At 40.0% G+C, this 71,602-nt stretch overlaps 4 protein-coding genes across 7 annotated transcripts in view; 2 read left to right on the forward strand and 2 right to left on the reverse strand.

The window, feature by feature from the left end:
* Window positions 1–1,733: 1,733 nt before the first annotated feature.
* Window positions 1,734–21,707, forward strand: KLRF2 (killer cell lectin like receptor F2). Its single transcript, XM_047867334.1, has 7 exons — window positions 1,734–1,796; window positions 5,321–5,387; window positions 8,633–8,731; window positions 13,053–13,100; window positions 17,471–17,619; window positions 18,138–18,253; window positions 21,058–21,707. The coding sequence occupies exons 1-7, from the start codon at window positions 1,740–1,742 to the stop codon at window positions 21,173–21,175; spliced, it is 654 nt and encodes a 217-aa protein (XP_047723290.1). The 5' UTR covers window positions 1,734–1,739; the 3' UTR covers window positions 21,176–21,707.
* Window positions 21,708–27,467: 5,760 nt separating this feature from the next.
* Window positions 27,468–46,354, reverse strand: CLEC2A (C-type lectin domain family 2 member A). 2 transcript variants are annotated; one of them, XM_047868121.1, is made up of 5 exons: window positions 46,216–46,354; window positions 34,434–34,508; window positions 31,641–31,810; window positions 29,628–29,731; window positions 27,468–27,893 (listed from the first exon to the last, which is right to left on the reverse strand). In XM_047868121.1, the coding sequence occupies exons 1-5, from the start codon at window positions 46,268–46,270 to the stop codon at window positions 27,785–27,787; spliced, it is 513 nt and encodes a 170-aa protein (XP_047724077.1). In that variant the 5' UTR covers window positions 46,271–46,354; the 3' UTR covers window positions 27,468–27,784. The 2 variants fall into 2 exon arrangements, with proteins under 2 accessions (XP_047724077.1, XP_047724076.1); XM_047868120.1 differs by lacking the exon at window positions 46,216–46,354 and adding an exon at window positions 37,358–37,458.
* Window positions 46,355–49,133: 2,779 nt separating this feature from the next.
* Window positions 49,134–57,569, reverse strand: LOC125170335 (early activation antigen CD69-like). 2 transcript variants are annotated; one of them, XM_047866891.1, is made up of 5 exons: window positions 57,399–57,568; window positions 56,781–56,870; window positions 52,137–52,324; window positions 51,128–51,234; window positions 49,134–49,294 (listed from the first exon to the last, which is right to left on the reverse strand). In XM_047866891.1, exons 1-5 carry the CDS (start codon window positions 57,472–57,474, stop codon window positions 49,180–49,182), a joined length of 576 nt encoding a protein of 191 aa, XP_047722847.1. In that variant the 5' UTR covers window positions 57,475–57,568; the 3' UTR covers window positions 49,134–49,179. The 2 variants fall into 2 exon arrangements, with proteins under 2 accessions (XP_047722847.1, XP_047722848.1); XM_047866892.1 differs by lacking the exon at window positions 56,781–56,870 and having other exon boundaries at window positions 57,399–57,569.
* An 11,716-nt stretch (window positions 57,570–69,285) lies between these two features.
* The window catches only part of CLEC12A (C-type lectin domain family 12 member A), a 12,138-nt gene continuing 9,821 nt past the window's right edge, over window positions 69,286–71,602 (forward strand). For both annotated transcript variants that reach the window (XM_047868658.1, XM_047868659.1), the window contains exon 1: window positions 69,286–69,471. In XM_047868658.1, coding sequence (XP_047724614.1) covers window positions 69,381–69,471 — 91 coding nt within the window. In that variant the 5' untranslated portion in view covers window positions 69,286–69,380. The remainder of the gene's footprint in view (window positions 69,472–71,602) is intronic.

Genomic DNA, 71,602 nt, shown 5'->3' on the forward strand with positions numbered 1-71,602 from the left:
TAATAAACTTCCTATATATTTCATTTCTAGGAACGCCATAATCAACTAGATACCACCATAGGTCTATTAGGGTCAGACTATTCTGGCTGCTGTCTGGACTCTGCTGTCCATTGCAGTAACCACACCCACCTTGCCTTTTGTGATTGCTGCCCCGGGGCCCCTGTCACTCAGGGATCAAAGTAGTCCCATTGCATTTACATTTCTCAATTCAGTGATATCACTTCTCATTGTAAAGTCTTGCCTACAGAAAAGATCAATTACAGAGCTCTTCAAGAGTGCTGGAGCTTACTTCACCAATTTCATTTGGTGAAGTTTTTCGCAGATTGGTGAGAGATATTTTTCCGGACCTTCCCAGGGTAGGTGAATAGGTCTTAAAAGGGCAAGGCAAGCTGACATTCCAATCTCTCTAGTACTTTGGGTTCCTTCTTGTACATTAATACAAGGCAGGTCCATCATTTCCAATGCTCACCTTTTGGTCCATGTTTCAGCCAACCAACCAACCTGTTAGAGTCTTTTCTAACTCCTCAAGCTGAAGCATTTGATGCATGATTTCTGCCTAATGAGCCCATGTCAGTGAATTTGGCCTGATCTAACTTTCTGTTTCTTCCACCGTTATCCCATATCCTTAGTTTCCACACATGTTCCCCAGATTTCTGCTTGTGTAAATCAGAAAACGCAAGTAGTTCTTTTGGAGTGTAATGCATCTCCCTCCTCATGGGCCACACTTTGTACCTCACCTTTAGGAGCCTATTGGGACTTGAGTCTAGTTATAGGTCTAGAAGCCAAAAACATGGCGGTGGTGGGTTTTGAAGAGAACCAATATTGTCTCGCATGCCAACTTCCTCATAAAAGGCTATTACCACTTCCTCAAGCGATGCAAGTTTAATCCCCTCAGACAGATGTGGAAAAGCCTATACCTTCGTTAGTGGCAAGGCTGATACCATTGTGGGTAGAGAAACCACTTCCATTGGTATTGTAGAGGCCACTCCAGTGGGGGTAGGGAAGCTTTTTTTAACTGGTAAGGAAGACTCATCAGAATTTAGAGGCTCAGTGTGAACCATTGTCAATCTCCAAGATCTGTCTATCTTCAGCACAGACCAAATAGGTTACCAGATTTACCAAGGTCTTCTCATATGTTCCCATTTCAACTAAGAAGATCTCATTCTCTCCCAGTCAATGCCCTCATTTTAGCAGTAGACACTCTGCAAGGCTGGGTGGTCAACTTGTGTTGTCCCTCATCCAGTCCCACCCAATAGATTTTGTATTTGGTTTTCAGTAATTGCAACTCTGCAGCTCCAGAAGCCAAGGATGTTCTTTAAGACACACATAGAAGCTTTCAGGTCATTCATGTGGAGCTTGAGCTGGGAATCTGAATCCCTGAGCTCATCCTTTCATCACATTGAGTAACAACATTAGTAGCAGCCAGCCAATCTCATTATATTTGTTAGTTTTCCAAGAATATCTGTATCATATCATCAGTGAAAGTATCATATATGCAAACACCTAGCTCCTGGTTTCTTATAAATAGTTGATTAGGAGTATCCATGGAGATATTTTGCATATCTCTATTGCCATGGATTATCAGTACTCTACTCTCTTTACTACTAAAAATAGAGTCATTAGTGTCTCATTCTAATCATGTAAAAGAACCAATCCCAGAAACTCCATTGGCTCATGCAATTATAGAATGTGAAAAGCCCTGCAATCTGCAATTGGTGAGTTGAAGACCTCTACAGAGGATGACGGTGTATCTCCAGTCCCGATCTGAAGGCCCAGGAACCAGGAGAGCTGTTGATGTAAGTTCTAGCTCAAGGGGAGGAGAAGACTGATATCACAGCGCAAAGACAAACTGGATATGGAGAGAGAAAATTCCTTACTTCCTCAGCCTTTTTAAACTATTTAATCCTTGAACAGATTTGATCAGGCTCATCCGTATTGGGGGGGGGGCAATCTGCTTTACTCGTTCTATCAATTCAAATGCCAATTTATTGCAAAAATACCCTCACAGACACACCCAGAAAAAAATTTCACCAAATATCTGGGTGTCCCATGTCCCAGTGAAGATGACACACATAATTTATAATTATAGCTATTGAGAAACTTAGATCCAAGATCTTATCTTAGAAATAAGATCTGTTTACTCTATAACTCACTAGCCAAAGTTTCCTCAGGTGCAATTTTGCAAATGTTAAGCTAATTTTTCTGTTATTGTGGGTGTGTTCACGGAAAATGAGCACGAAGGATCTGGATAATCTCAGACTCCATCAAATGGCCATTGGAAGACAAAGCCGATGCCATGCAAGACACAGTCCTGAGATAGCTAACATCTGTTCCGACTCAGAGAGGTGGTAATGGGAACAAGGAAGGCTTAGATCTAGATCTTAGTTCTGTAATGTAGAATTTGTGTGTGGGTGTATGTAAAATTACTTAAGTTGTCTAAACAACAGTTGATTTGCGTGCAAAATAGAGTCGATGAAATCTTTGTAATATATAAAGGCCTTATTCTTGGGTTTCACCATCCCTTAAATGAGTCATCAAAGCACAGATAACTGATTTCGCAAGGGATAGTTCCATAACTTTTATAAGTGACAACATTTGATTTGTTGCTAGGAATAGCACTGTCAAAAATTACTTATTTTGGAGGGAAAAGGAAAATAAGACACAGTAAGAAAAGGCAGATATTTGGGACCAAAGGGAAACACTTCGAATTTTATAATATTTGGGAAGAATAGTAGCTAAACATCATGCCAAATAGGTGGAATTTTCATAGGAGAAAAAGAGTTGGAAAAATTGCTAGTGAAAGCGAAACTAGGTTGCAACGTAACAGAACTGTAAAAATATAGTAGTGAATAAAGGCTAAGTTTTGTCTGCATTTTCCAGACTTTCACGAATGTAATGCAAAGTCTGATAGAGAAAAATCTGAAAATGATGGACACAATAATTAATGTGTTTAGTGTTAAATGTCTTGAAATGGCTGTGCCTGGATCTGGTCAAGGGCAGCTACTCTTGGAGAGAAGGTGAATCCATGAATAGTATAGATGATGGTCCTTATGTAGGGTTGGGGGAAGAAAGAAGGGTCTTGAAATGAAAACACTGCTGAACACTACCGTGCTTATAGTTCACGCCAAGCAATTTGTATTCACTGAAAGAGCTAATAAGAGATGATAGGAAGCTGAATAAGTTTATCAAAGATCTGGCTGGCTGAAGAAAGGAAAACAGACGCTGGGTCCCCGAGGGGACGACACTGAATGCCTGAAGACTCATATGGAGGTCATTGAAATATTGGAGGCCTGGGATGAGGGTACCTTGTACTATGATAAGGCTATTGAGATGGAGAGAAGTAAATAGATTAGAGAAATATTTCAGGAGCAAAATCTGCGGGACTTGGTGCTTACTTGAACTAGGGCTGAAGGATGGAGTAACAACTTTTCTCACAGCTGGTTAGATAGCAGTGAAATATAGTGCCGTAGGAAACCCTGAATGAGTACCAGTTTGGGGGAGCGAATCATCATTCAATTTTAGAAATACTTGTTTTGAGCCGTCGAGACTAAGCAATCAGTTGGATGTATTATATGTAGCCCAAAGGAAGTTTCAGTGGTAAGCGGAAAAATGGGTACTCATTTAGGCCATGGTTACAAATAAGAGTTTCTTGAGGAGGAAGCAGAATGAGGAGAGGAAATTATTTAGGATGGTGGGGAATTTAACAGTATATTGTCAATGAAAGAAAGATAAATCTGCCTCAAAAAAGAAGCCGTCAGAGAAGATAAAAGAAATACCAGAAGAATGTAGTATCACAAAATTGAGAAGACTGTTTCAAACAGAAGGGACTTTCTCTTTCAAAAGTTTCATAATTCTGAGTTTCTGATAAGATAAGGGCTGAGGGGCGCCTGTGTGGCTCAGTCCGTTGGGAGTCCAACTCCTGATTTCAGCTCAGGTCATGATCCTAGGGTCGTGGGATAGAGCCCTGCCTTGGGCTCAACACTGAGCATGGAGACTGCTTAAGATTCTCTCTCTCTCTCTCTCTCTCTCTCTCTGCCCCTGTCTCCTTGCTCCCATGCTCAATCTCTGTCTCTCTCTCTTTCTTTCTCAAATTAAAAAAAAGATAATATACGAGATATATGTAGTGCAATTAGCATCTGGGAAGTCATAGATGATTTAAATGAGTTGATTTTCTTTAAACTGGCACCAGAAGGTTAGTGTGGGCTGATGTTGGAGGAGGATGCAATTTGCTTTATAATAAGGCCCCTGAAACAAGAGCAACTACATGTCAGGCTCCTATAGGGAAGAGCAGGAGGGGTCAATCGGCAGATCAGATGATCTTCGACAAGACCGGAGGATTCCAAAATGTAAACTGCTGTGGCCAGCTGCTGTAGAACCTAGGAAAAGCCAATGTTGCAGATGAAGCAGGAACACACGATGGACTGCTGGAGAATATCTTGCTCAGAGGAGGCCGCCAGTCTTTTGGTTCTCGTCAAGCCTTCAAATGATTGGATGAGTTCCACCTTCCTCATAGAAGCCCATCTGCTTTCCTCAGAGTCTGCTGCTCTAAGCGCGGGTTTCATCCAAAACCACCTTCCCAAAAACATTCAGAATGTTCCACCAAATACTTGGCCGCCCCGTAGCCCAGGCACACAGACACATAAAATTGACTACCACACTCACTGAGGGAAAAATCTGTTTGCGAGGAATTTTTCTGGAAATCATTGCTGACGTTATTGTATTCATAGTAATTCGTGTTCCCAACAATTTGAGGCTGATTGATCTATTATTTTCCTGTTTTGCCTCATGCAAGCCCTCTTGTCTCCTCTCCTTGCTTTTATTAGCATTGTATACGCTTCCAAATAGCAAAATGACCATTTAAAAAAATTTTTTATTTAAATTTTTTTATTCTTAACTAGCTAGACACTGTTCTTTTGTTTATTTGGTATGTACTTGGTTTATTTCATTTTTTTTTTCTTTTACTAGAATATAAAGGACATGAGGGTAGGAAGCATATCTGTCTTGTTCACTGTTACGTTCCTACTACTTTGCAGACAGGTGACTGGTACATGGTAAATGTAGGATAAATATCTGTTGAAAAAAATGAAATAAAATAGCCACGTTTACCTGGAGGACACAGAACTTCAGCCAGAAATTAACGTGGCTATCCATTTGTATTTTACCAACACATCCTGTGTGGTTTTCAACAGCCATGCCTGAGTAAAGTTTGAGTATTTTTGGACTTCCTTTCAGTTGTGTCTAGGAGAAATATCTAAGGCTAAGGCTATTCTCCATTGTCTTTATATTATTTTCTGAGTATTATCACATGAAAATATTTTAGGAGATGGAGAATGAAGATGGCTATATGGTCCTGGATTCCAAGAATCGTTTCAAATCCAGCTCTAAAGGTAGGAAGATTGCCTCCCCCCATTCAGACTGCAGCTTAAAATTGAATTATTCTCTTAGGAAGAGTCTTATTTTTGAATATTTTAAAGAGTTAAAATTAACTATGTTCTTGGACTTAAAAACTGTCTAAGATAGGTTATCTAGACTCATGAAAGCCTGAAAAATAAAAAGGCGGTGTTTTTGTAACCATGGGGCCTAAATGCGAATAGAATAATGTATAATCCCGCCAATGTTATAGCATAAGAAAAAGAAAGTGTAACTTTCAGGTAAAAGGTCAAAAATAGTATTTTTACTGAAATTATACGTCTTACAAAATATAAGGTATTTGGAAGCTATTTGGGTATGGGATCTATATGAAGATACATGATATATTGGCAAGGTAAAGATCCAGTGCTAATGCTGGGGACGGTTCTATAGTGTTCTACAGCATAAAAAGCATTTTTATGTATACGTATTGTATTTTTTAATCTTCACAAAAGATCCATAAGATTGGCAGGATAGTCCATTGGAAATGAGAGAAGGGCAAAATGAAACTAACCCTCACTACTTAGGGCTGCTATATTTGGGTCAAGGTTTGCTTTTGCGTATCCTTGTTTTCAGACCTGTCTCAGGTTCTCTAGGTAAGTTTAAGAGATAACATATCGACGTCTAAGCGCAGTGTGTCTACAATGAATTTGTATAATGACCGTGTTGAAATAGCCACGATCCAAGCAGGGATGACATGGGCCAGGGATTTGGAATTACTGGTCACAACCACAGCTCTGCCATGTGGACTTCTATTGAACATCTTTATGTACTATTCCAGGTTCCATCTCGCAAATTTAAGTGTTTTTTTTTTTTTTTCAAAAACATGATACTTTTCTCATCATCTGAAGGCTTAGCGTCTTTCTCGTAGTTTCAGTTTTGATGCAAATACTTCCTTTTTCACCAGTAATTCACTTTGATGTAGTAAAAAATAGGACCATTGGAGTCAAATTGACTAAATTGGACCCCAAAGCCCAAAGACTAAGTGGACCACCTTGCGGAAAATCTTTTGTCTTCTTAAATCCATAATTTTCACTTATAAGAAAGCAGATCTATCTTGTGACTGCTTATGTGGGTGTTAAACCAAACTACTAGGTTTTTTTGAATTTCTAATTCAATGGAATAAGTAATTCTTGGAATAAAATGAGTAAAAATATATGAAATCTGACTATAAGTACATAAAATATGAAATAAACATACATTTAAATTATGAGTGAAAGAAGGATAGGGCTGGAAACATAAATGAGACCCGCAATCAAGTAAAAACTATGTCACATAAGCATGTTTATGCTTGTCGTAAGTTCGTTTCTAAGCTTCTTTGTTTTGATAAGAAAAACCTTGCTAATTATTCAGCTTGCATCAGAGTTACACCTGTACTTAAGACATATGATTAATCTTGGTACTAAAAACAAAAAGAAAAGTTTCCCATCATAAAGCAGATACAAATAACACAATAGTGCTCTTACAGGAGCAAAAACAGGTTTCAGAGTGATTTCTTAGTATTACCCCACGTAGGCCAATGGCACCCAGTTGAGTGATTCCAGAATGGGCCAGGGCAATCCACGCTATGCACTCAGCTCTCTGTTCACCTGGCTTTATATAACATCTATATTTTGGCCTATATATGAAAAAAATCATGTTTTAATTTATAGCTATAATATTTGGGAATGAGTTTAAAATTTCCCTTTCTAGCAAATATGGAACCAGTTAACTGCAGATCTGTATGCCTAGGACGGGTGTCTCTTATAAAATTGCAGAAATGTATTTTGAGTACTTTCAGCTCAGTAGAGGTATTTTCACTTTTGCTTAAGTAGAATAAATACCCATAGGCTAAGGGAAAAAAAAAGAAACGTATTCTGGATTTATTCTGTAATACCGACAATTGTTTCATAAATTTCGGAAGTTTTACTGCATACAGGAATTTCTGTGTGTATTGTACATATAATCAGATGCACTAAGTCCATAAAAATGAAAGTAAAACATACACGTATTACCCAGATTTGAGAAATAGCTCTTTTTATTATGACTTAGAGGACAGATTATTTGTGAAATGTACAACCAAGGTTATGGAACTAAGTGCTTGTTTCTTTATAAGCTGATGAAACTGGGAATAATTATCTGAATATCAGATTATTCGACTTTCTCTTTGGCCATCCAGATGCCAAATGGGCTAGAATGGCCAGTTTGAGATACTGTTCCAATGATATCTGCATGTAAAAGGATTTCGTTTGTGGAAAGAGTGTATATACCTAACTTACTCAAAAGTGCTCAGACGTGGAAGACAATAGATAATACTGAAGGACAATAATATCAAATATCCCTGTTTAATGTCTTTGGATGCTCCCTGTTATCTCCTGTGTAAAGAGACCACTCCTCCCAACTCTGATCCAGCGGAGTACTATGGCATAATTTCTATACAAGTACCTTTAATTAAAGCTCTACGATGCTTTAGGTTGACACAGATTCTTGTCTGAAAAGTCAAGCCAGGAAAATACTACATAGCATATATAAGAGTGAAATAGCATGAATATCACCAGTACCGTGATTGGTTCATAATAGAACTTCAGTACATGTTTTTTTTTTCCTTCTCTTATTTCTAACAGTGCATCATTAAAATAAATACTACATAAAAATAAACTTAAAAAAATTAAAAAAATAAAATAGGGCAGAAATAGACAAAAATCATGTTGTGATAAAAATTAAATAATACATATAACATATATACACTTGACAATAAAAAATCCAACAATAAAATTAATAAAAACAATTCCATTTATAACATTATAACATTATATATATTATATCTAGAATTATTTTATATAGAATTAATTATTCTATATGTAATATATTGATATTATATAATATATAATACTATATATAGGCAACATAAATATATATCTAACACTCCACCTACAAATTGTGTATGATATTAATACATAATATATACAATTTAATAAATCATTTTTAAGTCATCAAAAACATCGCCAAATAATTAACAAAGCAAGACAATGACAATACAATCCAACACATTAAATAACGGTAACATCTGTTTGTGTCTGGACTATAAATATTTTTTAATTTCAAATTTTCAATTAATCATAATTTTAGTGCCATATCTGAAATGAACATAGATTATTTTTGTCATCAAAATAAACAGGAAAATATTTATAAAGTGAATAATCAAATGAACTCTAAAATTCACCAAAAAAACTCAATATTTCAGAATGTTCCCTGTATCCACCGTATTATTGTCTTATGCTAGTATGTGGCTGCATTGGGATCCTTATTATCATGATCACACTGATTTGCCTGAACTTTTGGGGTGAGTATGGAGTTTTTATTAACTTTTACACTTTGAGAATGTAAATGTTGATTTTTAATTCTTCTATTTTTTTTATTTTTTAAGTTTATTTATTTATTTTGAGAAAGAGAGAGAGAGAGAGAGCGCGCGCGCGCGTGTGCAAGCCAGGGAGGGGCAAAGGGAGAAAGAGAATCCCAAGCAGGCTCCCTGCACTCCTGCCATGGGGCTCAGTCTCAAGAACCCTGAGATCATGACCAGAGCCAAAGTCAAGAGTGGGACGCTTAACTGACTGAGCCACCCAAGTGCCCCGATTTTTAATTCTTCTTACGATCAAGATCAACACCACATTGTAGCCCCAAATTGTTAAATTAAACTGACCAGCCATATATGTCATATTCGAAATTATTTCAAATTAACAAATTAAGAAAGTTAAATATAAAATTAGCATTTGTTCGGCATCTTTTCTTATGAAGAGCAGTTACTAAAAAGTTAACTTATTTTATAAAAAAATTAGTGATGTATTTTTATAAAATGCTCATTGGTATTATTTTCAGAGATAATGATTGAATGTACTAATGTGATTAATGTGATGGTTGAACAAGACGAAGGACCTGTTTGAAAACCATTTTAGATGTACCTCTGTACTGTTTTTTTTTCTTTTTCCTGAAGTGATATTTAATGTGCATAATCTATAGTTGTTCTTTTTGAAGCAACTAGACCGATGCATGGATTTCGACAATTTTCTGTTTTTCTTGGAAACGTTCTTAAAAATGTAGGGCTAAAAGGGGCTCTGTTTTATGTGTAATGCTGACATGGAAGCATAAACTGGTGGTTTTTGAGAGGAGAGGGCTAAATATGGATGAGCTCCAAGGCGACTTCCCTGAGGGAGACAAAAAATAGTCTATTTTTGTATCAGGCGATTAAATTAGTTTTTTTTTTTTCCTGATAGAGCAGGGGGAAAATATCAACTATTTCTAAGACCAAATGAACATTCTAATTAATTTAGTTTTTCTGTACTTTGCACAACATTTTGGCCGCGAAGTTGCCAACCAATCATATCCTTCAAATGTGTTCAAATTTATATTGAAATCAAACTAATAAAATGAGATTCTCCACCTAATTGAGAGTCAATATTAGGTTATTAATATTGGTTTTCATACATCCATAAGTATTATTGTCCGTAATTATAAGTCCGTAAGTATTATTGTCTTTTAACCAGCACTTCTAAGAAATTGTGCATACTGTAATAATTATCAGTTTTTTTAAGTCCTTAAAATTCAGGAACAAATGGTCTTTTGTTAGACACTAAATACGGTATATATAGGCTACCACTGACCTCTTGTAACTCAGTAATCTTTTCTGTAGAATATAAATGATAATATAATTGGTGCAATAATCATTGCTTTAGAAAACGATGCTATTGAGAAGAGATGAATAGAATTTGACTCATTGATGAAATATCAGTAGGGACAATATATTTTTCTAGTAATATTGTTTTAGTGATATTTAGTGATATTAAATTTGTGCTTACGCTTTACAAAAATTGTTTTAAATGCTTATTTATTTTTGAGAGAGAGAGAGAGAGAGAGAGAGCGCGCGAGCGCGCAAGCATGAGTGGGGGAGGGGCAGAGAGAGGGAGACACAGAATCCGAAGCAGGTTCCGGGCTCCCAGCTGTCAGCACAGAGCCCGACGTGGGGCTCGAACTCACGGACCGTGAGATCATAACCTGAGCCAACGTTGGACGCTCAACCAGTCAAGCCACCCAGGCATCCCTTGTGCTTCCAATTTACCAGTTTAAAAATCTTTTCCATGGCCTCCAGTTCAAAACAAACTATATTGACCATACATACATACATCTGCCCTCTCCTGAGATTCTGGATTAGAACAGTAAAAGACATCAAAATAGAATAAATTAATAAAGGCACAAAGAATGGAAAGGGTAGAAAATTGGAAGGGAAATGAGAAGCAGAGAGGATAATGCTATTGGATTAATCAACGCAGAGAATCAGTGTAGAGAAGGCACAGCACACAGCTCAGTGTAGATGAAATTATTCCTCACGGCAAAACCCAGGCAGCGCTCTTTTCAGAAAGGACAGTACAGAGTGTAAAGAGAAGTCTAAAGGGAAATAAGTAGGTAGAAGACTTTCTAGGGAATGCTCGTTCAGACTGTTGTCTTGACAACCTCTTATTCCACTCACACGGTAGCATTTGCTACTATATCATGCCAAAATAAACAAAAACAAAAACAAACACAAATCCTTGTAAAACAGTGAGATACAGGGGCGCCTGGGTGGCTCAGTCAGTTAAGCCTCCAACTCTCGATTTTGGCTCAGGTCATGATCTCACGGTTCGTGAGTTTGAGCCCCACATCGGGTTCTGTGCTGGCACCGTGGAGCCTGCTGAGGACTCTCTCTCCCTCCCTCTCTGCCCTTCCCGCTGGCATGCTCTCTCTCTCTCTCTCTCTCTCTCTCTCTGTCTTTCTCTCTCTCTCTCTCAAAATAAATAAAGTTTAAAAAAAAAAAGAAACAATAAGATACATCACCAGAACAATTTAGGGCTCGTCACTTCGAGAGTGGTGGTTGGTGTAATAAGCATGTGTCCCCTTATTTTGGTTCTGGAATGGGAGAGGGGCACAGTGTGTTGATTTCCACATAGCTTGGCTATTTCCTGTCTTCTTTCCATCTAAAAATTCATGATAGCGAACAAAATACCCTGGAGTGTACAGGAAAGCATCAAGAAGAAAAATCGATAAATATAAACACCTGTAAGTTATCCGAGACAAAAACACAAAATATTGTCCATCTAGAAAAGATAATGTCTCTCTAACAAATTCCCAGAAGAAGAGAACAGGGGGGAAAGTAGATGTGAAATAATAAAAGAATACATTTTAAAAAATTTCAGGGGAGCAAAAGCAAAACCCCAAACTATGAGTTTCCAGCTTATGCAAGCCTACCAAATTCAGAATAGGATATGCAAATAGATATAGATAGATAGATGATAGATGGATGGGTAGAGATAGATGATAGATAGATGATAGATAGATAGAAGATGAAAGATGGATGGATAGATAGAAATAGGTAGATGATAGATGATAGATAGATAGATATAGATAGATGATAGATAGATAGAGATAGCTAGATGATAGATAGATAGATAGATATAGATAGATGATAGATAGATAGATAGATATATAGATAGATAGATATAGATAGATGATAGATAGATAGATAGAAGATGAAAGATGGATGGATAGATAGAAATAGGTAGATGATAGATAGATAGATAGATAGATATAGATAGATAATAGATAGATAGATAGATATAGATAGATGATAGATAGAAGATGGAAGATGGATGGATAGATAGAAATAGGTAGATGATAGGTAGATAGATATAGATAGATGATAGATAGAAGATGAAAGATGGATAGATAGATAGATATAGGTAGATGATAGATGATAGACAGAGAGATAGATAGATGATAGATAGAAGGTGAAAGATGGATGGATAGATAGAAATAGGTAGATGATAGATAGATAGATAGATAGATAGATATAGATAGATAGGTAGATAGATAGATCCTCATCATATTTTAGGGCACCATGGGCAAAGACATGACCCTAAAGTTTTACATAAAGAATTGCTTTTCTCCCTAAACAAAGAGAAACATATTGGCACCAGGAGTTTTAAATGTACATAAAAGGACATGTTGTAGCAATGCCTTCAAAGTTATGAGCTAAATTGATTTTAACCTAACTTAAAAAAAAAGAGTAATCAAGCAATATAATTTTTCCATGCATATTTTTAAACAAATAAAGAGGGTGTGTGTGTGTGTGTGTGTGTGTGTGTGTGTGTGTGCGCGTGCTGGTTTTAGACAGACTGAAGCCAGCCCAAGAATGTGGTAAAAAGCCATTTCAGGTTATCAGGTGTTCTACGTTCCTGGAAAGCAATGATTTCAATCTATACAAAAACAATCTACAAATGATGCTACAAGACACTGAAGGGACTTGATATAGTAAAAGGGAGATGGGGAGGGGGGAGGGTGGTCCGGACCGAGAAGAAATAGCATTAATTAAAAAATTCATTGATAAGAAGAAAATAACTTACAAAAGAGTAATAGATACGAGGTTTAAGAATGCACACAATATTTAGAATTGTGATTGGCATCTAAAGATATGGTTAAAAGCGGGCAAAGACAGGAATGGAGGCAGAATAGAAGAGAGAGTGAATTTTTATTTGCGTGTCTTCGTTTTGTGCTACTGTTTTTATTCTCACATACCTAGATGGCTATTCATTTTCGCATGTTTCTCATTGTATTTTTTTTCTTTGCACTGAGTACAGAGGAAAAAAAGGATTTCTCCCAGAAAGTAAATATCAGCTGTCTAGCAGGTAATGCTCTCTTTTTTTGTCTGCTCTATGCTTGAATGAAGAGATTCCAACTGGTCACGTGAATTCAGGCAAATTAACCACGAGTCTTCTCAACTTTCAAGTGGGGATATAATACTTACACCATAGAATATGTAGCGTCGGTTAAACCCACTGTGATGGTTGAGTGTCGTCTCGGCCACATACTGGTACCCGGATGTTTGATCAAAAACTAGCGTAGGTGTTGCCGTGAAATTAGTTTTCAGATGAGATTAGCATATAAATCAGTAGAGTTTGGGCAAAGCAGATTACCATCCACAATGTGCGTGGGCCTTATCCGATGCACTGAAGGCCCTAAGAGGAAAAAATCCGAAGGTCCCCCAAAGGAAGAGGGAATTTGACCTCCGGTCTGCTTTTGGACACAAACAGCAATATCGTCTCTTCCCTGGGGCTCCAGCTTGCCAGCCTGTTCTGCACATTAGATGACAAAAGCTATTTCATACGATTTTCTGTTATCATATTCTTAGGTTCGTTTATGATGGAAAATAAAAGTGGAAGTAGAGACTTGTTATAATGAAGCTCCATGTTCCTTTCAAACAGCATCAACATTTACTGGCACATAGTCAATATTATTTACGTCTGCTCCTGTCATCACTTCTCCAGACCAGATTCCGTTAAAAGCGATTGTCAGATATCATGCCGCTTAATGCTTAAATATATCAGTACGTGGTTTTTACCGTTCCCAGCTCCATTTGCAAAACGCAAACGTGGTATCGCCACACAGCCTGTGCTAGTTTTCTCTGGATGCGTAACAAATTAACACACGCTTAACAGTCTAAGGCAATAGCTACTAATTACCTCACACTTTCCAGGGGAGCCTGGGCACGGCTCCACTCAGTCTACTGTTCCGCATCTCACGGGATACAGTTTAGGTGCTGATGAGATCACACACCTTTCCGGAGCTGAGGTTCCTCTTGTGGACTCACGTGGTTGTTGTGACAATTCAGTTACTTAGAATTGTAGGACTGAGATCACGGCTCTCTCGCTGCCTGTCACCCAGGGCTGCTCTAGTCTCCAAAAGGGCCCCTGCGTTTCCGTGCATCGTGTCACTGTTGCACCTGCCCTCAAGACGTGAACGCGTAATGCTTCGAAGAAAATCGAAATTACCTTTCTCTTTAGAAAAGGCCCAGTCCCCTTCTTGAGCTCTGGTACCTGGTGAAATCAGGTCTATCTAGGGTGGGGGGGTGCCTGGGTGGCCCAGCTGGTTGAGCACTCAACTCTGGATTTCCACTCCATGATCTCATGATCTCAGCGTTGTGAGATCAAGCCCCACGTTGGGCTCTGTTGCTGAGCCTGCTTGAGATGGTCTCTCCCTCTCTCTAAAAAAAATAAACACACACACACACACACACACACACAAAACAAAACAAAACAAAAAAAAAACAGGCCCACATGGGATAATCTCTTCATTTACTCAAAATCAACTGATTGGGGATCCTTCTCTAGTCTTCAAGACTCTTTCATCTTATCCTACGATATAACTTAATCGTGGGACTGATATCCGATCATATTCAGAGAGTTGACTCACACCCAAAGAAAGCGAATTTCATACAGCAGGTACGCCAGGAATTTGGGGAGATTTTAAAATTTCCCTAAGAACGTTTGACTTCTGTCTGCCATTAATTCCTAAGACAAAATCATCGATATCTTCTTAAGATCATCTACGATCCAATCATCATTAAATTGTCTTTTTTTTTTTCTTGGGGCGCCTGGGTGGCTCAGTTGGTTAAGCATCAGACTCTTGATTTCGGCTCAGGTCATGGTCTCGTGGTTCATGAGACCGAGTCTCACATCGGGCTCTGCGCTGACAGTGTGGAGTCTGCTTCAGATTCTGTTTCCCTTTCTCTCTGCCCCTCCCCACTCATGCTCTCTCACTCGGAAAAAATAAATAAGCATTTAACAAATTAAATGTAGGGGCGCCTGGGTGGCTCAGTCGGTTGAGCGACCGACTTCACCTCAGGTCACGATCTCTCGGTCTGTGAGTTCGAGCCCTGTGTCAGGCTCTGGGCTGATGGCTCGGAGCCTGGAGCCTGCTTCCGATTCTGTGTCTCCCTCTCTCTCTGCCCCTCCCCCGCTCATGCTCTGTCTCTCTCTGTCTCAAAAATAAATAAACATTAAAAAAAATTTTTTTTAATTAAATGTCTTTTTTTCTTTCATGTGATTTGTTAGAATCAGACTGAGAACAAAGACCATAATTGGCATTTGATTAAAATGTCTCTTCAGCCACTTAATCTGTAGGTCCTCTTTACCTCCCTTTTATAGTTTCTTTGTCATTTATTTGTTAGAAAAAAAAAACGGATTGTGGTTATGTATCATTTCTCATATTCTGGATTTTTCTCTTCATATGGCCATGGTATTTATTCATATGTTCGTGTCCATTTAACATGTTCCTCTGTCTTATCAAGTAGTTTTAAAAACTAAGTATGTTAGGTGCTTAGAAACCTGCCTGGTCCAGTATAGTGACTCTATGTGTCTGCTGTTATTATTATGTAAAGCATCTGATACAGGAATTGATACAAAGTGTCGCTCACTAAATATTTTACTCCATCTTGATCCCTAAGATATTTCTTCTTGTTTTATTTTTTTTATTATTATCATTTTTAAATGTTTATTTATTTTTGAGACAGAAAGAGACAGAGCATGAACGGGGGAGGGTCAGAGAGAGGGAGACACAGAATCGGAAACAGGCTGTAGGCTCTGAGCTGTCAGCACGGAGCCCGACTCGGGGCTCGAGCTCACGGACCGCGAGATCATGACCTGAGCCGAAGTCGGCCGCTTAACCGACTGAGCCACCCAGGCGCCCCTCTTCTTGTTTTAAAAGATGGCACTTGAATCCGAATTAACTGTAAGAACTCTTTTTGACAATTAATATCCACATTTTGCATCATTTTTTTTTTTTGATATGTCAACATTGACACTGATCATTTGGAGCATTTTTAGAGTGTCTTTGTAGTTCTACAGCTGTACTTTATTGTCCACTTTGTCAATCGCCATGTATTGCAATTACTTAGTCCTAATGCCTCTTTCTCAATAATAATAATGAATAGATAGCCCCTTTCAAATCATAAATTGGAAAGGATACTTGAGGTTATTTTATACTTTTTAACACACAACTATGTACTTGTAGAACTGAGTGAGACTCCAGTTATCCTGAGTCTTCAAATGTTCTGGCAAAACTGTAATTATTCAGGATTGGCAATACTTGCCCTGGTACAGAATGTATTAATGAGTTAAGAATATATGTAAAGTTGTATATATAGGCAACTATTCCTGGATAGTTTTCTTTAAGTCATATTTCCTGATGTTACTTTTATTTTCCATTTTAGCTGGACAATATACATTCAATTTCCTACAATAATTTTTTTACAAAGATTTAGGCTTATCTATCACAGACTAAAACATTAGCAATGAAAAATATGACATGCTTTAACGTATGGGCATTTAATTCAGTCATCCCCAATCAACAATTAAATCAGCCATTAAATCAAAAGTGTTATACGAGGGTGACTCAGTTGGTTAAGTGGCCAATTGCAGCTCAAGTCATGATCTCGATGTCTGTGAGTTTGAGCCCTGTGTCAGGTTCTGTGCTGACAGTTCAGAGCCTGGAGCCTGCTTCTGATTCTTTGTCTCCCTCTCTGGCCCCTCCCCCACTGGTGCTCTGTCTCTATCTATCTCTCGAAAATAAATATTAAGAAAATTTTTAAGAAGGGTTCGATGATAGGAAAGTCAAAGACAGTCACTTCAACAACCTTCCAGGCAGGTAAAAGACAAGGAAAGAGATGTTCACAAATGACTAGGCCATAGGAAGCAGAAATTATGACTGGTTAAAGGCTTCGCTTTTGAGGTGGAAATGCAATTGAACAGTAAAATATAAGTATAATTTGGATGAAGAAGAAGGAAGAGAAAGCTATTCGAGACTAGGGAGACCATGTCCATGAAAAGCACAGGAGGATCAAACTATCCAGTGCAATCATGTAAGTAATGTCAATGGTAAGTAATCTCATAGAAATGAAATTCAGGTTGTAAGGACGACCTTAAGAAAAAGGAAATAGACCAGACAGTAGAGAGATTTAAACAACAGGCTCTCACTTCTGTTAGTTATGAATAAGCAAAATGTTACATACTGGTGTCCTCTAATTGTGGGGGTCAGAATTCGCATGCTTTTTTCTCCCCAACTCCTCACCCAGTATCCTGCCCCCATTCCAGAAATAGACATATTAATGAATCAATCTCATTCTCGTTCTGTTAATAGAGCTGCCTTTGAATCATACAGGATACTTATTCCCACTTTATTCAGGGTGGAGTCTAATTTTTTTCTCTACATTTTCCTTCAGGAAATAATCATGTGTGCCCAAAAGACTGGCTGCTGAACCAAGGGAAATGCTACAGGTTTTCAATGCCTTCCAAAACTTGGAATGAGAGTCAACATGATTGTGCGTACCTACAGGCACATTTACCGGTGATCCAAAGTTTGAAAGAGCTGGTGAGGAATCAAAAACAGGATCTAAGTATCCAAGGAAGACTTTCTAGATGCAGTTACAAGAAGCGTGGGTGGTTTAGAATCATTGCTTTTGAACGTTCGGTAGCCATGATACAATTACTATTGTTTATTTAAAAAAAAAACCCTATCGGGGCGCCTGGGTGGCGCAGTCGGTTAAGCGTCCGACTTCAGCCAGGTCACGATCTCGTGGTCCGTGAGTTCGAGCCCCGCGTCAGGCTCTGGGCTGATGGCTCAGAGCCTGGAGCCTGCTTCCGATTCTGTGTCTCCCTCTCTCTCTGCCCCTCCCCCGTTCATGCTCTGTCTCTCTCTGTCCCAAAAATAAATAAACGTTGAAAAAAAAATTAAAAAAAATAAAATAAAATAAAAAAAAAAACCCTATCATTTATGAAATAAATGATTATTTACCATTCCATCAATGCCTGGCACAGTGCCTTAGTCTATAGAGGGCATTGAAATTTTTTTGAATAAATTTATAAATGAATACACCATGTCCTTGATAGGAGTTCATACAGAAGAGTTTAAAACCTGGAAATCCTGCTTGGATTGGACTATTTACTGCATCCCCAGGAAAACAATGGATGTGGATAAATAAACACGTTTTTGTGGAAGAAAACAAGTAAGTAATTATTTGGGGGGAAAGAATGGTGGCAGTCATGTTGCCTTATTTATAGACAGGTTTTTTTATGTTTTTGTTTTTGTTTTTGAGAGAGCATGTGGGAGCACGGGGTGGGGGTGGGGGGTGGTTGGGAAGGAAAAAGGGAAAGAATTTTAAGCAGGCTCCACTCAGCAAGGACCCCAACGTGGGGCTCCATCCAATGAACGTGGGATCATGACCTGAACCAAAATCAAGAGTCAAACACTCAACCAACTGAGCCACACAGACTCCCCTATAGGATAGTATTTTTCAAAGTATTTTTTAAAAATGTTTACTTATTTATTTCGAGGGGGGAGGGGCAGAGAGAGGGGGAGAGAAATAATCCCAAGCAGGCTCTGAGCTCAGTGCAGAGCCTGACCCGGGCTCGATCCCACGAACCCTGAGATCATGATCTGAGCCGAAATCAATAGTTGGAGGCTCAATAGACTGAGCCACCCAGGCGCACCTACAAAGGTGTTTTTTTTTTAATTTTTTAAAATGTTTATTTATTTTTGAGAGAGAGAGAGACACACAGAGCACAAGCAGGGAAGGAGCAGAGAGAGGGAGACACAGAATCCCAAGCAGGTTTCAGGCACGGAGCTGTCAGCACAGAGCCTGACGCAGGACTTGAACCCATGGGCTGTGAGATCTTGACCTGAGCCAAAGTCAGGTGCTCAACAAACTGAGCCACCCGGGTGCCCCAAAGTATTTTTAATAAGCTTCCATACTTTCCAGTCTTTTTATATTTCTTCCTCCTTTCCTCTCTTCTTCCCCCCTCCCCTTTTCCTTTCCTATCTCTCTTTTTCAGGCCTTTTTCTCTATCTTTTTGCTTCCCCTTTTTTTTTCTTTTAACATGCACAAATGAGAAACAGGGCTAGCAAGTGCTCACGATGACGTCTGGAAATTTTCATGGTCAGGAAATAATAATGACTTTATAATTTTTAAGCCAAGTTAAATCTCATTTCAAATAATTTTTATTGTATATAGTAAATGCGCAGATCCAACGCCCCTATAAATAAAAGCATCCAGAATGTATACAAATGTCTCAGAAGTGACAAAGTGTGAATTTGAAAGCTTGCTCCCTGCATGTTCTCCCAATTGGTGGACGTCAATGTCTTCATCTGTGTGAAAAGAATAGCAAAGCTTCCCTCACAATGTTCTTGTGTGACCAATATAAGGTAATGCATGGAAGGGTGCTTTAAAACTCTCACACGTGTTTACACTTTCTCTTGTGCGCCCCTGTTTTCTTTACACATCACTGGAGCACCCGGCTTGTGGCAAGTTTGAAGCAAAGGCCATGGAGCGATAGGCCATTTTGGTGTGGCTATTTATGTACTCCTAGCGACTTCCATCCTCCATAGAGTATCATCTTTCCTGAACATAAAACTAAACTATGAAGCAGTATTTATTCTTGGGCCCTGCTTTGCTAGCGATCTTAAGACGAAAATTGGTAAGGAATACCTAGACTTTTTTTTTTTTTTTTGGAAACCAACATATTATTGGAGCATGATACAACGCTTTCATTTAGAGGTGCGTGGGTGGCTCGGCTGGACACTGGTGAAGTGTCCAACTTGATTTCGGCTCAGGTCCTAATCTCAAAGTTGTGAGGTCGAGCCCTGGGGACAGGTTCCACGCTCAGTGTGGCGTCTACTTAAGATTCTCTCTCTCTCTCTCTCTCTCTCTCCCTCTGTTCCTCTCACCCGCTCACACACACTCTCCTTCTCTCTAAAATACTTTTAAAAGCTTTCATTTAATTATATAAGGAAAAACGATATGCAGATGGTTATAATAGTGTTTGCTTCTTATTTTTAAACACTAACCAGCAACTAGAAAGTATAGGTAGGGAAATAGTTTTCTCCAAAAATATTGTCTTCACATATGTTCCTCATCATATGTGGTAAGGTATGGAATCGTATGGAATCATATGAAGGTAAGGAAGAACTTAAGTCATCTAAACAGGTTTTACTTTCACTTAAAAGCCATTTCCCCCGCGGGTTACTGTTGGTAACTCCCATTGGTATAAGATATCTATCACTTTGCAGTCATTATCCAAAACTTACATTTTAACATCTAATTACCTTTTATAGAAAATTATTTTGCTGGGTGGGGAAGGAATAGATGGGAAGCAAAACTGAAACTGAAGTTCAGTCGGAAGGCTGTGACCAGAGACAAGGGAGAGGCAATCGCAGCCTAGGCTGGGAGTGAATGGGTATAAGGACCAGTCTCGATGTAGAATATACCAGAATTTGCTGGTACATGCAAGTTGAAAAGGTGAGAGGGTGGGAAGAGACAGGGATGCTTCTAATCTTTGGGCTTGAGGTTCTATGGGAATGTTCCTCTGGTAAGAGAGACATCCCAAAAGAGAGGGTGTGGAGGGTATGCAAATCAAGAGTGCCCAAATGCAACCATTGACCACAAAAGAAGGGTCCGTTCTAAAACCTCTGGAACATTCCATCTCGGCTGCCTATACAAGTTGGGCTGGAGGAAACGTTAAGAAATGGGACCACAGGGGCGCCTGGGTGGCTCAGCCGGCTAAGCGTCCGACTTCAGCTCGGGTCACGATCTCGCAGTTCGTGGGTTCGAGCCCCGCGTCGGGCTCTGTGCTGACAGATTCTGTGTCTCCCTCTCTCTCTGACCCTTCCCCGTTCATGTTCTATCTCTCTCTGTCTCAAAAATGAATAGACGTTAAAAAAATTTAAAAATAAAAAATTTTAAAAAAAGAAAAAAAAAGAAATGGGACCATTATTTTAAGAGAAATGCTCTAATGTCTATGCTTTATCTCCTAGTTTTCTCATGATTGGACCAACGGATCACACAAGCTGTGCTGTCGCAACAAGAAATCAGGTGTATTCTGAAGACTGTAACTCCAACTTTAATGGCATTTGCCAAAGAGACGCTGTCTGAACAACAAAAACAAATCTGTGCATTTAAACAAAGATTTGAAGCAAATGCATATGGATAATAGTGCCTATCTTTTTTTTTTTTAGCGGAATGCAAATTTGTTTCCTTTCTATACTATTAAAAAACAAAATTCGACTGAGGAAATTTAAAGATATAATTGGCATTATTCAATGATTCGTGAACTGGGTAGCATCCCACCAAGCAAGTAAAAAAAGAGCTCCAATGAGCTACAGAGAGAAGGAAAGGCTTTTTAAAGGCAGACAGGGGTGACAGAAGGAAATCAGAAACAATAAAAAGATTATTTGGGGCAAGGTCACCTTTCTTTGGGGCATGAAAATGGGCCATCGGGTGGATTGCCTTATTAGGGTTGACCAGAACATTCTTGACTGACCAGTTAGGATTGTATTCTTGGGGAGATCCAAACTGCAGTTAGATTAGGTATTAAGTTTTGGTTTCATGACAGGTGCTTAGCATGAATGACTCCACTTTGGGCCTGTTGTCTCTATTTTCACAGTACAAACATAAAATTTTCAAATATTCCGTTTAGAAATAATACTTCAAAATAAGGAAATATGACTTATTTTTAAACAAGAAAACACTCTTTCCTATTGTTTCAATGTCTAAAAAAGATAATTAAATTTCAACTTGTAATCCTGCCTTATTCGTTGTCTGTGTCCTATTGGGTTTGAAATCCTGAGCGTTTGGTGAAGAAATAGCCTAAGTAGACAGATATACCGTTTTTTTTCTTCATGGTGGGCCTTTTCCCCAAGGTTGTTTTTCAATTTTTATCAAAAAGAAATCAAACTTTCAACTGGTGATAAAGGACTCAGATGTTGTAAGCATGAGATGTCTATTTGAGGTAATACACAATCTTGTTTTCAAGGTGATTCCACAATTTATTTTCCTTTAATCAAATTTATATTAAAATTATTATGCTATGAATGATCCCATTCCGTTTCTTTTCTAACTGAAGTTCTGTGCAAACTGAAGTTTCTTATTTTCCTCTCTTTATTTATTTATTTATTTTTAACATTTATTCATTTTTGAGACAGAGAGAGACAGAGCATGAACGGGGGAGGGGCAGAGAGAGGGAGACACAGAATCGGAAACAGGCTCCAGGCTCTGAGGTGTCAGCACAGAGCCTGACGCGGGGAGCTCGAACTCACGGACGGCGAGATCATGACCTCAGCCGAAGTTGGCCGCTCAACCGACGGAGCCACCCAGGCGCCCCTATTTATTTTTAAATTAAAAAAAATAATAATGTTTATTTTTGAGAGTGAGATAAAGCACAAGCATGGAGGGGCAGAGGGAGAGAGAGAGGGAGACACAGAATCCGAAGCAGGCTCCAGGCTCTGAGCTGTCAGCACAGAGCCTTACATGGGGCTCGGAACTCACTGACTGCAAGATCATGACCTGAGCCTAAGTCAGATGCTCAACTAGCTGAACCACCGAGGCGCCCTTCCTCTCGTTTATTTAAAACACATTTGTAGGGGCACCTGGGTGTCTCAGTCTTGATTTCATCTCAGGTCATGATTTCACAGTTCCCGAGTTCGAGCCCCACCCTGCATGGGGCTCCACCCTGACATCAGGGAACCTGCTTAAGATTCTCTCTCTCTCTCTCTCTCTCTCTCCCTCTCCCTCTGTCCTTCTCTCCTGCTTGTGCTCTCTTTCTCTCGCTCAAAAAAAAAATAATAATAAATAATAAAGATAAAAACAAATAAAAAGTGAAAAATAAAACACATTTGTATTTCAAAATAAATGCAACAGTTTGTGTCCACCAGGTAAGTGAGGTAGTTAGTTACTTAACTCCTCCAAGATGCCTATAGTAAATTATAAGCCATGGAGAATTTATACCCTAATAACTGTGAATCAAAATAAAAAAAAGGAGATGGCTTATGCTAATTTGCTAAGCAATTTACAAAATTAATTTGTAACCAAGAACCAACACTAAAAATAAAACCTGTATTATGAATCAAGGAAAACTGGAACTTAGGCTGAGACAGAATTTAATACATCCAATTTTAATACACAATGGCATCCCAAAATTCATTATTTTCCACTTTTCTCGGTGACAACATACTTGAAAACATGCTGGTATTTGCCAAATCATTTGTATTCCCATATGGTACTGGGGTCAACACTGACTAGTAGACTCACATTTAAATCTCCCTTTAAATGTTTATTTATTTATTTTTGTGAGAAAGAGAGGGAGAGAAGGGAGAGGGAGAGAGAGAGAGGGAGACAGAGGATACCAAGCTGACTATGCACTGTCAGCACAGAGCCTGATGCGGGGCTTAAATCCAGGAACCGTGAGATCATGACCTGAGCTGAAACCAAGAGTCGGACTCTTAACCAGCTGAGCCACCCAGACGCCCCTCCTTTTAATTTATCGGAAAGTTCCAACTGTATCTAACTGAAGAAGTATTCCTCAGTTAAAGATGTGGGAGGAGAACTTGTTTGTAGGCTTGTAATGTGTTTGTAATGTAGATACTCTTGTTCTCCCAGCCTCTCTACTCTAACAGTTTATCTTTTGCCTACATTCACGTTCTTTCTTGCACTCATAGATTATGAGTCATTTATAGTTACCTAGTTACTCATAGTAGTTCCTAGTTACGTAGGCAGGAATTTAAACTCAAGCTAATGTAACATAGGTGGTTCTGATATAGTCTTTCAAATGCCCTGCAGAATTTGAATTTTATGACCTCACTCAGGAATATGTCCTAAGCCCATCCCATTTCCTTGCCTTACTTGGGAAACTGATTCTTTTTTTTAATAACTTATTGTTTGGTCACTTTTTAAAATTTTTTTTATTTTATTTATTTATTTTTTTAAAATTTACATCCAAATTAGCTAGCATGTAGTGCAACAATCATTTCAGGAATAGATTCCTTAGTGCCCCTTACCCATTTAGCCCATCACCCCCTCCCACAACCCCTCCCATAACCCTGTTTATTCTCCATATTTATGAGTCTCTTCTGTTTTGTCCCCCTCCCTGTTTTTATATTATTTTTGCTTCCCTTCCCTTATGTTCATCTGTTCTGTGTCTTATGAGTGAAGTCATATGATATTTGTCTTTCTCTGACTAATTTCACTTAGAATAATACCCTCCAGTTCCATCCACGTAGTTGCAAATGGCAAGATGCCATTCTTTTTGACGGCTGAGTAATCCTCCATTATATATATATATACCACAGTCTCTTTATCCATTCATCCATCGATGGACATTTGGGCTCTTTCCACACTTTGGCTATTGTTGATAGTGCTGCTATAAACATGGGGGTGCATGTGTCCCTTTGAAACAGCACACCTGTGTCCCTTGGATTGTTTGGTCACTTTTGATGTCATTTTTCTAGTTTATATTCTATTGTCTAAGCTCTGTAATTTTTAAATTGAAATATAATTGACATGCAATATCATATTACTTTCAGGTGTATATCATAGTGACTTAATATTTTTGAACATTACAAAGTGATCCCCATGAGTCTAGTTACTATCTGTCACCATGCAGAGTTCTTGCAATATTATTGACTCTATTTCCTATGTTGTACACTACATCCCCATAACTTATTTATTTTATAACTGAAAGTTTGTACCTCTTAATCTCCTTCACCTATCTCACCTGCCCCTCCCCATATCTCCCCAATCTAGCAGCCAACGGTTTGTTTCCTGTATCTATAAGTCTGTTTCTGTTTTGCAGACACAACAAAAAAAATGTTTTTTGTTCCATATATAAGTGAGCTCGTTGTGGTATATGTGTTTCTCTGTCATGTTATTTCACTGAGCATAATACCCTCCTGGTCTACTCATGTCACAAACGGCAGGATTTCATTCTTTTATGTGGTGAGTAATATTACATATATATATATATATATATACATATATATATATGGAGTAATAGTCCATATATATACACATATATATGTATATATATTCCATATATATATATATGTATATATATATATATATCTATATATATATCTCACACCTTTATTCATTCATCTATCAATGGACACTTAAGTTCCTTCCATATCTTGGCTACAGTAAATACTACAATGAATATAGGGGTACGTATATCTCTTTGAATTGTGGGGTTTTTTTCCAGAAAATACCCCAAAGTGGAATTGATGAGTCATACAGTAGTTGTACTTTTAATATGGGGGGGGGGATCTCCATGTTGTCTTCCATAGTGGCTGCACAAATTTACCTTCCCACCAACAGTGTACAAGGATTCTCTTTTCTCTACATCCTTGCCAACATAATTCTTACGTTGTTAGTTTTTCTTTTTGATCATAGCCAATATGACAGGTGTGAGATGCTATCTCATTGTGGTTTTGATTTGCATTTTCCTGATGATGAGTGATATTGAGCACCTTTTCATGTGCCAGCTGGCCATCTGAGTGTCTTTGGAAAATGTCTATTCGGTCCATTTTTTAATCATTTTTATATTACATTGTAAAAGTTCTTTATGTTTTTTGGATATTAACCCTACAAGATGTATGATTTCCAAAGGTCTCTCATTCAGTAATTTGTCTTTGCATTTCATTGATGGTTTTCTTCACTCTGCAAAAGCTCTTTAGTTTGAGTAATGTCATTTGTTTATTTTGGCTTTTTCTTGCCTCTGCTTGAGGAGACTCGTCCAAAAAAAAAAAAAATTCCAATGTCAAAGAGCTTTCTGCCTATGTTTTCTTCTAAGAGTTCTATGGTTTGAGGTATTATAGGTAAGTCTTTTTTTTTTAATTTTTTCAAATTTTTATTTATTTTTGAGACAGAGAGAGACAGAGCATGAACGAGGGAGGGGCAGAGAGAGAGGGAGATACAGAATCTGAAGCAGGCTCCAGGCTCTGAGCTGTCAGCACAGAGCCTGACGCGGGGCTCAAACTCATGGACCGTGAGATCATGACCTGAGCCGAAGCCGGATGCTTAACCGACTGAGCCACCCAGGTGCCCCGGTAAGTCTTTAATTCATTTTGAATTTATTTTTGTATATAGTGTAAGCTAGTTGTCCAGTTTCCTTCTTTGGCATGTAGCTGTCCAGCCGTTCCAACATCATCTGTTGAAAGACTTGTCTTTTCCCCATTGTACATTCTTATCTCCTTGGTCCTAGATTAATTGGCCATAGAAGCATGGCTTTTGTTTGGGGGCTGTCTATTCGATTCCACTCATCCATGTGTTTTTGTGTCAGAACTTCTCTGTTCGGATTACTGCAGGTTGGCAGTGTAGTTCGAAGTCAGGGAGTATGCCTCTTCCAGCTTTGTTCTTCTTTCTCAAGATTGCTTTGGCTATTTGGGGTCTCTTATGATTCCATACAAATAAGATTCTTTGTTCTGGTCCTATGAAAAATGCCATTGTATTCTGATGGAGATTGCATTCAGTCCGTAGATTACTTTGAGTAAGCTTTATAATTTAATGCATAATTCTGATCATTTATCAGTGATTCATATTAATAGAACTAGGCTCCTTTTTGGTGGGTCTTTCCTTATTTTCAGGATACTATTGAAGTAAGTGTCTTTTCATGGGTGTTTCTCTTATAACATTTCTTTAAACCAGAGTTACCATTGTCAATATTTTGTAATATTTACACATACAGAGCACATGTATTTGTCTATCTTTTAAGCTGTGTAAATGCTGGCTGGCCTACTGATATCAATCTTTTTAAAGTTGCTTAAAACCATCATTTTAGGTACAGGTTATCACTTTGTGATTATTATATTTGGTTCTTTTTAGTGGAAGCTTCCTGGCTTGTCATGGGAAGCTATGCGTCTTGAATCGATGAGGTTCATTTATTCAACAGGTTTTAGTGTCTTTGTTTAATATTTTCAAGATTCTGAACTTCTTTTTTTGTAAATGTTTATTTATATTTGAGAGAGACAGAGAGAGACAGAGCATGAGCAGTGGAGGGGCAGAGAGAGAGGGAGACACAATCTGAAGCAGGCTCCAGAATCTGATCTGTCAACAGTGCCCAACACGGAACTCAAACTCATGAACACTGAGATCATGACCTGAACCAAAGTCAGATGCTTAACAGACTGAGCCACCCAGGCGCCCCACAAAATTCTGTATTCAATAGCATAACAAGTGAGAAGTAAATGTTGCCTATCTAGGCCTTTCCTTTAACTCTGAAGTGTGATAGTCATTTGTGGGTTTGGGTTTTGGCTTCGTCCAGCAAAACGGAAGATGGCAGAAAGGATTACTCAAGACTCCATGCAAATCAAAAGAGGTGACAGGAAGACTAAGGGAAGTCTCCCGGAGCTGCTCTCAAGCTCCCATATTTATTAAGCATGCATTCAGGGAAACAATGTGCAATACATCAGTGGGCTACGTGCCAGAACAAACATATCAAAAATGTGCAGAAAACAAGCTAAGATAGGATAAAATATTCCGTGTGATACCACGGTCTAAAGAATTTATGAGCATACGCAGGACTTAACCCCTAGATACACATTAACTAGATGAGAAAAGTGTAGTGTCCCCCCTGGGTATACATTAACTAGATAAACTGTTTTCAGCACGGCCAGAAAGCAGTGTTCTGCTTTGCAATGCATTCCCTATAATCTCCTAATCCACGGGATAGCCATTAGATGTACCACAGTCATTTTTCAGTTCTTTGCTCTATTAAAACTTAGGTTTGCTGCAAATCCACTTGATATCAATAAATCCCCTAGAACTACGGACTCCGTCAGCATTCAGAAATGCAAAGGATCCATTCCCACTAATTTCAAACCTGAAAAGGAATAATTAAAATTAGTTTGGGAACCACTGACAGCTGTAATCAAAATTCAAATTAAGATTCAAGTGATCCGGGACATTTTATACAAAACATTCAGCTCCGTACTCACCCATCACTATATGCTATACAAAAATATCTGCTACATTAAAGGAATAGAAGACTGAAGGTAGATACTTAATTATTATGATTATTAGTATAAACTGTAACCTTATTTAAGATAATAAGTAGAAAGGCAGATATACATATAGATATAGATAGACATGGATAAGCCATAGATGTAGATATAAGTCTATATCTACCTACATTTATCTATCTGTGTATCTATATCATCTATATCTATATCATCTATATCTATATCTATATCCATATCTATATCTATCTACATTTATCTATCTATGTCTATTTCTATCCATCTATCAGGAGAGACTGTGTTTGCTAAATCCAAAGATCTCTAGAGTCTTTTTCTTAAAGCATTTTCTTGGCATATTTTTAGCTGATGTTCCTTTTTGAAGGTAAGGAATAAGTTTTATATTCATTTGATGCATTTGACACATACTGAGATAGAACCCAAAGAGACTAATTGCAATCGTTAATTTGCTCTGCTGATGATCGATTTTTCCATTTTCTGTAGTAAATGTAATTTGTCACGTCTCACGTATTTTAGTATTTAATTCATTCCATTGTTTATCTAGAACTTAATGAAATGCTAAGGCAGGAGTACATGGCTACAAGAGAAGAGTCACACAGCCCTTGTTTCCAGGGGCAATAGTACATAAGTAAGAAAGCAACATTTACTCAATAATGGTTACCCAACTAAATAATATTGTTTATGATGGGCATATGGAAGGTTAAAGACAACTATGTGATCACTAATTCTTTAAAACAAAGAGATCTTGTATAAATACAATTAGTTCTCAAAAGGTGCAAGTAATACCTGTGGTTTGGTTTAGAATTTGCAAACGAGCTGGGGCGCCTGGGTGGCTCAGTCAGTTGAGCATCCGGCTTCAGCGCAGGTCATGATCTCACGGTTCATGAGTTCAAGCCCCGCGTCGGGCTCTGCGCTGACAGCTCAGAGCCTGGAGCCCGTTTCAGATTCTGTTTCTCCCTCTCTCTGACCCTCCCCCGTTCATGCTCTGTCTCTCTCTGTCTCAAAAATAAATAAACGTTAAAAAAAAATAGAATTTGCAAATGAGTTGAATTTGCATTATCAAGAGAAGTGTTTATTAGCAAGACTCTGGCAATACAAGTAAAATAAAATGAAATAAAATAAAATAAGATAAAATAACAAAAAAATTCACTGTGTCATTTATTTACTTTTTAATGTTTATTTATTTTTCCGATAGAGAGAGATAGAAAATGAGCAGGGGAGGAGCAGAGAGAGAAGGAGACACAGAATCCTTAGCAGGCTCCCAGCTCTGAGCTGTCAGCACAGAGCCCAACGGGAGGCTCAAACCACAAACCATGAGATCATGACCCGAGCCAAAGTTGAACGTTTAGCTGATGAGCCATCAGGCCCCCCTCACTGTGTGTCATTTAACAAGGCGGAAGAGATATGGATTGTTCTAAGGTATGTTTCAATGTGAAAGGGCACATGTTATAGGGTGGACACTAACAAAGGCAGTTGCACGTAACAAATAGAAAGATTTCTTTGTGATAATACAACTTAAAATAATCTAAATTTGTATACAACACCGCCATAAAACCTTTCCTACTAAATTGGAAACTCACCAAGGATTGAATATGGTGCCATTGGTCCACTTCCAAGACTCTCCTTGTTTTCTGTTCAATCCGATCCAGTGCATAGAAGTTCCTGCATGCTTCCTCAAAAAATCCTTTCACGAAAAGTCAGGGCATTATCTGCTGCTGAATATTTTCGAGCATATTGCTGAACGTGCTTCTCACCCCCACTATCCCATCTTTCATGATTGGCCTCCTAATCTACATGCCCTCCTGCTTCTATAGCAACAGGTAGGGATATTGAGGTTAGTTTTATCAGCAAGATTTTCACTTTGCTCTTGTACTTCCTAAATGTTTGTAAGCAATAGAGTGACTTCCACAAAGTCATTGAAATCCTCTGAGCTATACTCTCTTGGGTCATCTTTAGGGGTGATTTCTATTTCTCATTATTGAGGAGGAAAACATATTTTAATTCCTTTCTTTCAAGTTTGAATGCATAGACCACCAGTACGTTTTAGCTCCAGAGTGAATGACAAAGACCATAAACTGATATGATGCTATGTCTGTTTGGATAACAAAATTGGGAGGTGAGCACTTTCTGTAGGAACTGGCACAGAATGTTCTGTAAGGGTGACAGAGAACTAATGCTTCTATTTTGTTTTGTCCACAGGTCCTTTCTCAAAAACCAGAGGAGGGATTTCAGGGGGAAAGAGTTTAATGGAGAGTATAAGTACTGTTAAAATGGGAAAACTCAGTCATAAACTACAGTTGATCCTTGAACAACGGCACCATGCACTTGAGAATCCAAGTGTAACTCTTTTTTCAATTTTACGTATTTATGTATTTATTTGTTTAATTTTAGAGATAGAGCATGAGCAGGGAAGGGCCAGAGGGAGAGAGAGAAAGAGAGAATCTTAAGCAGGCTCTATGCTCAGCACAGAGCCCAATGCATGGCTTGATCTCGTGACCCTGGGATCATGACCTGAGCTGAAATCAAGAGACTGTTGCTCAACCGACTGAGCCACCCAGGCACCCCCAAGTATAACTCTTGATTCCCCCCAAACTTAACTGCTAATGGCTTACCTTTGACAGAAAGTCTCGCTGCTAATGGAAACAACTGACACATTTCGTATGCTACATACATTATGCAATTTTTTTATAACAAACTAGAGAAAGGAACTGTTATTAAAAAAACCATAAGGAAGAGAAAATACACTTTCAGTGCCCTACTGTAATGACTGAAAATAATTTGCATGTAAGTGGACCTGTATAGTTCAAACCTGTGTTGTTCAAGGGTCAACTGTCCTTTGAGTAGATACCAGAATGAGAATATTATTGCTATTGTATGCTTTCTCATATAATCAGAAATCAAACTAACTTCTGGATGAATATGATTTATTGCAACAAAATATATTGAGTGATGGATTTAGTTTCTCTTTTGTTGGCTCCTTGGTATTGGACCACAAACCCATTAGTCAACTTTCTTTATAAACAAGCCCTTTCCCTCACTCACTGCTCGTGCAGCCCAGATTTCCCTTCCTTTGCCCTCTTTCACTTCTATTCATTGTCTCATTTCCTTCAAACTGTGCTATTTCCTTCAGATCCTTATCCTCAATTCCAAGAGCCATATCTTTTTTATTTGTTTTAATTTTTCCAGGCTATTCTCGGCAGAATAAAAATGTAAAAGTATTAAAACAATCTATTTAATAATCTAAAAACATTAAATAAAGACATTTAGCTATATAAACAATATGCATTGTGATTAAGGACCTAGCATGACTAGCTAATTTGTGTGGGTTCAAATCCCAGTTCACCAAGTTATGGCTCTGTGACAAAGGCTATGTTACACAACATCTCTGTGCCTCACTTTCTTCATCTTTAAAATAGGGGCACTTACATATTTACTTCATAGACCAGGATTGAAGATCGCATGAGTTTTTATAGTTATAGTGCTTAGAACACTGTCTGGTATATATCATCATAGAGTATTCACTTTTATCATTTTAATTCTCTCTTCGTAACACTTAAGCACTGAAACGATTGAGAAATTTCTCCTTTTCTTACCATATCCTCTCGTGTATCAATATGAGCAAGTTCTGATCCCTGTGAACTGCAGAATCTTTTGCTGGCTGTCCAATTTTTGGTATCACTGGAAAAATAGAAACACTTTTTTCTTAATCCAATCCATTCATCCTCACATGCCATAGTTCGGGAACACTTTGAAAGTTTTGTTGCTACAAAAAAAAGAAAGAAAGAAAGAAAGAAAGAAAGAAAGAAAGAAAGAATCAAAAAATAAGTTAAAGAGAGTTTCTATTCATTCTGATGAATCAGTTTCACTTTTACCCCCACAGTTTGCAGTCTCTAAAATTAAATTCACTCATGGAATGATGGATGAATTCAGTCCTTGCTGTCTGTAAAGAAAACCATTCAAGGGTTGAGCAGTCCATAGTTCATCTGATTTCCCTGGCTTCTACTCTGAAGAATGGAACTACCAGCCTCTCATAGTCTATATTGACGTCCTCCCAGAATAATGCATAAAATTTAGCACTCGACAGAGACCTAGAGGCATGATACCATTTTGGTCTCACGGACCAGGGTAATAAAGGAAGGCTTGTCTTTCCTTACAGAAATGAATGGTCCTAGACATAAAAGGACATCCAAGACAAGGAAGTAAAACTCACCATAAATGACAACAAATCACTGAAATATGAGTTAGTAAAAATTTTTTCTCCTTCACCAATATTCAGTGCCAAAGAAGCTGGAATAATGGTGAATTTATTTCTGTACAGAATGTTTTGAGAAGTTTATGTTTCAAGGTTTCAGGTAAGTGATGAGTAACCAGAAAAGGATAAAGTCCCTGCCCTCCAAATGGCTGAATAAGTTAATGTAACTGGCAAAGAACCAAGTAAATGTTTAAATGTCAGGACAAATCCAAAGCCTTCTCGCCTCAATTTGCCATGAATTTTTTTTTTTTTTTTGTAATACTTAGAGGCAGATTCAGGCTACCACAGATAGGTAATGAAATATATTGTGTTTTAATTTTTTTAAATAATCAATTAATGAATGAATGTAAAGACTTCTTATAGAAACACTTCTCTATAAATATATTAACTGTCAGATAATTAAATACCAGTAACATTGCACTCCCAGGACTCTAATAGTGACAGAAAGCTATACAAAAAAAGAATATCAGGGGCGCCTGGGTGGCGCAGTCGGTTAAGCGTCCGACTTCAGCCAGGTCACGATCTCGCGGTCCGTGAGTTCGAGCCCCGCGTCAGGCTCTGGGCTGATGGCTCGGAGCCTGGAGCCTGTTTCCGATTCTGTGTCTCCCTCTCTCTCTGCCCCTCCCCCGTTCATGCTCTGTCTCTCTCTGTCCCAAAAATAAATAAAAACGTTGAAAAAAAATTAAAAAAACAAAAACAAAAACAAAAAAGAATATCAGTACTCTTGTGAATGACAAAGAAAACAAGAATAAAGAGTGCTAAGTGTTACTGGTTTTTTTATGTTTTTATTTTAGAGAGAGAGAAAGTGTGAGCAGGGGAGAGGGACAGAGGGAGAGAGAGAGAAACTTAAGCAGGCCCCACAATCAGCAGAGTCCAATGCAGGGCTTGATCCCATGACCCTGGGATCATGACCTCAGACAAAATCAAGAGTTGAATGCCCAACAGACTGAGCCAGCCAGGTGCCCCAAGGGTGCTAAGTGTTACTTTAACTTAAGTCCTAAATTAAGTGCTGTATTAAGCAAAGCATACAATGGAAAATCAAGTTCTGAGACTATTAAGTCACTGCTCAGGAATTTAAAAGTCTACCTTTGACTTATTTTCACAAAACGAACCAACAGTGTCCAGAAGAAAATTGTGAAAATCTTCATTTTCACAAAGCTGCTCCAACAGAGAAAATCTTGCAACAAATCACTTGTGCCATTATGACATTTTTTTTTTTACATCATAAATATTTCCTAGAACAACTGTTAGTAATATAACTTAATCTTGGTCCAAAAGAAATTAGAGCAAAGAAATATTGAAGTTATAAAGACAATATTGCCTGGTGGTTAAAGTATCAGGAATTAGAACCAGACAGACAAGAGTCTCCATTCTGGCTCTGGAATTTGTCATTTGTGAGAGGCAGCTTATTCACTCTGGCTTCTATTTCTGTGCCTGTAAATGGATTTCATAATTATACTTATGTCATGGCCTTGTGAGAATTAAATAAAAATAATAAGTATAGTGTATGTAATATTGGTTCTTTTTTAAACAAAAAATTTTGAGAGAGAGAAAGAATGAGTGGGGAAGGGGCAGAGAGAGAGGAAGAGAGAGGATCCCAAGCAGGGTCCGCAGTGTCAGTGCAGAACCCAATGCGGAGCTCAAACTCATGAAACCGGGAGATCATGACCTGAGCAGAAACCAAAAAGTCAGACGTTCATCTGACTGAGCCACCCAGGTGTCACTGAAATTGGTTCTTTAACTTGCACAAAGTACTCTCAATTAAAAAAAACAGGACTATCATGAGGACTTCAAGAGACAAAACAGGTGAACATAAGGGAAAGGAAACGAAAGTAATATAAAAACAGGGATAATCTATGATTATCTTACTCAAAGACTAAAAACTAGGGGCGCCTGGGTGGCTCAGTCGGTTGGGCGTCCAACTTCGGCTCAGGTCATGATCTGGCGGTCTGTGAGTTCGAGCCCCACGTCGGGCTCTGGGCTGATGGCTCAGAGCCTGGAGCCTGCTTCCGATTCTGTGTCTACAAGACCTTTTTATTACTCCAGGACTGAGAAATCCAAGATTAAGTCTGAGATATGTTTGGCCCTACTGTGCATGGAGAAGCATAGACAATTTATGAGCTAAGCTACTCACCAAGTATGGCAATGGTCAGTATGAGCAAGAGATACATACAAAGGTGTAACATCCAGCCTTTTTTCAATTTGTGAACTGCAAAACAAATAAATGTCTATTGTAAAATTTCCAGAGAAACCTAGCCTGAATATTTATTTTCGTTTATCCCTTTTTATAATAATCAATTTTAAAACTCTCATTAAAAGCATCTGCATCTTGGGGCGCCTGGGTGGCGCAGTCGGTTAAGCGTCCGACTTCAGCCAGGTCATGATCTCGCGGTCCGTGAGTTCGAGCCCCGCGTCGGGCTCTGGGCTGATGGCTCGGAGCCTGGAGCCTGTTTCCGATTCTGTGTCTCCCTCTCTCTCTGCCCCTCCCCCGTTCATGCTCTGTCTCTGTCCCCAAAATAAATAAAAAACGTTGAAAAAAAAATTAAAAAAAAAAATAAAAGCATCTACAGCTTAAAGTAATAAAGGATACAATGACCTTATAAAGGGCAAAGAAGAGAAGTGCCAATGACCGCTGTAGCTGTTCAGATGGGGCATCAGCAGTGGAGAGATTACTTAGACTTGGTGGAAGGAGGGAAGAAATGCAAGGTTATTTCAAAAGGTAGAAATAGTGTGAATGGTGGATGGTAATCAAGAAAGTCCAAGGTTCAACAAAAGGGCTATGATCAGACAAGTAGCTATAAAAGACAACATAAATCAACAAAATCAGAGATAGGGGAGAAAGGAAAGTCATAGGATCATAGGACAGTAGAAAAATTAAGATAAATGTTTTTATTTATTCTGCAAGCAGTAGGGAGAAATTTAATGCATTTAAGCAAGGAAATGTCAGGATAAAAGCAGTAATTTGTGGTGAGCAGAATGAATTAGAGAGGCGATTTGGCATTCATGGAAATGTTAAGAGATTAAAAGAAGCAGTAATACTTTTAGTAGTGATCTTCTCTGACACTTACTTAGCAAATGTAGAAACAATCTGGAAAGAATGTTTTTCACTCACACGCATTTATTTTTTTATTTATTTTTTATTTTTTTATAATTTTTTTTTCAACGTTTATTTATTTTTGGGACAGAGAGAGACAGAGCATGAACGGCGGAGGGGCAGAGAGAGAGGGAGACACAGAATCGGAAACAGGCTCCAGGCTCTGAGCCATCAGCCCAGAGCCCGACGCGGGGTTCGAACTCACGGACCGCGAGATCGTGACCTGGCTGAAGTCGGACGCTTAACCGACTGCGCCACCCAGGCGCCCCTACTCACACACATTTAAATATCAGGAAAAAGGCTTGGGGGAGTCAGGAAGACAGTGGCAGAAGTGGGAGAGCCACAGGCTCCTCTCATTTCACAAGCACTGAGAGGCCTGAGAAAATTGAAACTTAAAAGCTTAAGTTATGGGAAACTGAAACCTAACCAAGCTTAACCAGCTTGTTCCGCTTCTGTACAATTGCTTGGCGCGCCTATGTATTCCTGATCAATCATTATTGCCTGGCACATCCGTATATTCTTGATCAACCATTGTTACTTGGCACATCCGTGTACTCCTGATCAATCATTGTTGCTTGGCACATCCGTGTATTCCTGATCAATCATTGTGATACCCGTACCCCTGGTTGTGGTCTGACCTAAAGGCAGGAACCAATCGAATACTGTTAAGTGTCCAACTTTAAACACCAACCAATCGCAGCTCTGTAACTGTGGAAAATTCCTGATTTCCCCATGACTTGTTTGTACCTGTCTATAAAACGGGTGTAAAAACCTCTCTCAGGGCCTCTTGGCGTCACCGGCAACGGGGGCGCAGAGGTCCAGGTTCGAACCTGCAATAAATGACCCTTGCTGCTTAGCTTTGACTCTGGACTCTGGTGGTTCGTTTTTGGGGGTCTCTTAGACTCTGGGCGTTTCAGCACAACTAGAAAACTGTCAAATTAGGGGCGCCTGGGTGGCTCAGTCGGTTAAGTGGCCGACTTCAGCTCAGGTCATGATCTCACGGTCCGTGAGTTCGAGCCCCGCGTCGGGCTCTGTGCTGCCAGCTCAGAGCCTGAAGCCTGTTTCAGATTCTGTGTCTCCCTCTCTCTGACCCTCCCCCGTTCATGCTCTGTCTGTCTCTGTCTCAAAAATAAATAAACGTTAAAAAAAAAAAAGTCTAAAAAAGAAAACTGTCAAATTGTCCTACATACCTTAGAAGTTGACCTGAAGACTGACAAAACAAACTCCACAAGTAAAGGGAGAGAAGAGGCCACATTGAAGAAGGTGGGAAGACATGTTTTAAGGGAGAAATAGATGGAGGGTGCTATGGAGGGGAGGGAGTACTGGTCGCAGGAAAGGGAGGGAGAGAGAGGGGAACACACAGGAGAATGCACAAGGAGAACATCTCCCCAAAGACACTGGCTTGGAAAATGAGAGGGGCTGAATTTCATCAGTTCTTGCAACCAGTGGGGCTTAACGCCTGGGTTTTTAAAGGTCGGGAGGCTTGGCGGGAATAGAGCCTTGAGGGCACTGCGCTGCTCCTGGAGACAAGGCAGGCAGACAATCTGGAGGAAGACAATGTTGAAACTGTGATTGCAAGAATGCCGGGGCACACAAAGGGGAGATTATTTACACTTCTTAGAACTCATTACTGAGAGTCAACATTCATAGGAACAAAGATGCTGGTGTGTGCCCCTCCCCACGCCCCCAGCCCCTCAGCATAAAGACAGAGCCATCTGCAAGAAACAATGCAATGCCAACGTTGTCCACCTGACTTATTTACATCAAGTCCCACACCCCTGAACTCTGGCAGGATTGCCCTTCCTAGTCATGCTTGCATCAGTCCCAGGGCACTGGTCCCCTCCTATAGAAGATCAGCACAAATGCCTGCCCAGACCACACCTCCTGACCAGAGAGTTCTGCAGGTGCGGGTGGTGACAGGTCTCATTTCACAGCAGACCAGAGCACACATAGTTAAAACTCACCACATTCAGGCCAGCGACCAAACACTGCCCACAGTAGGCAAGGAGAGTCCCTGCAAAACACAACAGCAGAGCACATGCGGCACAAACCAGGCATCCTCCCTGAAGCATCAGACCCTGGACATTACATGACTCCTTCTTCATAAAGCCACTACTTTGAGGAACAGGAGACATGACTGGCTTTTCGAACACAAAGAAGGAAGCAGAGACTTAGACAAAATGCCAAATGAAAGAACAAGGTAAGGCCACTGCTAGACATCTAAGTGAAACAGATATAAGTAACATGCTTGATACAGAATTTAAAGCAACAACTATAACAATATTCAACTGGATTTGAGAAGAAAAAAAAAAAGGAAGACATCAGTGGGACCCTTGCCACAGAAATCAAAGAGTCAAAAAAGTATCAGAGATGAAGAGTGCAATACGCAAGATTGGACACAGGCTTGATTCAATGAACAGCAGGCTGGAAGAAGCAGAGGACTGAATTAGTGACCTAGAAGACAAAATAATGGAAAATAATGAAGTTGAACAATAGCGAGAAAGAGAATTCTGGAAAATGAGAATAGACTTAGGCAACTCAGTGACTCCATCAAAAGTAATATCATTTGTATTATAGGAGTCCCAGAGAAGAGAGAACAGATGGCATAAAACTTATTTGAAGAGATAACAGCTAAAAACTTCCTTAATCTGGGGAAGGAAACAGACATCCAGATCTAGGAGGCACGGAGAAATCCCATCAAAATTAACAAAAGCAGGCCAACAACAAAGCCCATTATAATTAAACTTGCAAAATACAGGGTAAAGAAAAAATCTTAAAAGCACCAAGACAAAAGAAGTCCTTAACTTACAAGGGAAGAACCTTAAGGCTAGATTCAGATCTCTCCAGGAGAAACTTGGAAGCCAGAAAGGAAGGGCATGATACGTTCCACATGCTGACTAGGAAAAATCTGCAGCCAAGAATACTCTATCCAGCAAGGCTATCATTTGGGATAGGAGAGATAAGGATTTCCCAGACACACAAAAACTAAAGGAGTTCATGACCACAAGCCAGCCCTGCAAGAAATACTAAAGCGGACTCTTTAAATGCAAAGGAGAGACCAAAAGTGACAAAGACAAGAAAGGATCAGAAAAAATCTCTAGAAACAATTACAAAACAAGTAATAAAATGGCAATAAATACATATCTATCAACAATTATTTTGAATGTAAGTAGACTAAATGCTTCCAAAATATATAAAGAACTTATATAACTCACCTCCCCCCCCAAAAAAACCCCTAATAATCCATTTTAAAAATGGGCAGAAGACATGAATAGACATTTTCCCAAAGAAGACGTCCAGATGCCAAACGGACACATGAAAAGATGCTCAGCATCAATGATCCCCAGGGGAATGCAAATCAAAACTGCAATGAGAGATCGCCTCACTCTGTCAGAACGTGCTAAAATGAATCACACAGGAAACCGCAGGTGTTGGCGAGGATGCAGAGGAAGGGGACCCCTCTTACGGGGTTGGCGGGAATGCAAACTGGCACAGCCACTCTGGAAAACAGTGGCATAAAAAGAATGAAAGCTATTTATTTATTTTTTTATTTTTATTAAAAAAAATTTTTTTTTACATTTATTTATTTTTGAGAGCCAGAGAGAGCCAGAGCACACGTGGGGGCGGGGCGGAGAGAGAAGGGGACACAGAATCGGAAGCAGGCTCCAGGCTCGGAGGTTTCACCCACTGAGCCACCCAGGCACCCCTCGGCTGGGCTTTTCAACAAAACGATTCATACGGGAAAAACAAGGTACTGACCCATCACATGGGAGAAGCCAAAACGAAGAGGCAATCCAAGGGGATTTTAGAAAGCCAGCCTACTTAGCATCTTCCACAAAGAGCAATACTTTTGGAGAGAAGTAACAGCAGAAGGAAAAGCAGGAAGCCTTCTTGGAAGTCTTCTTCCAAAGGTGGCGCTCTGTGGGAACCTAATGGAGTACGGTTTGCTTTCCAGGGGCTGATAAGAATTGGTGTAGCGAAAGGAGAATTTATATCTTTAGGTGGAAAAGGTGGAGTAGGGTGAGTTTCTCCCGTGTTCATTGCTTCCTGATTGCTTTCGGTGCAGAATATTTTTTATGTCAAAGAGACATATTTGGGGATACGCATTCTGGTTTCCTTCAGTTTCATGATCCCAGTAAAAGGGGGAAAGGTGTCTTTTTAAAAAAACTGCTTATTTATTTATTTCTGAGAGAAAGAGAGAGAAAGAGCACAAGTGGAGGATGAGCAGCGACAGAGAGAGAACATCCCAAGCGGGCTTCGTGCTGCCAGCGGGGGCCGGAAGCGGGGCTCGATCTCACGCACCGTGAGACCACGACCTGAGCCGAATGTAAGAGTTGGTTGCTCAACCCAGGTACACAGGTGCCCTTTCCACATTTACTTTAATTATTTCTTTTTTCACGTTTCGTTTTGGCATTTTATCTCTCCCCAAAATCTATTGATTCTCTGTTATCTAAGTTGATAAATGCATGGGTATTTCACTTTGTTAGGACTGCCCTAATGAGGCACCACAGACTGGGTGGCTTAAGCAACAGATATTTATTGTGTCTCATTTCTGGAGGCTGGAAGTCTGAAACTAAGGTGTTGGTGGGGTTGGTTCTTTGTGGGGGCTGTAAGGAAAGGATCTGTTCTAGGCTTTTTTTTTTTTTTTTTGGCTTATAGTTATCACTATGTTGATAGGGCATTATCCCTGTATGTGAGTCTATCTCCAAATTTCCCCTTTTAATAAGGACATCAGTCATAATGGGTTGGGGTCCACCCCCACTGACTTCATTTTAATTTAATAAAGACTCGATCTCCAAATGAGATCACAGTCTGAGATACTGGGGGTTTGGACGCCAACCTATGAGTTTGTGGGGGGCAGAATTCAACCTGTAACAACTGATGAATCATTTTCAAAATATTTCATTAAATTTTCATATTTATGGTTTTTAAATGTTTATTTATTTGTGAGAGAGAGATAGAGAGAGCAGGGGATGGGGTAGAGAGGGAGGGAGAGAGAGAATCCCAGGCAGCTCGGTGCTGTCTGTGTAGAATCTGACTCTGGGCTTGAACCTACGAACTGTAAGATCATGACCTGAGCTGAAATCAAGAGTCAGATGCTTAACTGCCTGAGCCATCCAGGCACCCCCTAACACCAATTTTAATTTTGTGTTTGACTCTCTCTTTTTTGTTATTTTTTAACCTTTATTCATGTTTTTGAGAGACAGAGGCAGTGAAAGTAGGGGAAGAACAGAGAGGGAGACACAGAATCCGAAGCAGGCTCTAGGCTCTGAGTTGTCAGCACAGAGCCCGACGTGGGGCTCGAACTCATGGACCGTGAGATCATGACCTGAGCCGAATGGATGCTTAACCAACTGAGCCATCCAGGCACCCCATAATTCTGTGTTTGGCTTTCTTTAATTTATCCTCCATTTCATCTCTCTCTCTCTCTCTCTCTCTCTCTGTGTGTCTCTCTCTCTCCATCTCTCTCTCCTTCTCAGATCCTCCTTCTCTTACTCTCTTGAGTTGGCATTTCTACTTGCATTTCATATCGCTCAGCTTTTCTTTTGTATTTTCCGTTTCGTTTTCTTTTCTACTGTGTTTTAGACTAATTCATTCTTAATGGCATCAATTCTACTGATTAACTCTACAAAATGTCCTTTATTTCAAATTTATTTCCATACTTAATATTTCCACTTGGTTTTCCTGATCTTGTTGAGTGTTTTTATTATGTTTGTTTTTTTTTTTATTTTTTTTTCAACGTTTATTTATTTTTGGGACAGAGAGAGAGAGAGCATGAACGGGGGAGGGGCAGAGAGAGAGGGAGACACAGAATCGGAAGCAGGCTCCAGGCTCTGAGCCATCAGCCCAGAGCCCCACGCGGGGCTCGAACTCCCGGACCGCGAGATCGTGACCTGGCTGAAGTTGGACGCTTAACCGACTGTGCCACCCAGGCGCCCCTATGTTTTAATTCTCATAATAACTCTTCAATTTTTCTTCTTGGAATATTCTAGGAATTATTGCGTTTTAGAGGGGTTACCTTTTCAGGTCCCCAGCTACTTTACATGTTCTCCAGGTGTCAGTGACCTCATATAGTATCATGACCGAAGGCCAATTTTTTTTTTAATTTTTTTTAAACGTTATTTATTTTTGAGACAGAGAGAGACAGAGCATGAACAGGGGAGGAGCAGAGAGAGAGGGAGACACAGAATCGGAAACAGGCTCCAGGCTCTGAGCGGTCAGCACAGAGCCCGACACGGGGCTCGAACTCACGGACCGTGAGATCATGACCTGAGCCGAAGTCGGACGCTCAACCGACCGAGCCACCCAGGCGCCCCTGAAGGCCAATGTTTTAATTTGAGGAGACATCATGACCTTGGAGTGCAAGACTGTGAGTTATAAACACAACAGACTACTGTCGGCAGCCCCTTTCTGTTTCTACCTCACAGAAAAGCTTCTTTGGTCCAGAATTCAACCTTAAAGGCTATGAAAAAAGCAGTACTTGGACAAGGCCATCTTTTTACATTATAATCCCAATCCATGGGGTTTGTGAGGAGAGGAAATAGAGGAATTAATATAATAAGGTTCCTGGCTAGCCTGCAAGGGTACCATTTTATTTTATTTTATTTTATTTTTTTAATTTTTTTTCAACGTTTATTTATTTTTGGGACAGAGAGAGACAGAGCATGAACAGGGGAGGGGCAGAGAGAGAGGGAGACACAGAATCAGAAACGGGCTCCAGGCTCTGAGCCAGCAGCCCAGAGCCCGACGCGGGGCTCGAACTCCCGGACCACGAGATCGTGACCTGGCTGAAGTCGGACGCTTAACCAACTGCGCCACCCAGGCATCCCCAAGGGTACCATTTTAAAACGCAATCTAACCAAATTATAAACATATACATTCCAGACACCAGATATCCAAAATATAGGAAGCAAACACTGGCAGAATTTTCAAAATGATTCTGAATTGTAGATCGCTGGACATCAGTGTTACAAAAAAAAAAATAAATAAATTGTAATACATTTGCCCAAATAAATCGGTCAGCTTTGTATGGTCACAGATCTGTTTAACGAGGGTAAAGAGGAGAAAGATTCCTATTGCTGCACAATGGAAAGAGTTAAGATATGAAGGATTCTTTATTTATTTATTTATTTATTTATTTTTTAAATTTTTTTTTTTCAACGTTTATTTTATTTTTGGGACAGAGAGAGACAGAGCATGAACGGGCGAGGGGCAGAGAGAGAGGGAGACACAGAATCGGAAACAGGCTCCAGGCTCTGAGCCATCAGCCCAGAGCCTGACGCGGGGCTCGAACCCACGGACCGCGAGATCGTGACCTGGCTGAAGTCGGACGCTTAACTGACTACGCCACCCAGGCGCCCCTAGATATGAAGGATTCTGATGAGGTTACTGGAAGAAGATGAGGACAGCAGACTGCAGAAATCTCGTCCAGGTATGGACATGCAAGAATGAGGGAAAACAAAACTTCGGCTGTTAATTCATATTAACAATGAATTATGTTTCAATGTATGTTTTCTCTGAATTCAGAGTCTAGCCAATTACATATTAACAGTCTTTTTGTTAGCTTCACATGGCCGTTGGGAGAGCATCCCTTCTACATGTGCCATATCTATGTTAAAGATCACTAACTAGAAGATAATCAGGGATATGAAGGTAGCATGGGAGAGTGCTTAAGATTTCAGTGTATTGCTTCATCCATCTGTGTGTAAGGCCAAATATGCATAAGTGTGTATATATACGCAGAGTTACCTTTTCCCAAGCACTGAATACTTATCGGGCAATGAACCAGATACTCTTCACGGAAAACCTGACTCATTCCTCATAACAACGTCCGTGAGACAAGATGAATTATCCTTATTTTATAAATGCAGACACTGATGCTCAGAGAGATTAATGATTTCATCCGAGGTCATTGCAGTACTATAAAAAAAATCACTTATTTGTACTTAGTGGTTTCGGTCCTCTGGCTTTTTAATTGTTCTTGTGCCGTATGTCTTTTTGTATTTTTCTTGTTTGATTTTGTTTCCTGTGAATTCATTTCGGCAGACGCGTCGCAATCATTTTAAAATTTTTACATCTGAAAATTTGCTCAGACATCTGCTAGACTGGGTGAAAAACCTGAATGAAAACCCCTTTATGCGCGTGAAGAAGTTGCACTATTCTCTTTACGCAGCTGCTGTCCCTGATGAGAAACTTACCATCCAGAGGAGGATTTTCATTCAGAGGAGGGTTCATCCGGTTTGTGTGTTTTCCTTCTCTTTGAAGGCTTCCAAGATTTCCTCTTTGTACTTGATGTTTTGCAATTCAGTAGCAGTTATCAAATTACCAAAAACATCCTTTTAATCTTTCTGCTCATCACTGTGCATGCTTTTTCCAATTTGAGGAGCATAGGTTTCTTCTCTTATGATACTTTTTCTTCTGCTACTGCTAAAAATAACCCCGTCCCTTTATACTTCACTCTTTCTGGGACTCCTCTGTATACCACGCCCCTAAACTTTCTACTTATCACTTACATTTATTGTTGTGCTATTTTTCTTTTTTAATGCTTATTTTTGAGAGAGAGAGAGAGAGAGAGAGAGAGAGAGACAAAGTGTGAGCGGGGGAGGGGCAGAGAGAGAGGGAGACGCAGAATCTGAACCAAGTTCCAGGCTCTGGGTTGTCAGCACAGTGACCTGAAACTCACTAACCTTGAGATCATGACCTGAGCCGAAGTCGGACGCTTGACCAGCTAAGCCATCCACGTGTCCCACTATTTTTCTTTCTCTCTTTTTTATTAAATTTATTTTGAGAGAGAGGGCGGGTGGGGAATCCCAAGCAGACTCCACAGGGTCAGTGCAGAGCCCAACGCGGAGCTCCAACTCAGGAACCGTGAGACATGACCTGAGCCATGATCAAGTCAATCTGACGATTAACTGACTGAGCCACCCAGGTGCCCCTGTTTTGTTAGTTTTCAATGATATCAAAGGGAATTATTCAGTGTCATAAGGACACAAATTCTATCTGATAAGAAAAATTAGTCATTCTATTAGCAATCCATTCTTGAACAAATTCCTTAGTGGACGAGACAATGGCAATCCACAGATATCTGCTTCCACCCTTAAAAAAAAAATAACTGAGGAAAGTTCGGAGGTAGGGGAAAGACAGAGATTTGGGAAATCAACATAAGGGACTGCTAGAAAGCCCTTTGGAGATCTAAGGCTAGTTTATACATGTGAGCGTTGTGTGTGTGCATGAGTGTGCACGAATGCTAAGAGTGATAAGGCTCAGGGCTTGCATTTGGGAGATACAGCAGCGTGAGGCTACAAAAAAGAAAATATGTTCAAGGCAAGTTTTGGATTTCTGCTTTTGCTTCCTTCCTTCTGGCCTTCGGACAATTATTACATTTTCTGGTGCTCAAGAAATCACCCAGGCCTCCCGAGTGTGCGTGATGAGTGCTCAAAAGCCACGCTGAAAAGAAAAGACTGAATTTATTTTATTGTGGTAAAAAACAAAATAAAATTTAGCCTTTGACCTGCTTTTAAGTGAATAATACATTGCATTTGCTAAAGACACTTCTAATTAAAATTGCTCAGAATTGAAACAGACCGCTTTGCAAGATAGAGATGTTATCGCCACAAGTATTCTGGCGTAGAAATTTCTGCTAGAAATGTCACAGGAAGTGAGAAGTTTTATTAAGTGACTACTGAAATCTCCTCCACTTTTAAGATTAATAGATTTGTTTATTAAGAGACTCGCTGGATAGCTGCTATCGGAATTCATACCGGTAAACTGCAGAAATGATTTGTTTCTCTTCACTGTCTTTTTCATGAAGTTTTGAAAGGTTTCCTATTCTGATCATGTAATTTGGCAAAAAACGGTTCACTCATGTTGTCTAACAGAAACCCTATCAATTGTCGCGAATGGTGGCGTTTTGTTTCGTTTCATTGTGCCTCATTGTCATTTGTTAGGTTGCCTGTTTGCATTTCAATCCAGTTAAAATTAGCATAATTTTTAGGCTCAGTCAATCCTTACACTTCAAAAGCCCTTTCAGCCCTAATAAGTATCTTCAAGCCATCTTCCAGATTTTCTCAACTTTTATCCAGATGATGTTGGGGAAACAATAAAGACACTGGACACTGAACGATTCTGAAAATCCCCCTGACCCAAGCAGAAACATTTAGAAATATCTTCACTCACTTTAGCAAGACATCAGCTACTTCAATCCATCCGTGGTCTGTGCTAGTTGAGAGAGTGAATGCTATCTCCGTTACAGGATTGGGCAAAACTGTGGCAAATAACTTTTCTCTGTTGTAAGAGTACATTTAAAAAAAACCCTTTTTGGGGCGCCTGGGTGGCGCAGTCGGTTAAGCGTCCGACTTCAGCCAGGTCACGATCTCTCGGTCCGTGAGTTCAAGCCCCACATCAGGCTCTGGGCTGATGGCTCAGAGCCTGGAGCCTGTTTCCGATTCTGTGTCTCCCTCTCTCTCTGACCCTCCCCCGTTCATGCTCTGTCTCTCTCTGTCCCAAAAATAAATAAAAACGTGGAAAAAAAATTAAAATAAATAAAATAAAATTTAAAAAACCCTTTTTATTGGCATATAATGCACACACCATAAAATTCACCCCAAATATTTTCATTCTCACAAGCTTGTGCTCACTCTCTTACAGATATAAAACTCCACACATTCTCCCCAATCTTGCATTACTTTACAGAGCTGCTTCCTCTACCTCATAAACTTGAGTAGTTTTCCTCCCTTAGGAAAGAGTTCGGCATTTTTAGACTGTCCTCTATTTTGTTTTTTATTGATTTTCCCTTCATTCTCCGTCACCCAAGGAAACTTACTTGGCCTGCATATCCGGTTACCATGCCTCGACTCACGCAGCTCTGGGGTGATCATGGCATCTGTGATTGATCCAGATCAACAGGAGAGAACTAGAAGGCTACCTCATACATCGCTAACAAAGAAAAAGAATCAGCAGGCTTTTATGTCCAACTGTGGTGGAAAAATTGGCAATGCTCATTTGAACCAAGGAGAAATGGTATGAGTAAACTGTCAAACCAGTTCAGACCAGAGATAAAAATAGATTCATTAGGATAAGTGGGTAGTTGACTCATCCATAATAAGCAAAGGAGTGTCATGAAATTGGCAAAATATTTTTGTCCTTAAAGAATAAAAATATCCTATGTGGCATATTGAGTGGAACACATGGAAAATAATATCCATCGCCTTATAGCACTCTATATTTCTTTCTTGGAATTATCTCATTTCTCATCTTTATAGAAAGCCAAATCATTAATAGTTATTACCTACACACACACATTCAGTCTATATGGGTTCAAATGCAGTTATTACTTGTGTGACATTTAGAAAGCTATTTAAACTCCGATGCTCAGTTCTCCCTTCTGTAAAATTGAGAGCAAAATTCTACTTACCTGTAGGAATGTTACAGTGATCAAATGAGGTTATACATGGAGAATGCTTACAATAATCATTGCCTGGCATTATGCCTGGCATTTTTCTTTCTTTCTTTTTCTTTCCTTCTTTTCTCTTTCTTTCTTTCTTTCTTTTTCTTTCTTTCTTTCTTTCTTTCTTTCTCTTTCTTTCTTTCTTTCTTTCTTTCTTTCTTTCTTTCTTTCCCTTTCTTTCTTTCTCTTTCTTTCTTTCTTTCTTTCTTTCTTTCTCTTCCTTCCCCTTTCTTTCCTTTCTTTTCTTTCTTTCTCTATCATTTATCATCTATTTCTATCTATCTATCCATTGTCTATCTATCCATTATCTATCTATCTATCTATCTATCTATCTATCATCTATTTCTATCTACCCATCTATCCATACACACACACACACACACACACACATACACACATTCTGGTACGTGTATCACTTTAAAACCTACTTATGAATTATAGCATATGTATGAACTAAAATAGAACTATATATTCCTCGAAGATTTTGTGTATGAAGCTGTATTATGTTTTTAAAAATGTATACCTTGAAGTCATTCACTGGTTGGAGCACTGATCCACTTACTGGTTAGAGTCAGTATGTTTCTCTGGATTTGTTATATAAATTTGCCCAATTATGACAACCAAAATGTGTGCCTGTCTCAGCTCTCTGTGCAGAGCCATTCCTGTGTTCATTCCTGTAAGACTGAGAAGCTTATCTACAGACCCTAGCAGACATCCCCTCGGTTTTATTTAATCACGCTGAAGGCTTGAATACCTTCAGCATGGTTGGTCCATGCCTTCTGGATTTTTGGAAAGAGCCATTTTTGGCATCATGAAGACCTGATTCTAATCTTGGGTCCAGAATTTGCTAGTTGTTTTGACTACTGGAAAGTTACACGAACTCCCTTCATTGGCTTCCTTTATAGGTCTTGTGGAAACACATACTTTCCTCATTTTGCTTGGAAGTGTATTAAATGAGATGGCATAAAGTATACTGGACACAGAAAGGACATAGTAGACATTCAGTGAACTTGAACAACTTTTCTCTCCTTACATGCTCCCTTTCAACCTTGCACACACGTATATTAAAGCACCTCACATTTTGCTTTGCAATTACTGTTTCTTTTTCTCCTCCAAGCCTGACAGAGGCAATTGAGTAGTTTAACAAACCTACAAATCATCTAAGCTTTCGTTTGCTCATTTGTTTAAGAAAAATTTGAGAAAATTTCTCCTGAGAATATTTCATCACTCATTGCATTTGTAAATGTAAAAGGAAAGAAAATATAGACTAAAGTAGTAAGATGTGCACAGATTTATAATGAAAACTAGAATGTTGACCCTCTCCCTCTGCCCCTCAGATTCCTATTTAAATATGATCTGGGATCTAGGGGCACCTGGGTGGCTCAGTGAGTTAAGCGTCTGACTCTCAGTTTGAGCTCAGGTCACAATCTCATGGTTTCATGGGTTCAAGCCCCATGGTGGGCTCTGTGTTGACAGTTAGGAGTCTGCTTGGGATTCTCTCTCCCTCTCTCCTGCCCCTCCCCCCCACCCTTGCACTGTCTTTCAAAAATAAACTTTAAAAAATACATATGATCTGGGCTCTAAATCCCATAGATTTGTGAAAGATAGATTTCCATGATTTCTTCAAGTCACAAGGGCATCTTCCCTCACATTCTGCTCTCTAAATATTCATGTTTTGCTCACCACGACCCACATCCCAAAGCCCGATTCCTTCTGTGGCTTCAGCCACACCAAATCCGTGTGATACAATTCTTCAGCTCGGTAATCTGAATAAAGATCTAGGAAACCGTGAAAAATTGTACATGGCTCAGCATAAATTCATTTTCAGGGGATTTGGTCTTTGATGGTGATGCAAAGTCAGAAACCCTAATTAATCTCTGAACACCTCTCCCGTGGCCTTCTCTCCGAATTCTAAATGTGTTAACATACCACTGGAGGCTGAGTGGAACACCCAATGCTCACTACATGCTTCATGTCTTATCTTTTGTAGGCAGATGTAGTTGAAGTTCAGAGGAGTAGAGGAATCTTTCACTGCCTTCTCTTTACCCTCCAATCTGTTCCCCGGAGGCGTGCTGTTGAATCAGTTATGAACACGACCACCGTCGTACCCATAGGCTTAGACACCCCAGCTTATGTGGCTTACCAACGTCATGTAAAACCTCAGCGTAGTTTCTTGACTTCTTAAATTACCATTTAAATGAAGAGAAGTCATTGAAAACTTCACCAAGCAACTTAAAACATATGTCTGATAAGAAGAAAAACATATATACATGAATGTACAATGAATAAAAAAGTTTGTCTTTCATTACTTTATTCGCTGTATTCTGGGGAACCCTTTGTCTAAGGACAACGGGGTTCTCTGCCACATATATATTTCATTGTGTTATCACAATTGGTACTGCTTATTCTCTTGTGAAGCATGAAGGCACACATTCCACTTCCTTCAATATTGAACCTGGAACAAAATAAGGAGATTAATTATTTACCGAACCTCATGAAAACTAACTGGGCACAGCCTAAAATATGTAACTTTGCTGATTATGTTTCAAAAGGTGCAATGTAGAGGTGCCTGGGTGGCTCAGTTGGCTAAGCGTCCAGCCTCAGCTCAGGTCACGATCTCACGGTTCATGGGTTTGAGCCCCGTGTCGGGCTCTGTGCTGACAGCCCGGAGCCTGGAGCCTGCTTCCGATTCTGTGTCTCCCTTTCTCTCTGCCCCTCCCCTGCTTGCCCTCTGTATCTCTCTGTTTTCTCGAACAGATTTCCATTCTCAAAAATGAATAAACACTAAAAAGAAAGAAAGAAAGAAAGAAAGAAAGAAAGAAACAAAACCAAACCAAAATGCGTAATGCAAAAGGAATAGAGGGATGAAACGAGCTGCTTCTCTCTATTTCAACCTCCAAAGTTCTCCCCAGGATGGGAGGGTGGGAAGAAACGAACACCAGGCAACTTTACTGCAATAACAACAAAGAATCCTGGAACTTTATGGCGTTTTATAATGTAGTAAACATGGAAAATCACTTTGTGAAGGGTTAAATTCTTCTTTTCATACACTGAAATAAGAATAAGTAAATAAATATATTCAGCCTTTTAAAGATCACATACAGGGAGAGTGTGACTGATATTTTATTGAATCCCCCTGCACACACTTAAAACACTGATATATCTTAAGGCTGAAGTAAGTGTTCCCTGATCCATTTTTTGAAACCATGACCATAGTAATAGTGAAATAAGGATTCTTCACTTGATGGACTATGACAGATGTAAATAATCATAAATAAAATATTTAGAAAGGGTTTTCTAAGCTCTTAGGTCACATAAAACACACGAAATTGAAAACTCAGAATGAGAAAAAAGAAAAAGAGAATGTTGTTAGGATAAATACCTGGGTATATGGCAACTGAAATGCTTTTAGCCCTTCATTTTTGAGGAACTTTGTAAGACTGGTGTAAACTCTCCTAATTTCTTTTTTTTTAAATTTTTTTTTAACGTTTATTCATTTTTGAGAGAAAGAGAGAGACAGAGCAGGGAAGGGGCAGAGAGAGGGAGACACAGAATCCGAAATGGGCTCCAGGCTCTGAGCTGTCAGCACAGAGCCCGACGCGGGGCTCGAACTCACGACCGTGAGATCATGACCTGAGACGAAGTCGGCCACTTAACCGACTGAGCCACCCAGGCGCCCCGAGAAGTTCAAGAATTTTAAACAAAGGTCTATTATTTAAAAATAGAGCATACATTGGGGCACCTGCATGGCTCTGTGTCTCCCTCTCTCTCTGCCCCTCCCTGGCTCGTACTCTGTCTCTCTCTGTCTCTCTCTCTCAAAAATAAATAAACATTAAAAAGATTTTTTTAAATAAAAAAAAATTAGAGCGTACATTTTCTCTTTCTCACTCATTCCCTTCCATTTCAGGCCACTAGTGTGTGTGGTAAGTGTAAGCTTGAGTATACTTTCTCAGACTCCCCTATCAATGACAGACCCCCAACAAACAAAGGCAAAACCCCAAGAGGAAATAGTCAAAGATCAAACTAGTTTGATTTTTCTCTAGTCTAGGATAAAAACAATACTTGGGGTACACATGTCGTATATATAGTCCAACTTACCTTATAGAAGTAGATGTTGATATTTAATGCCAAACTCCGACTAAAGACTGTATATTTGTCTGAATATGGCATCCATATATTGACAGCCTTTGGGGACATAATGTGGAGGCAACTATAGGGGTAGCTGATTATAGACTCAGAATCCTTACTATACTTAACACATTCAATAATAAATGCCATGAAGGCTTACCAATTGCTGAATGCATCTCCATTTACCCACATCCAGGGTGTGCTTGCATTGAGTTTTTTCAGTCCAATCCAATAGGAAGAAGTTCCCAGATGGGGCATCAACATTTCCTTTTATGAAATACAGGGTGTTATAATGGATCTCTCCTAGTTTTCTCATTCTCATTACCTCTAACGCTATGGTCCTTCTTCGGGCCCATTATCCTCTTGCTAGGGTTATCCCAATAGCTTTGTAGCATGGCACTCTGCTTTTGTATTTGCCACTCATTAGCTCATCACAGCAAAGCAAACGATTCTTTTAAAACTCAAGTCAGATCATGTCTCACTTTTGTTCATAGTTCTGCAATATCTCCCTAATTTTACTTGGAGGAAGACCAAAGTATTTACAATAGCGTCCAAGACCCTAATCATCCACATTCCTCACTCACTCCCTCATGCTAGGCACATTGGCTGTTTTGTTTTGTTTTGTTTTTTCTGGTCCTTGAATATTCCAGGCATACACCTACCTTAAGGTCCATGCTCCAGATGTTTCTTCTTCTTGGGAAGCTTATCCCCCAGATATTCCTCCAACCAACTCTCTTAACTACTTTACAGTTTTGCTCAGTGCCATCATCTCAATGAAATAAGACTATCTTACTTGCAGCCTATCCACCTAGGACACTCATAATATTGCTTATGTATCTATCTATATATCTATATCTATATCTATATATCTATATCTATATCTATATATCTATATCATACCATATATCATATCATATCATATCATATATATCATATCCATAAATCATGTATATGTATATAAGAATTTACTACCTTCTAAAATACTATGTAATTTAATATATGTATTACAATTATGTTTTATTCCCTTTTGCTTCCTTTGGAATCTAAGCTCCATAAAGGCAAAAGTCTTTGTTTTGTTGACTGATCTATCACACCCTTGAAGTATACTTGTCATATAATAGCTAGTCAATAAATTAAATGAGATTTATATTGTGAAAGAGAAATCTAACCACTTCATTCTTGGAGTTGAATATGGCCAGAGATCCACGATAGGCTTTGCAGTTTTCTTGACCCTCTATCCAAGTTTTTGCACGTTCAGATTGAAAGAAGCAATTATTACTGATTTGGTTCCAGTCTTGTGGACATATAGTTTCATCCTCAGAGCATGTATTGTCATTAAGTATCTTTGGCTTTTTAACTAAAATTAACACAATGGTAGAAAAAAAAAATGAAGAAAGTATAGGACAAAGGAAGAGTCTCACATTTAGGGTAAAAGATATATTTCAGATTGAGAAAATGTATTTTACTTTCATATTCAATTCAAATGATTTAACTTCAGACCTCAGCTCAAAAAAAGAAAAGATCAAGAACATAGAATGAAAGAAATCGGCATTGAAGAATGAAGGTGTATGTATAATTTAAGATTAGCAATAATGGGGCGCCTGGGTGGCGCAGTCGGTTAGGCGTCCGACTTCAGCCAGGTCACGATCTCGCGGTCCGTGAGTTCGAGCCCCGCGTCGGGCTCTGGGCTGATGGCTCGGAGCCTGGAGCCTGTTTCCGATTCTGTGTCTCCCTCTCTCTCTGCCCCTCCCCCGTTCATGCTCTGTCTCTCTCTGTCCCAAAAATAAATAAACGTTGAAAAAAAAAAATTAAAAAAAAAAAAAAAAAAAAAAAGATTAGCAATAATAAACAAATAAACATCCAGAAACTAATCTTTAGCCAGTTTCCTCCCATTTTTTATACTACTGGCATTTTCTCTATTCATCCATTTCTTTCCTATTCACCCACTTCCTTTCCACTGTAAATAAACCAATTGTCTATATCCATAGCATCAGAGGGGTGGTTTCCTATTGCTGACTTAGTTGAAACTTGACTGTCTTTCAAGAACAACATTCCCACAGGAGTTGGAGGTGTTCCTTTGTTCTTAAGCACAAAAGAATGCAGGGAAATAAAGATCAGGATTTTACGAGCTTTCTACCATCCACTTTTTATTTTCCAACTTACTGCAACTAGATTGATGAAGTTACTTGTTAAGGTATAGCCCTGAGAAACAGAAGGCTCACCAAAAGGACACCTCTTCACATCTGAAATATATGACGGGTTTATAGTCAGGCCTATGAATGAGAGAATCTTCAAATGGGAAAGAAAACAGCAGTGTAGGACTATTCATATGAGCCCCGGTATAAAAACCAAGTGGAAAAATCAGGTCACCAAAATTATCTGAAAGTATCAAGCTCAAAATGATGTTAAAGTTTGGTGTTGAAATAAAAAGCTTGTACAAAACTCAAGTGTTTGGTTCAGAACCTGGGTCACCAGAAAACCAAGTTTTGTCGTTCATACACTCATTCATTCATTCGACAACTATCAGTTGAGTTTCTATCATGTGGCAGATATTTTTGTAGCTCTAGGAATACGACAGTGTATATGCAAAAAAGAAAATCCTTGCTTTATGGGACTTGCATGTCTACTGTATTATATAGTTTGTCATAAAATATATCAGAGTGAAGGCGATTAGGATTATTGGTGGAAAGACTTGCAATTTTAACACAGTAGTCAGGATAGGATTCAATCAGAGGTTAATATTTACTAAAAGTTTGAACCAACTGAGCTAGTGAGGAATATGCACATATAGGGGGAGATTTTCCCAAGCAAAGAGGAAAAAGAAAAAAACAAAAAACAGTACAAAGGACCAAGGTGAAGTGCCTGGCTTGTTAATAAAAGGGTGAGGATGCTTGAAGGTGCCCGGATGGCTCAGTCGGTTGAGCGTCCAGCTTTGGCTCGGGTCACGATCTCACAGTTTGTGGGTTTAAGCCCCGCATCGGGCTCTGTGCTGACGGCTCAGAGCCTGGAGCCTGTTTTGGATTCTGTGTCTCTTTCTCTCTCTCTCTCTCTCTCTCTGCCCTCCCCAGCTAGCACTCTCTCTTTCTCAAAAACAAATAAACATTAAAAAGTTAAAAAATTTTAAAAGAGAGAGAGAGTGAGGATGCTGGTACAACTGAAGACGACTGAGTGAAGAGGCAAGTAAGTAGCGGGGGATGAGATCACAAAGGTAATTGGGTGACTGGACCCAACAGAGCCTGGAGGCCATCTGCAAGAATGTGGCATTACTCCAACTGAATGAAAAACCAATGCAGCATTTTAAAGAGATCTGATTTGTTTTTTAAAAAATGTGTTTAAAATATATTGTAGAAGTGTACTAAGCAGTACGGTGGCCACTAGCTACACGTGGCTATCAATCATTTGAAATGTGGCCCGTCCAATTCCAAATGTCCCAGAAGCATAAAATACACATGGAATATCAACAACGGACTACAACAATTTTTTAAATATCATGAATGATTAATCTATTGATACGTGGTGAGGTGATAATATACTGACCATACACTTGTTAACCTGAATTTTTCAGGAGGCAATAATCAAGCAGAAGCATTGCTGTGGAATCAAAGAGTTGCAATTCAGGGTACACAGACTTGAGTACAATCCAAAATAGCATCCCACTTGGGAACAAAAGTCAGGGGTTCTTTAAGATGAGAGAGCAATGTTTTTTGCTTTGTTTTTTTAAATATTTTATTTTATTTTATTTTATTTTATTTTTGAAGGAGAGAGAGAGACAGAGCATGAGCGGGGGAGGAGCAGAGAGAAGGAGACACAGAATCCGAAGTAGGCTCCAGGCTCCGAGCGGTCAGCACAGAGCCCGATGCGGGGCTCGAACCCACAAACTGCGAGATCGTGATCTGAGCTGAAGCCGGACGCTCAACCGACTGAGCCACCCAGGCGCCCCGAGAGCATATATTGCTTACGAAGAATTTTAATTGGTGCTGGTAGCTAAAAATTAATCTTGGCTAAGCACAGGTGGTTTGTCACTGAACAAAAGTCCATTACTGTAGCACATCGCAGGTGTTCTGGTGGAGTCCTTGGACTATTTGGGGTTTGGCCCAGTTCAGCTGTTCAGGAGGACGTGCATAAGGCCCACCTCCTTAATGACCTCCTGGATGCCTTTTAAAACACCTTGACATAAATGACCCCGTGTTATTTCAGTTTTCACACTGGGTTAAATACAAAATACAATTAAACCAATTTTCATTTGTTTTTGACTTTCTTAGTGGGGCTTCTAAAATATAAATGTCGTCTGTGAAGAAGCCAGTAAATTAGGTAGAAAGCATACCGTGCGGCAACACAGAAGTTGCCAATGAACTTGAAAGACAAATTCAGTAGACAGAAAAGGAAGTGGAAACTGACCACAGTACGTTTAACAGAAAATGGGAAGATAGAATTTAGAAAAAAATTAGCAAAAAATTCAAGGTGGTTGCTGTAACAGAAGAAAAAAAAGAAAGAAATTGGTAGGTAAAGAAGGAGTAAGGGCTAATGAATTTTATTTTCTATTTCTTTTTATTTATTTTTATTTAAAAAAAAATTTTTTTAACATTTATTTATTTTTGAGACAAAGAGAGACAGAGCATGAACGGGGGAGGGTCAGAGAGAGAGGGAGACACAGAATCGGAAGCAGGCTCCAGGCTCCGAGCCATCAGCCCAGAGCCTGACGCGGGGCTCGAACTCATGGACCGTGAGATCGTGACCTGAGCCGAAGTTGGACACTTAACCAACCGAGCCACCCAGGCACCCCTGAATTTTATTTTCAAGGTAAGAGAGATATCACCATCATGTATTGCTGATGGAGACGTTTCAGTTGAGTGTGAAAAAACTATAATGTAGGAGAGAGGGGAATATTACCCGAGTAATATAACTGATCGGTGAGAGGCTATAGAATCTAGTGTGGGGCATGAATACTCCACCTACAGTACCAGGAATCTAGGGTAGATGGGTAGGGATAGAGGTAAAAAAGTAGATGTGGTCATGGGAGTCTTTGGGAGTTTTCTAGTCATTGTTATAACTGATGAGGTAAAACGAAAAGCAAAACATAGACTCGAGAGTGAAGATGAAGAAAAAGGCATGAAAGGTCTGGAGAGAAAAGAGAAAGTATAAAATAATCATGTATGGGAGAGAGTTAACGCAGTAGCGAAAACGTGATACGACTGTCAGTCCTCACTCCAATTTTTTGAACTCTTATCACAGTTATTCCTGGTGTGATTCTCTAACACTCGTGTTCTTTCTCTCATCAAAGGCACTCTCTCCTAAATACCTACTTGACCTTAAGTTTCAGCGCAAATACCCCTACCTTCATAACGTCTTACCTACCAAGCGCAGATTCATAATCTCCTTTTCTTCCTCTTCACATTGAACATACTTGTATTTAACAATTATTTTACAGTTACTATTGGCATAGATGCTTGTTTCTTCCATCAAGTATTAATTCCTTTCAGGCCAAAATCCACCCCCCCACACCACCTTTTCTTTTCTTTCTTTCTTCTTTCTTTCTTTCTTTCTTTCTTTCTCTTTTTTTTTTTTTTTTCATCTTGGTAACATCATCACCTAGCACCGTGCCTGAAGTTCAATAGATATTAAGACAACGAACATTCTAGAAGGCAAAGCAGATGACTGGGTTTGAAAAACAATGAGATGGCTCTGGCAAGGAGAATGCTTTCTGATTCCAATTGTTCAATGCCAGGGAAGAAGAACAGGCTAGTAGTCACTGGTACCAGACTGAATCAATGATAATACAATGAACATAGTTTTAGCAGAAATTGTTTACTTACATTTTCTAGGAAATTCTAACATTACCCACAGAAGTAAAGCGATGCCTCCACATATACTTGATATGACTAGCATTTTCTTTGTTACTATACCTAGGGAAGATGCATATCATTGTTTATCTTCTAGAGAAAAATAAACAACAAGCAAACAAACAGAAAACTCGCGTGAGATTTGTCTTTTTCTCTACCTGCTCTAGGTGCTTTACAACCCAGCAACTGGAAAATGGGAGAAGGAGAAAGGGTACTAAGAGCTGGACCTTTTCAGCAGCAAAAGTCTCAGCAGTGCTTGGCTTCCACTTTTTGGCGCCATTTCTGACCATTATTTTATTGACTCAGTGCTCTTGCCCCGGTTCCAGAATAGAAAACCAAACTTCATCCTGGGACTTTTTAATGAATTTCTGCCTCTTCTAAGAAGGAAAAAATCGGGTGCAGAGGGGTGGATCCACCGTTTCTTTGAATCCTTTGTTTTATTAATGATGCCTGCTTTTATTTCAGGGCCAGGTTATGGACAATTAAAGAAACACTGCTCGGACTGCAAGCTGGGATCCAGAAGGGAGGGTAGGCTAATCATGGGAGAGCTCAGTTCCTGTACCCAAGGTCAAGCTCCGTGGCGCCCCTTACCTGGCCTCGTGACCTTCTGCTCCATGGCCTGCATCCCATCAGTACCATCGCTATGCTCAGCCCTACTGCCCTCCATCTCCGAGGCTCACGGACAAGGCTCTTCTGTTATGAGGCTGGGGAAGTAACGGCCTGCGGGCAGGCATCAACCGCTACCTTTATCCCAGGGGCCAGGGCTCAACAGCCTGGGATTGGCTGGACCACAGAGACGACTCTGAGAACTCAGTCTCTGATTGGCTCCTTCCCTCCCACCTGCTAACCCCCCAGCTGGGCAGGGGGAGGGCGATTCCCCTCATTTTGGACGGCTTTATATAGTCACCCTAAAATCTCAAATCTGAGACAATTTTATAACATGTGGACCGACAGCCTGAAACCTAGCCACGAGGTGGCTTTGCTATCCCTCCTACTTTTTTCAAATACTCCCCCCCCCCCCCCCCGCCCCCCGCCGATTCTTTTCAGTTTTTGAGTTCCAGCTCCCCCTATGGACTGCTTAGGAACAATTGGATAAATTTTAGTGCTTGAATGAAAATTAGTTTCATGTATAGGCAGTCTTCCCTTTCCACAGTGGAATGGGATGATAAAAAATGACACACAGGGGGCGCCTGGGTGGCGCAGTCGGTTAAGCGTCCGACTTCAGCCAGGTCACGATCTCGCGGTCCGTGAGTTCGAGCCCCGCGTCAGGCTCTGGGCTGATGGCTCAGAGCCTGGAGCCTGCTTCCGATTCTGTCTCCCTCTCTCTCTGCCCCTCCCCCGTTCATGCTGTCTCTCTCTGTCTTAAAAATAAATAAACGTTGAAAAAAAAAAAAAAGACACACAGGCAAAAACCAAGCCATATTACTCTAATAATCAAGGGGAAATTATGATTGTTCCTCAATTAAAAAAATTTTTTTTGAAATATTGAAAACTCTGTTACTCTCCCTCAAAAACATACAGGGAGTAAAAAAACCAATAAATCTTTTTTTTTTTTTACAACACTGTATTTAAAACATCAGAAACACTGAAGGGCGCCTGGGTGGTTCAGTCAGTTAAGCATCCGACTTTGGCTCAGGTCATGATCTTGTGGTTCGTGGGTTCTAGTCCAGCGTCGTCAGGCTCTGTGCTGACAGCTGGAGCCTGGAGCCTGCTTCAGAGTCTGTGTCTCCCCCTCTCTCTGCCCCTCCCCCGCTCAAACTCTGTCTCTCTCTCCTCTCAAAAATAAATAAATATTAAAAAAAATTTTAAGGGGCGCCTGGGTGGCTCAGTCGGTTGAGCATCTGACATCGGCTCAGGTCATGATCTCACAGCTCTGTGAGTTTGAACCCCACATCAGGCTCTGTGCTGACGGCTGGGAGCCTGGAGCCTGCTTCGGATTCTGTGTCTCCCTCTTTCTCTGCCCCTAACTCACTCACATTCTGCCTCTGTCTCTCTCAAAAATAAATAAACATTAAAAAAATTTTTAATAACATCAAAAAATTTTTTTAAAAAAACATCAGAAACATTGAGAATTCAAGTCTTTTATTTTATTTTGTTTTTTAAAAAGCCTAAAAACTTATGAAGAGTACTTTGAAAATAAAACCAGACCACTTCCTTACACTATACACAAAAATAAACTCAAAATGGATTGAGGACATAGTGTAAAACCTAAAATCATAAAACTCCTAAAAGAAAATGTAAACAGTAATCTCTTGGACGTTAGACTTACCAACATGTTTCTGGATATGCCTACTCAGTCAAGCGAAACAAAAGCACATATAAACTATTGGGACTACATCAAACTAAAAAGCTTTTGCACAGCCCAGGAAACCTTCAACAAAATGCTAAGACAACCTACTGAATGGGAGAAGATAGTTGCAAGTGATATATCTGATAAGGGGCTAATATCCAAAACCTATGAAGAACTCATACAACTTAATACCAAACCCCCCCAAATGATCATATTTTTAAAAGTGGGTAGAGGGTCTGAATAGACATTTTTCCGAAGAAGACATCCGGATGGCCAACAGACACATGAAAAGATGCCCGGTGTCACTAATCACCAAGAAAATGCAAATCGAAACCACAATGAGATACCAGCTTACACCTGTCAGAATGGCTAGTATAAAAAAAAGCAAGAAATAGCAAGTATTGATAAGGACATAGAGAAAAAGGAACTCTTGTGAACTGTTGGTAAGAATGTAAATTCGTGTTGCTACTGTGGAAAACAGTGTGGAAGGAAGATCCTCAAAATATTAAAAATAAAAATATCATACAGTCCAGTAGTTCCACTGTTGGGCATTTAAAAAATTTTTTTTAATATTTATTTATTTATTTAATTTATTTATTTAGAGACAGAGCGTGAGCCAGGGAGGGGCAGAGAGAGAGGGAGACAGAATCCGAAGCAGGCTCCAGGCTCTGAGCTGTCAGCACAGAGCCCGATGCAGGGCTTGAACCCACAAGTCGTGAGATCATGACCTGAGCCGAAGTCAGGGGCTTAACTGACTGAGCCACCCAGGTGCCCCTCCACTGTTGGGTATTTATGCAAAGAAAATGCAAATACTAATTTGAAAAGATATGTGCAGTGCTATGTTCACTGTAGTTTTATTTACAATAGCCAAGATATGGAATCAACCGAAGGGTCCATAGATAGATGAATGGATAAAGAAGATATAGCATATACACAATAGAATATTCCTCAGCCATAAAATAGAATGAAATTTTGCCATTTGTGACAACATGGATGGACCTAGAGAGTATTATGCTGAGTGACAGAAGTCAGACGGAGAGGAGTGGCTGGGTGGCTCAGCCCGTTAGACGCCCAACTTCGGCCCAGGTCATGACCTCATGGTTCATGGGTTCCAGCCCCGAGTCGGGCTCTGTGCTGACAGCTCAGAGCCTGGAGCCTACTTCAGATTCTGTGTCTCCCTCTCTCTCTGACCCTCCCCTGCTCGTACTCTGTTGCTCTCTCTCAAAAATAAATAAACATTAAAAATATTTTTTTAAAGAAGTCAGATGGAGAAAGACAAATACCATATCGTTTTACTTATAAGTGGAATCTAAAAAAAAACCCAAAAAACAAACCACATAAACAAACAAAAAAATCAGGAATGGACTCATAAATATAGATAATAAAGTGGGGATACCAGAGGGGAGGGGAAAGGGGTTGGTGTTGATAAGGTACAAACTTCTAGTTATAAAATAAATAAGTCACAGGGATGAAAAGTACAGCATAGGGAATGTGGTCAATAATATTATAATGATATGGTGACAGATGATAATTACACGTGTCGTGGTGAGCACTGGATAATTTATAGAATTGTCAAATCCCTCTATTGTATACGTGAAACTAATACAATATTGTATGCCCACTATACCTCAATACACTTTTTTAAATTAAAAAACAAAATTAAAAAAAAAAGGTTTTGTATTAAAACAAAAGTTGAACAGTCTTGCCTTCTTGCTGTGTAACCGATAACATGGTCCAAGCATCTTTTGTATGCTTTCTTAAACTTTCATACTTCTAAGTATGGGCTTTCCACATTTCTTTTTTTTTTTTTTTTTTTTTTTTTTTTGCATCTGGAACAAAATTCCTCTGGCTGCATGTCTACAGTCTCTCCAAAAGTGGAAGTATTAATATGCTCATGATCAACTATTTCTTTCTGTTTTCAGAAAGATCAACTATTCGACTTTCTGTTTTCGACTTGACTTTGGCTTTCATTCAGCACTATCACTTTTTGTTTCTTGGCTACATTTTAATGATTTTTGACCGGTTCCCTCTTTTGCTTATTTACTTTTGCAAGATATCACATGAGTTTATCATTATGAGATGAAGCGTAACGTAACATGACACTTAATTGTCTAGGTGCTAACTAAAGACAGATGCACATTAATTAGTCATTGACAGACTTACAAGGACATTACATGATTGGTCATTGATCACCATGCATATCTACTTTATACATCGTGGTTCGCAGGCTGAAAGACGAGCAGTGAAGTTTGTACTTTATACAATTAGACTAAATATACCATGCATATATTATAAATATGCATAACTATACTGGAAAACTAAAATTTGAAACATGTAGCTAGAACATGGTGTTATTTAACTCAACCATGATAGATGAATTTTGTGCCTATCAGACCGTAAAAAGTAATGTACAATCACCCTTAACACATACATACATTCTCTTGTAAAGGTACATATAAAAATAAAAATATATACACATACACACCCACATTATATATATATATATGTATATATATGTATATATACATATATATACATATATATATACACACACACACATTATGTACATATACACTTTATACCTATGTTATGGACTAAATGTGTACTTACAAAATTCATATGGTGAAACCCTACACCCTCAATGTGATGGTATTAGGAGATGAGGCTTCTGAGAGGTAATTGGGTTTAGATGAGATAATGGGGGTAGAGTTCCCATAATGGAGTGTGTGTGTGTGTGTGTGTGTGTGCGCGCGCGCGTGCACGTGTGTATTTCCTATCTATGCTTATTTTTGTCTACTTATCTGATGATTAGGGCACATTAAAGATGCATTACAACAATGTATGCACTATGGTAAGTATTGGTGGGGGTATAAAATGGTGCAGCTACTAGGGAAAACAATAGGGTGGTGCCTCAAAACATTAAACATTGAATTATTATCTGAATCAGCAATTCTATTTCTGGCTATATACTCTCAAAGAATTAAAAGCAAGATTTTGAAGAGATATTTGTAAACCCCGTGTTCATAATAGCACTATTCCCAATGGCCACGATGTGAAAGCATCCTGAGGATCCATCGATGGATGAATGAATGAAATGTGACATATACCTACCATGGGATATTCCCCAGCTTCGAAAAAGCAGAAGATTCTGACAATGTAGATGAAACTTGGGGACATAATGCTAAGTGAAATAAGCCAGCCACAGAAAAACCAACACTGTGTGATTCCACTTGTATATGGTGTGTAGAGTAGTTTAATTCATAGAGACCAAAGTAGAATGGTCGTTGCCAGGGACTGAGGGGGCGGGGAGGAGGAAGTGCAAAGTTGTTATTTAAGGCGTTTAAGGTTTCTGTTTTGCAACATGAAAAAGGTTCTGCAGACTGGTTGCACAATGGTGTGAATGCTCTTACCAGTACTAAACTACATATTTCAAAACAGTTAAGATGGGAAATTTTCTATTATGTGTATTTGGCCACAAATATGTTTAGAATGGTACCGAAGAGGATTGTAGGCAGTGAAACCCTCATAAATGAGAATCCATAAAACTCCAAAAGGTGAGGCAGAAAAATCTCTGACAGGAAGTAAGCAGCAGGTGGATACGGTGATTTCTGAAAAACCCACGGAATCACTCAGTAAGGTAGCTCTGAGCAGCACACATCTGTGCTTCTTCAGTTTTCTCTTCCACCATGTGAGGTTGGAAACACACACAGCCCATCCCATCTCCTGTGGGCTACCAGGTCTGAAGTGGTATAGGCTGGAGGAAGACTGCGCTTTAAAAAAATTAATGGTTATTTATTTTTGAGAGACAGAGTGTGAGCGGGAGAGGGGTAGAGAGAGATGGAGACAGAAAATCCAAAGGATCTGTCAGCACAGAGCCCGCTGTGGGGCTCGAACCCACAAACTGTGAGATCACGACCTGAACTGAAGTTGGATGCTTGGCGGACGGAGCCACCCAGGCAGAGGAGAATAGTGTTTTTAACATGAGGTTTACATTTAAGTTTGAATAGAAGAGTTTGGAGTTTGGAGATTTTGCTGGACATAATAATTTCTCAAATGAGACTCTTAACGATTTCTGAAAAGAACCACAAAAGCTACAAGACTGACCCCAAACTGTTCTGGTGCGGGGGGAGAAAAGTCTCCGAGAGTTTTATGCAATGAAAGACTGAAGTTCATTTCTGTGCACACACGCAGAGCTACAGTTCTTACAAAACACCAGATTCATCTGTTTTCCTAGCCTCTGATCCCTGTCTGTACATTCTTCCCATTTTCATGAACGTAGCTGAAGGTTGCAGGTTTACGGTTCCTCCTTGACCATAAACTTGGCGATCAGTTCCTGGTAGGCGGGAGGGAAGGCCGACAGACCCGTAAGAAAATATCCCAGCCGTACAAATTACGTTTGAAATACACACAGTGTTTTCCTGGAATCTCATGGCTGAGTTTTTCTTCTGTTTAGTTCATTAACTCTCCCTTAAGGAAGTGTTTTCAGATTTTTCAGAACGTACTGTATCCTCTAAACCTTTTTTCCTCATTTCGCTCATGTTTACAGTCCTGGGTGTTGAGCGGAGCTACTTTTCAATGAGCATTTCAACGTTTCGGATACCAAGTAGAAAAGAGAAAGTAATTATATTACTCACGGCAACATTTCGCGAAATGTGGAATCCACCTGTTTTGGGGTGCGGGAACCAAGAAGACGGTGTTGCAACAGGTGCTAGGGTGAGATTGGCAAAGAGAGTGTTTCCAGGCAACGAGCTTGACCAGTGTCTCCTGAGTAATGATCCGAATACGGTCTAGGCTTCAGCCTGTTGCCTGGCAAGATTCCCTTGGCCAGTCTCCTCTCCAGCAAATTCTGCGCTGCAGTTGTGGAGTGCTTGTCCCCCACCAGGTCCCCAGTTGTCTTGAGACGTAAGCGAAGGTAGAGATGTTCGCTACCGGATAAAGCTCTCTGGTACAGAAGTATGCAAGGTTTGATTTTGCGCTATTTTATTCCACTTGTTGTGACAGGCTGGGTTTAGAGGTTCATTATACATAGTTTCTTTTCCTGGAAAACTGATTGGGCAGACACCTCAGTGGCTGTGGGGCTCCCTCATTCAGTAAGCTTTCTGTGACTTGTGAAGGGCAGAGCCTAAAGTAGCAAGAAGCCATTCCATTAAAACAAAACAAACCAAAACAAAACAAAACACAGTAATTTCTGGATGCCTTTCAGTGACTCGGAAAATATTAATTGGACACCTAGGGATTTGGTAAATACCATGAAAAAACATGGGCTCGGGTATTGGATAGGTCGACTGATAAGTGTGTGCAGGGGTGTAGGGAGAACATACCGTAGGGCGAGTGGTCAGGATAAACCTTCCTTCTCACTGAAAGAATGTTTACAACCTCTACATGTCTGTCTCCATTTTTCTAGCCACCCGGCTTATGGAGGGGTGCCCAGACGTAGCAAATTAAAATATAGAATTCCCGGTCAAATTTGAATTTCAGATCAACAACAAATAGGACAAACACAGCAAATGAAAACACTGCACGCGACATAAATAAACCATTTCGGGGCTGAATTTCAGATTGCACTAGAGGTCTTGCCTTTTTTCGGGCATCCCTATTCAGGGCGCAACGATTTTTCTTATCTTTGAAATGGGTCGGTGCTCCAGGGCTTGGTGTGGGGTTTTTCTTGATTCCCTTCTTACAGCTCTCTGGGAACCCTCACACAGGGACACAACCCAGCGACTGAGGATAGGCGAGGACTATGCAAGAAAGATGCCCTGCTGCCCCTTCAAAGGTGGAAAGGGCGCGAGAAAGGGACAATGGAAAAAGGCAACAGGAGACCCGAAGAAGCTGGCGCAGGCTGTGTTTTCTGGAAGGTGAGAGAAACACTGAAGAAACGGGAAGTGAGACAGATTGGGTATCAGACAAGCAGCCACTGTCAGTAACTAGAGCCTAGAGCGTCATTTAGCAGAGTAAGTCTAGAAGCGGGTGTGAATACTATCAGGATTCTTTCCAGTTCCCGCCCCCTCCCGGGAGTATAGACACATTTGTCTCCGTTTGAGCTGCACCTAGTCCACTTGTGGCCTGAGAGGGACGCTTTTGTTCCGCAGGGGAGACATTTCCAGATGGGACTTCACGTCTTTTGTACGGTGACTGGCTGTTCACCTCCCCCCAACCTTTCACCATAAAGGAAACTGTCTAATGTTGCCCGAACGGTCCTCAAAGTTCCAGCATCTGGTGAGGTCTGCAAAGTGCCTGCACGTGGGTATGACATACCCTGGTGTCTTGAGGCAATCATAGAAACCCACACTCTTAAGCAACTTGTTAAAAACTTTAGCTTCATTCTTTACATCAGCTTAGACGAGTTGAGTGTTTGCCCCAAGTAAGTAAGCCCTGCCTCTTAGAAGTTTAGCTTAGCTGTCCGCCCTTGACTTCAGGTCTCCGAGGGGTTTCAGGGAAGTTATGCATTTTGCAGATCATCCAGACGGACGCTGTTGTAACAGCAGGAGTGACGCCCTTTCCAGCTTTCTACACACTAAGTGAAACTGAGTCTTCCCCTCCAGGGGCTGGCTGCCAGTCCCAGTGATCCAGCCTCGCAGCCTTTCCAGGTTGAAATGTTTGCTCAGCTGCGGTGGAATAAACGTCAGCCACCCTTTAGAGTCAGGACAAGAAGGAGAGGAAAGCATTCCCTCCTCCAATACGGATTTGCTTCCGTTTTGGCTCCCGCGAATCTGCAGAGTTAACCGGCTAAGGTCGAGTGATTAAGACAGTCCGTGTGGGTGGCGGGAGGAATCACGACACCTCTTCCAGTTACAGACGTAAGGAGTGAGCTGGCGGTTTCTGTGGTGAACATACTGAGGCAGCAGCGTCAGAGACGTCTTGACCACGATGTCATAACATCGTGACCAAATTTCTTAGCTAATTTCATTGGCTCCCGCAGCGGGGCTGAGGATTCCCCAGCCTTGCACCTGTAACACCGGTGCGCAGCGTCACAATCTCCCACCTGGAGTCTGACACGTCCAGACCTGCCGGATTCCTGTGCATGACCCTATAGTGTAACAGGTGACAGGGAAGTACGGTCACCGCTAATGCTTCTGCATCTGTGATACTGTCCCTAGTATGGGTCGTTTCGGAAAAATAAAAACGGAGTAGATGCATTGCTTGACCACTTATACACTTATACATGTATTCAGTAGGTTTTACACAGTGAGCAACCAGGAGATCTCAGGTTCTGGCCATAGAACCATGGCCGGTATCACATGATCACTATAAAGGTTGAACAAAATTTATAAAAAGAACCAACAAGACAGAACTTGAGGGACTCGAACCGATCAAGGCTTACTGCTTCTATTGTACCTGCCTGCCAGGAAAACAGGAAACAAAACCCACCTTTTAATAAAAAAAATATTCATAATCTCTGCTGGTTTTGCATACGATATCTGGCATTTAATAAAAAAAATATGAGGCATCCCCCCCCCAAAAAAGAAAAAGCTAACTGGCAAAACACCAATTGACAAGCCAAATTGAGAAAAAAATGAGCTTCTCATTGGGATGAGCACTGGGTGTTGTATGTAAGCCAATCTGACAATAAATTATATTAATAAAAAGAAAAATGAGTTGCAAATGCTTTCAGATAGTGATGATATTGGACAGGAAATTTAAAACAAAAATGGTTAGTGTGTTTTTTTTTTTAATTTTTTTTCCAACGTTTATTTATTTTTGGGACAGAGAGAGACAGAGCATGAACGGGGGAGGGACAGAGAGAGAGGGAGACACAGAATCGGAAACAGACTCCAGGCTCCGAGCCATCAGCCCAGAGCCCGACGCGGGGCTCGAACTCACGGACCTCGAGATCGTGACCTGGCTGAAGTCGGACGCTTAACCGACTGCGCCACCCAGGCGCCCCAGGTTAGTGTGTTTAAGTGAAGAGAAAAAAAAAATATAAAGAATGTCAACGCATGGAAATAATTCAAGAGTCGAATGAAAACCCTAGAATAGAAATAAATAATAACTCAAATTACGAATAATTTGATTAAGGATTAAGTGAGGGCAAGATGGAATCCAAAAAAGAAAAGTGTTTAAAGAGAAAGGAGCAGCCATTGGCTTCAAATACCTCTAAGAAAGGAAAGTTAAGGAACTGCGATGGCTTCTTATCTGTGATGCTCTTTCCAAGGAAATGTTGTGCCAGATAAACTTCTTCCCTGTAAGTTAAGATGATGTATGAGAAATACCCGATGGATGTAGTGAAAGTACAATCTTAACTATGAGCTTAATAAGATCCATTTTGCTGTTTGGTTAAACGAAAGAGAAGAATTCAGATTGGACGGGATTGATGAGTCTCTAGCTAAAGGGAGGGTGTGCGTGTGTGTGCGCGTGCATGCGTGTGCGGGATATTTGAGAAACGAGAGAAAATTGAGTTTAAAAAAAAAAAACTGGAACACTGATGCAGACCCAGATTTGTCTTTCTTCTAGTCAATGCATCAGACAGCCCCATTAGTCATGGCTTTACAGATCAATTTCTTAATCTCCATGGCATTTCTTACAACATGCCTCCTGACAAAGAAATTAATTTCAAGGCAAAGGAAGGGAGCCGTGCATAACAACTCGCTGGACTTAATGGATGGCCCACTTCTTCAGAACAGGTAGCTTGGTAGAACAGAGAAATGACTGGAACGCTTTTGAAGACTTAAGAACCTGGGAGATGGTCGTGTGGGGGTTTGGAGCGCCCCCTTATAACCTATTGTACATGCTTGAAAACACCTGTCGGAATATGGTCAACGCCCTATATTCACAGCGTGTTGTCTGGGAACTGATTTGGAAGCAGAAGTAGCTGTTCTTTGTATTATACGTGAGAGCTCACGAGACGAATTTTTGCTGCTGGTTCGCCAGACTAGGGTTTGGAGCATTTGGTGTGTGCAGAAGGAACACAATCATGGTTCTGTTAAGTTGGAAATTGAGGCAGGTCACTGTTGGCGACACTGTTTCCCACGCCCCTAAAGCAACAGTTAATATTGTTCACAGTGACAGATTCAAATAGTAAATACAAGTAAAGGGACCATTTGCGAGATGTGGATAGGCTCAAGGGAAAATAATAATAATAATAATTTTATATATTCCATAATAATAATAAATATATTTATATATTATATAATACATAAATATTATTGTTGTTATTATTATTATATTCTTTTGAGCCTACACACATCTTACAAATTGCCCTTTCATTTTCTTCCCTTCAAACTCCCCTTTTAATGCACATACTTGCGTTTTGTCTTTGGATCCTGACTGTGGGTCTCCTTTTTGAACCTGAGTATGTCACTCTCACTATGGTCTCTCGACTCCTCAATTATGCAACTGAAAACATCAGATTCATTAATAAGAATGAGGAAAGAACTTACTCAGAAACAATCATGCCCCGACTTCCACCTTCACTTTCTACACTTGATCAGTAAATGAATGGACCCCTGCCTCCTAGGAAGACTGCATCAACCTTATGAGATCCTGACCTGCATGACCCCGGAGACTCATTTACATCTCCTTTTTAGTAGGCTTTAGCTGAGAGCTGGCTCACAAAAGAATGAGCCAGTCTGTGGAGAGACAGCAAGACGGACCTCGGTTTTCCCGGACTACAAAGCAATTTCTGGGGCCTCTGATATACCCACCTTGGCCATTAGCATGTGTACCCCGTGGTGTGGTTCCTGGGCCCCAGATCCCTTAATCTATTTCTTGCCACTAGAGAAACTAGATGTCCCCTCGCTCCTCTTAGGCTAACCTATTCCTATGTAACAGAGTTACAGAGTGGGGCTTGTCCTCTGTGTCTCCCTGGGGGTGCTCTGGGTTTGTGCGGTCTCCCAAAAAGGCAAATCCTATCAGGACCTAGGCAGGGACCGAGAGAGAACGTCTGTGCTCCAATAAATTCTGTATATCTGCACCTGTGTTGCTGGTGACCCGTGCCCCCTTGCATGACACTGATCATATCCAAAACAATTTTGAAAGCCACTTTTGGTAGTTGGTAGATATTGAGAAATGAGAAAAAGGAAGAGATAAGAAAAAAAAAAAACTTTCAGTCTTGCAACTGTGTCTGTATCTGTCTAAGGCCTCTCATAGGCTGCAGCTCATCTGTAGACTCCCGGGATTGGTACAGCGAAAAGAGAAGTAAGTGTAAGCTTCTAAGCGTAAGTTTTGGTTTACACACAGAAGTTCAAAGCCACAATTCCTGTGTGACATTCAACTCCGTTAGTTCAATTTCATCTTTTTAAAAGACTAATAATTTGGGGGGGGTGGGATTCCTTTTCATAGCCTCGATGTCTGAAGAGGTTACTTACGCAGACCTCAATTTTCAGGACTCCGGTAGAAAGAAAAGTATCCAGGAGTTTGGCACAGTTGGAATCAAAGGTAAGACGCTGAGCTTGGGAGGTGTTGCAGGTTGATAGGAGCGGAAGGGTAGAAGACCTTAGGTATTAGTGAATTGACCATGATCCTTCAGTGTGAATTTATTTTTTTTTTAATGTTTATTTATTTATTTTGCGAGAGAGAGAGAGAGAGTGAGTGAAAGAGAAAGAGAGAGAGAGAGAGCATAAACGGGGCAGGGGCAGGGAGAGAGAGGGAGAGATTAACCCCAAGCAAGCTCTGCTCTGTCAGCACAGAGCCCACATTGGGGCTCGAACCTACGAACTGTGAGATCATGACCTGAGCAGAGATCAAGAGTCAGACGCTTGACCGACTGAGCCGCCCAGGTGCCCCTCCATGAAATTTTAATTTAAGCCTCTCATTTTGACCAAAGCTACTAATGTACAAAATGATTATATAGCGTTTTTCTTAAAGGTGCTAATTAGTACATCAAACCCTCCACCTTCCGCGAAGTTTCTGTGTTTTAACATCACACTCAAGATGATTGGGATAGACTCATATTTTGATTTTACTGGATGGTGAAACATTTTTTTTTTTTTCCTCAGTGAAATGAAGTCTTAGAACAAGAAGCACATGTTGCCCGGGAGAGTCATGGTCGTGCATATTCTTCTTTTTGCTAAGAAAATGCTAGTTAGTCACAAATACAATAAGAAAACTGGCTCGCATTCCCCCCCGGCCCATGTGACAAGCACTATCCTATTTGTCCTTTTTTTTTTTTTTTTTTAATTTCTTAACATTTATTTATTTTTGAGACGGAGACAGAGCATGAATGGGGGGAGGGCCAGAGAGAGAGGGGGACACAGAATCCGAAGCAGGCTCCAGGCTCTGAGCTGTCAGCACAGAGCCTGATGCGGGGCTCGAACTCACGGACCATGAGATCGTGACCTGAGCGAAGTCGGACGCTCAACCGACTGAGCCACCCAGGCGCCCCTATCCTATTTGTCTTATGACATAATCCTGGGCATCGCCGTTTTTCAGCAGAGAAACAAGGGTTCAGTGAGCACAGGGTGTGCTTGAGTGTCACATGTATGTCTGGGGATTGGGGAAGCCTCTCTACTTTATTGACCTGCTGGAATTATGGAGGAGAGGGTTCGGAACCGATCAGAGGTGAATAACTCATTTGACCCTTTGAAGCTCTGTGCTCTCATCTATAAAATAGGATAAAAATACCTGCTTAATTATGAGCTTGCAGCCATAATTTAGTATATGCTAATTGTGCCCTTTTGAAAAAGGCTAACATGTTTAATGATTCTTTTGTGAGGTTTCAATGAAAGATAGATAAATAAAGATGGGAAATACACCAATAAAAGGTTTTCTTTTTTTAATGTTCATTTCTTTTTGAGAGAGAGAAGCGGGGGAGGGACAGAGAGGGAGAGAGAGAGAGAAAGAATCCCAAGCAGGCTCCACACTGCCAGTACAGAGCCTGACAAGGGGCTTGAACCCACAAACTGCGAGTTCATGACCTGAGCCCCAACCAAGAGTCAGAAGCTTAGTCAACTGAGCCGCCCAAGTGCCCGTAAAATGTTTTATTCTTGGCCACGATTTCATTCATCATTTTTTGCTTATTCATTTAACCTAGTACATATTTCTTTAATATTTAAAGTTGACCACACTTGTTTTTTTTTAATGTTTTTTCATGTTTACTTATTTCTGATAGAGAGAGAGAGAGAGAGAGAGGCAGACTGCAAGCAGGAGAGGGGCAGAGAGAGAGGGAGACACAGAATCCGAAGCAGGCTCCAGGCTCTGAGCTGTCGGCACAGAACCCGATGCGGGGCTCGAACCCACAAACTGTGAGATTGTGACCTGAGCCAAAGTCGATCGCTTAACGGACTGAGTCACCCAGGTGCCCCAAGTTAACCATATTTTCAGTTCCAGGTGCCAAAAATGAAAATGAGAGGCTCTCAAAAAGAATGACAATAATAAATAAGGTCAAGAAGATTTTTCGGAAAGGTGTATTAAAAGGAATTTAACTTCTGTTACTTTTAACTGCTCCAATTTGACCATTACCATCTGAGAAATCAAATTTTGTTCAGAGAAAGATGTTAAGCAGTCCTCTGTAGCAATATGTAATTACATAGGAGTGCATGAACTTCAGACTGAAAGGTGAGGAAGTTTT

The sequence above is a fragment of the Prionailurus viverrinus genome, chromosome B4 (genome assembly GCF_022837055.1).
Source record: "Prionailurus viverrinus isolate Anna chromosome B4, UM_Priviv_1.0, whole genome shotgun sequence".
Lineage (NCBI taxonomy): Eukaryota > Metazoa > Chordata > Mammalia > Carnivora > Felidae > Prionailurus > Prionailurus viverrinus.

Coding starts and splice junctions, on each gene's coding strand:
- KLRF2 (XM_047867334.1), top strand. CDS start 1,740: ATGACGGTGTATCTCCAGTCCCGATCTGAAGGCCCAGGAACCAGGAGA. Junction 5,388..8,632: donor TTTCAAATCCAGCTCTAAAG/GTAGGAAGATTG, acceptor TCAATATTTCAG/AATGTTCCCTGTATCCACCG. Junction 18,254..21,057: donor GTTTTTGTGGAAGAAAACAA/GTAAGTAATTAT, acceptor TTTATCTCCTAG/TTTTCTCATGATTGGACCAA.
- CLEC2A (XM_047868120.1), bottom strand. CDS start 37,451: ATGCCTGGTTTGTGCCGCATGTGCTCTGCTGTTGTGTTTTGCAGGGAC. Junction 31,811..34,433: donor ACTGACCATTGCCATACTTG/GTGAGTAGCTTA, acceptor TTTTTTTTGTAG/CAACAAAACTTTCAAAGTGT. Junction 27,894..29,627: donor GGCACCATATTCAATCCTTG/GTGAGTTTCCAA, acceptor ATTCCTTTTCAG/GTTTGAAATTAGTGGGAATG.
- LOC125170335 (XM_047866891.1), bottom strand. CDS start 57,474: ATGGAGGGCAGTAGGGCTGAGCATAGCGATGGTACTGATGGGATGCAG. Junction 56,871..57,398: donor GCAGAAGGTCACGAGGCCAG/GTAAGGGGCGCC, acceptor CATCTTCCCTAG/GTATAGTAACAAAGAAAATG. Junction 52,325..56,780: donor GTTAGAATTTCCTAGAAAAT/GTAAGTAAACAA, acceptor TGTTAATTTTAG/TTAAAAAGCCAAAGATACTT.